Source organism: Nicotiana tabacum, chromosome 12 (genome assembly GCF_000715075.1).
Source record: "Nicotiana tabacum cultivar K326 chromosome 12, ASM71507v2, whole genome shotgun sequence".
Classification (NCBI taxonomy): Eukaryota; Viridiplantae; Streptophyta; class Magnoliopsida; order Solanales; family Solanaceae; genus Nicotiana; species Nicotiana tabacum.
In genome coordinates, this window is record NC_134091.1 from 130,020,789 (window position 1) to 130,092,877 (window position 72,089).

The following is a 72,089-nucleotide window of genomic DNA, read 5'->3' on the forward strand; positions in this document are numbered from 1 at the left end:
AAGAACAAGTTTTCAAGACTATTTTATAAAGAGTCGACTCTGGTATAACAGGATTATTCTTTGCAGATGCCTCCGGCGGAATCGAAATAATATTTCTATGTCATGCATTACTTGCAAATATCATATCAAGAGGCATGACATTGTTAGCAATAATAGCAAGTGGTGTACCAACAACGATTTTATTGTGAGACCACCCACTTTAGATTTGATATACCTCTTCAAACAACTTATATAACAATCACAAATATATCAGAGTAGAGCAATGGTGTTAAATTTATAAGGAAAGAAAAGTTGATAATATGGGATAAAACACTTATGGCTAAGTGTCAAACGATCAAAATAACTGATCGGAGTTCTAGAGATATATTAGGAATCGTTTGGTAAAAAAATTAATGGTTTGGGAGGTGATTTCTATCAAGTACTACCAATAGTTCCAAAATCGACAAAAGCAGATATTGTAAAAGCTAGCTTGCCAAAGTTATACTTCTGGCCTCAAACGAAAAAGATTCAACTGACAAGAAATATAAAGTAAGAATAGATCTTGTATTCAGTGTCTTCTTGCTTTGTGCCGGAAACGAAGAAGAGCATCCAATAAAAGATGATTTGGTTCTTCCTAAACACTTAATTATTAATCCCAATGGTAACGTGCATTTAATAAGAGAAATATTTCTATCATTAGATTAAAACGCAATTTGTGCAAATCGCATGATAGAATTAAAAAGATATCTTAGCTAGCAGAAATGAATATGTTGATCAACTAAATAAAAGGTTGATTGCAAAATTTATAGTAAAAACAAAATATTTTTCAATTTTTGACTCAGCAGAAAATGATATCAATAATTACTACCAAGAAGAATACTTAGATACTTTAATACCAAATGGCCTTCTACCATACATATTTGTTGTAAAGTTTCTTATTTCTTACATATGTTAGTGTCACCGTATATATAATAGACTAAGTTAAAATTGATCTTCCATTGTATATAGGTTAATTTTGAAGAAAAATATGCTTGTCATGCTACTGGAAAACTTAGATACGCCGAGTACCTTATGTAATAGCACACAGATGGTATATAGAAGTTTTGACAATAACGTCATACATGCAAAAATTATGATACTGGTGAATGTGCTTCTAAGTATATTCCTATCCCTGAATTCAACTTTCATTTTTCGAAACTTTCTTTTTAAATTTGTGTGAAAATAATTTTTAGTATGCTTATGTTTTGCAAATATAATAAATAAAGCATAAGGACAAACATCCTAAATGCTCGACTATATTTACCACAGTATATTTTCTTGCACGAACAACTGTATGTTGAACTTTCAAAACGGATATCAAGATCAACAATAAGAGTTCTGGTTAAGGCAGAGCAACCAACGCATTAGGAGGAAACATACATAAAAAAATATTGTCCACAAAGAAGTGTTCGTTAAGATACCATCACATTAAATACTTTTAAACTATAACTAATATAACAAAATTAATTATTTGTGCAAGTTTTGATGATGTCCTTTTATTTTAAATTCATATATTATGTTAATGTAATACTAATATTTTTCGGCATTTAGATGATTGTTGTATTATTATACATAAAATTTCTCTTATTAATTAAATTTTATTGTTCCTTCATATAAATAAATGTTTAAATCATCACGTGCCATTATTAACGTTAAGCACGTTCATAGATACTAGTATATAAAAATATTATTAATCTTGTTCACTCTACAATTTATTACTATTTTCTCTATTTATATTCGAGAGACAGAGAAAGGAAAAGTTACGGTGGAGGATCTAACAATAGGTTCGTGTTGAGTTGAATATGGCTGCTGGCAAAGATGTTAAAGAAACAATAGTTAAAGAAATCCCTGCTGCTAAAGTTGATACGATGGAGTTAGATCTTAGCTCATTGGCATCAGTGAAGAAATTTGCTTCTGACTTTAAATCATCAGGTCGCCCATTGAACCTTTTAATCATAGACAGAGACCTGTTCTTGAACCAACGGCACGTACCCCTCGGCCCTCATAGTAATAATTAGAACATGGCTCTATCTCCAATAGCCATAACTCCATTTTCTTATATTCCGCAAAAAAATCCATAATTTCTTGGCTTGCTGCGGAACTATCTAATGTTGTAAGCGATGATTTTTGGATGAAAGACTCATGTGTCGTAAAAGATGATAGCACACTTTCTTCGGATTTGAATAAAAGGATAAGTCTTGGCTAATACTTTCTTGATGTGACACATTTAGAGAATACACTTGTCTATCGTTGATTATGTAAAGATCTCTAAAGGGGTTTATAATATGGTCAGTAACTTCATGCATTGACTTACGATTTTGAGTTGGATGCTCAGATTCTTGAACAAGATTCTTGAAGTTTGAAGAGTTAGTGATATAAACTTTGGGACGCAAAAACTTTATTAAGCTGTTGAGTTGTTTCTTGTTGCAAGAAGTAATATTGATCTTTCCCATGTTTCTTGCCTAGAACTAGGAACTAGGTAACTTTTTTGGCTTTCACTTTCTTTGCTCTTATCGGAAAGGATCCTAAAGAGGAGGTATTAATATGAAAAATTTTGATGGCTTTTGGAAGAAGTAAGCTGGGTATTTATTTACACAAATAGAAAATTAAAAGATGCTGAAAAAGAATGTTTTATTTTACAGTAATGTGTGAAAATTAGAGTCCATTCTATTCTTTCTATGATCTCTAATCTCTTTCCTTTAATCACCTTAAGCTGTAATTTATATATCAAGAATATTCCAAGAATTGTAGTTACATGGATTGGTGATATCTTTTTAGTAATATTAGGACGTTAAATGTGGATGTTAGTCTATTCTATAGTTTTCATTAGAAAAAAATATTTGTGAAAGGTAAATAAAAATAAAAATAAAATGAAATGATAATGTCGTATCACGTAGAAGAACAACGAAGGCACGCAGCAAACTCTTCAATTTTTTGTTATATTATTCTACAGTTATATATAGACATTAGTCTATCTAATATCTATAGTATGATTCTCTAATGCGGGAGAAAAATTGGAGAATAAAATAATTTAAGGATAATTACAATATGGCCGAATAGCTGGATTTTTATAAACTTGAAGGTGAAAGTCAATCCTGTGAAGCACTTGCGTTATAGTTAAGAAAAATCCTTTAATTTTGACTTGTAAAGAAGGGTAATTGAACTTGGTTGAACTTCCACTTTGTGCATATTTTTTCTGCTTTTACTGCTAATCACCTACTCAATTATCTGGAAAATGGAAACTCCATTGATTGTGTTATATAAAAAGTTCCTAACTTGAAGTATAATGCCTTGCTAACTATTTACGCAATGAGCCAAGGGTCTATCGAAAACAGCTTCTCTACTTGACCATGTAGGGATAAGGCTGCGTACATGTTACCCTCCTTAGACCCCACTTGTAGTTGTAGGAATACACTAGGTAGGTATGTTGTTGTAACTATTTATCTGAGAATAGGACCTCTCTTCTCTTCTCCTGGCACTTGAGGAAAAACAAAACAGTCCGCAGAGCAAAGAGAGAAACAAACAGCAGTTTTTTCTTTTGATAATGATTAAAAAATTGATGCATTTTCTTGAAAATCTAATCTCTGGCAACCAAAGAGGTAGTAATGGTATACTATAATATTGTGTGTATATATATATATATATATATATATATATATATATTGCAACAAATAATAAAACTACGTTCTGGGGGGGGCAGTGTCATTATATGAATATTGACCAATGATCAGGAAGACCACGCAAGAGCATCTCAAAAACACAACATTCTTCATGTTTGACTAGTCAGAGAATGAGAGCTGTGGACAAAGATATAAAATGAGGCACTGAATACTATAATCCATCTCTTTGAATCTGTGCACTATCAGGAAAATACTACAAATGTGAGGGAAAAAGAAGATGACAATCAATTGAGGTAAAATATATAAAAGAAAGCATGACACTAATGCAAATGAAACATAGATAATGGTCTGCTATGTGCTGTGACAACATTATTGAAACAAAAATCTGGTGAAGGGGATGTACCAAGAGAAGATGATTTGAGCTTTTGCATTCTCTCAAAGTTCCTCTAACGATTCCCAGATAAAGAAGAGCCGATTTCTAGCATCAAAGGATAGACAGGACTAAATTCCTTGTCCCCTCTTGACCGTACCTTAAGAGCATAGTCGTCCAGAGTAGCTTTAATACCTTTCCAGATTTGGTCCTCCCCTTGTGAATCCATCCACAGTGAATACTGCATCGGAGTAAATCTATTTCTTTGCAATGGTGATTGTAGTTCTTCAGGCCCGCGCGAGTAAAGATGGTGCAGTATGACACTTGGCGGTAAATCTTGACGAAGGGGGGATGATGCAAGTTGAGATGTTTCCAGGAAAATAACAGGCCGAAATGCTCTAAGTGCTCGATATGGGGCACCAAGCTGTTCTACTGGAAACAAGTTTTGGCCTACCGCTAATTCAAGTTCAGCCATGTCCCTTGCCAATCTCAACTTTCCTGATTCTGAGAGAGGTCTAACAAGTGAAGCATGCCTGATGAAAAATATCAGAACTCTAGACGCCATGCTCCTCACAAGTCTAGTACAAATAGTTTCTGAACTTGTGGTAATGCTATTTGATGAAGAAGGCAACAGCCTGGACAGGAATTCACTACGGAAATGGAGAATACTCCGTTGCAACTCTTCCATATAAGGTGATGCATTATTGTCCATAGCAGCATCCATACCAAGGCTACCAAAATTTTGATCATGAATTTGCAAGACGCACAACTCCAGTCGATCAAGCATTGATTGGAAAAGTGATGTCACTGAATCAGCTGCAACCCCATAAATAGATCCCAGTGCAGGAGACAGAATATCGGTTGCAATAGTTGGTAATCCTGCCACCATGGATGATATGCGGGTATGAATTTCTTGTAGATGCTGGTATAATGCAAAGTTCTTCAGCTGTGCTGGAGTTGCAGCACCTGTTATTTGCCGGGCCTCAGGCCCAGTAGATATCTGCAGAAAAATTAAATGTATGAAACTCAAGTAAAAGTTTATCCTGAATGTATTTCCCTAAGTTAAATTCATTAACCGAATTACTCAGATGATGACGTAATGGAATTGTCAAAAAGCAATTCATCGAGGATAGAGACATTATTGATATCACCAGACCATCCCGGATCACCAACCCTCTATCCCATCTAAACGGGGATGGGGAGAACAGAGAAAACATTTAAGGAAAATCAGTTGCTAATGCTGTCAAAGAACAGAGAGAGAGAGAGAGAGAGAGAGAGAGAGAGAGAGAGAGAGAGGCTGAACAGCACCCATCAATCTCCGAGCAAACTTCCACCTCTCGGAAAAGGAAAAAAAAAGGAAGAGAGGTAGTGCTTATCAGTTGGTACAAAAATTCAGCATAACATACTCATAAGAATATCAACCATTTATAGTTACAGTAATAAAAGGAATTCAACTGATTCCAGACATCAAGCTCAGAATACCAATAGCCTACAAAGATTAATCCACTCGAAGTTGTAGATGTTTAATAAACAGAAAACGTAGGACCTCAAAGAATAAAGTTTTATGAAAGTGCAGAATAGCACGAGAAAGGGCAAGAAAAAGATGGAAAAGAAGAAATATAAACGGAAAAGAAAAAAGTTTCTTGGTCAGTGTTTGTAATTCACAAATCTTGCATTTTCATTTTTCCTTTTCTGTTTTGGGAGGATGGCATGTATAGGCATTTGCTTAGCAATCAGTTTCTTATTTAACTTTTCCTCTTTCAAGAACATCCACTAATCTTTCAAAAACATCACTATGCAAACAAATTTTTCCCCTTCAAACCATAATCACGAGCATTGAGAACTAACTGGCTGCAAAGTATAAATCATTATTTTCCATTTCATTTTGCATTGTAACATCGTCCTATCTAAGACAAGGAAAAACTCAAATTGTGGTTGTTGTAGTAGGATAGAACAAATCATTTGAGTAGGATAGAACAAATCATTCAAGATTCTTCCATTTGAGGTTCATGAAATATGATCTGCAGTACTTTGTCAACTTGCATCAATGCATACTCTTTCCCTTTTTTAGTAACATGCATCAATGCAAACTCTTTTAGATTACTATTAGTTCAGCTTGGCTAATATATACTGTCTTTACTCTCTAATAAAAAATATATATACTGGCCATACTCTATATATCTACATGCTAAATAGAGGAACTCCCAACCCTAGGGCTAAGATTAACGCCTTCTCCTTTCCCCTGATTGCAGCACTTTCCAGTGGCCGTAAGAACGAACTTGATGAAATTTCTGGAAATGCAGCCCTATCTCCACAATGGCAACTCTCTCTCACTCCCACTCGACAAACAAAAGGAATAGTATTATTCAAGGGGAAAACAGCCCCTTCAAATGTTCAACGTACCCCAAACTGCAGATATCACATAAATCATGAAGAAATATAGGAGTGAGCTCATGCTATATAGTTTTGCTTCTTCAATTTATACGCATAGTGTTTTCTTCAAAGAACATTCTGCCATACAAATGTGAAAGCATACCTGGTATTCTGTTCTTTCTGAAAGCAGAAGCAGAACTTTGTTGATCTCACGCAAGACAAGAAGGGTTAACCGAGCATCCATCTGGACAGCTTCTATTTCTTCTTGAATTCGTGATATAATCCTTGAGATATGATCTTTTGAGGGAATACTTCCACGACTAGACACTGGAAATACAGAATTAACCAGATCCGAAAGACGACTCAGGCAGAGGGTTAGGAAAGCAGTCTGGAATATTTCTACGGAAGATAACATTTGGTCCTTTGCTTCTGAACTGAGAGCTGGTGGAACTCCTTTGACATCTGTATCACGTGAAATTCTTTCAAGGAGATTTTCTAACATAGAGAAGAGTTTTGGATACCCAACAGTGAATATCTCCTTAACAAAGCTTGATGCGGTGAAAGTGGATTTCATTTGGTTAGCAAAGGATTTAACCAATGCCTCCCAAACACGATCTGTCAATATTGGATCACCTTCCTGATAAATATGTGGTAATGTAAGCAACCACGGAAAAGAAACCAACAAATCATTTATAAGAATGAAAAAGATATTCATAAAAACACTGTTCTCCCAAACACTTTTTTTCCCCTTGAGCGGAGGGTCTATCGGAAACAGCCTCTCTATCTCTATAAGGTAGGGGTAAGGTCTGCGTACACACTACCCTCCCCAGACCCCATTTATGGGATTATACTAGGTTTGTTGTTGTTGTTGTTGTTTGTTGTTTTCTTTTCTATTTTTTGGTTGGTTTCGGGGGTGGGGGAGGGAGGACATGGCGGGGAGTTCATGTGCTTCCTGAGACAGAGGTTATCCATTTTCTTGGGATTTGGCAAGGGAAGGGCATGATTCTGTTATTCTGTAACCAATAAAGTTTGAAGAAAAAAGAAGACAGTTAGATACATATGACTAAACACAAAGCCAATTCAAAATTAGGTACTTGTCCAAGAAATCCAGTGTACCCAAGGAACGATCTTGCCTAAGACATATTATTGTTCCAAAGAAACAAACATTGCCTGTTGTTAAGTCCACTCATTCAAAAAATAAGATAGGTTATCGAGAATATTCATTTTCTAATTGGGCACATGGGGAGATAAAATCTCTGAAGCACCATTTGCATAAGCCTTGGTAACAAAATTACTCGGTACTTGTGCTGGTGGGAGGTAGCAAGTACCTAATGGATAGTCCAGGTGTGCGAGTTGGACCACATGCCACCGCTATTAAAAAAAAAGGGGCGTAACAGAAATGAGTTGTTTTTACTGCAACAATTATTGCCTTCCCTTTCACTGTGCAAAGGTTCACTCATCTGCTAAGAATAATGCCCTCTCGCCGCTAATTTTCTTATAATGCACATATTAAGGATTTGAGAAGGTTTCATATAAAATACTAAGGATAGGAGAAGGATTTTTTTTCTGGATCTACTAGAATCCTGCTCTTTTGTCTAGCTACTTGTCAATCTTCCTTTTTTCTTAAATATGCTACTATGTTTTGATTGCATGTGTGGGAGCTTAGCCTATATTTATAAATATTCACATAATTTCATCTGGTGTTGTGTGATGACCTTGCTGACATGAAAGCATTAGGAAGCAAGTTTCTAAAAGTATCAGGCTTTTCACCAAAACAATCGCCTAATCTCACTAGAAAATAAATGGAGCCGGATATTTCACCACCTAAAGGTAAGAGGTTGGATTCCTTATGGTTCGCTCCGAAGTCCTAACTATCAAATTCTTCTGGTGGGTACTAGTTACCTTAGATTAATGATTTACATGAAATATTTGTATCCACAACCTCTATCCAATGATCCGGAAACCAGAACAACTTAAGAAAACTAGATTAACCATCAGAAGTAGTAGGACTATAGCCACCACCAACCACTAACATGAAACGACTGTTTTTTCCAAAAGAGAAACTTAAATTATTTACTACAACCAACAATGACTCCCTTACTGGTTTTTTTGTTAAAAAAAGAGAATCTCAATCTTCCCACAACTTCTCTAACACCAAGCTGAAAACCAAGACTGATTTTATAAAGCTGTTATTTCTTATAAGCAGAAGAAGACTGATAAAGAGAACTTATTATAAAAGCTCATTGAATATTTTTTAGGTAAAATACCTTGAACCCAAAAGTAGAAAAGTACCACTATCCTCCCATTTCAATGAAAAACAAGATATCACAGTAAAAAAGGAGAACTTTTCATCAAAAAAGAAAGTGAAATAGGACAACTGTCTCCCATAAATGCACAAAAATTGCCAAGGATCACTCATTATGCCATGATACAATTCAAAATAGAGACTTGACTATTGGGGTTGACTTCTCATTTCAGCAGGAATTATTAGATTCAAGCTTCATTCTCCATAGCTTCGAAATGCTTGTTCTTGAAATACTAGTAGAGCATCTACTTGGATGGCTTCATACCTATGTTGCTCGGACTTCTAAAACATGCTGCCGGGTGCGGGTCAGATCTTTTAAAATTAGTGCATTTTCGGAGGATCCGACAAGGGTGGGCAACATTTTCAAAGAGTCCGAGCAACATAGCTTCATACCAATATCCAAGCATGGTGAGCATCATACTAGGTCATTAAGTGGAGTTTTAATATTATATTTCATTGTGCAACTAATGTTGAGGATAGAAATTGTAATATCCATGATTTCAATACAGTAGCTATGTTTCAGAGACTCTTCTGCGGAGAATCGACTACAATTCCTTGAAGATGCCAAGTTTTTTTCAAGTTTTAAATTTTAGGATTCATGGAATCAGATAAAATGCACTTTTAATTTCATTTTGCTATTTGTTAGCATTTTACTGCAGTAAGAGGTTAAATGCTTGACGCATAGATGAACTATGTCATATTACTACTCCAGAAAATGATCAGCAAATAAAAGAGATCAATAGAAGAGAAACTTGTGACAGTGCTCCCTGGGGCTAGCCAAAAGAGAAACATCTCTATACTTGCTCTCAGCTTCAATCATTCCTTAATAAATAGTTTTTTTTTTATAAGGGAACCATTCCTTTCTAAATAGTAACTCAACTATACTATCCTTTTGGTAGCAGAAAACCATTTCAAGACTGATAAACTTAATATTCCTCTTCATTGCCACATTTGACACCCTTAATCACAGGATCGGATTGGTACAAAAGGATTTTTTTGTGATCCGCATCATTAAAACACAACTACACAATGAACATTAGTAAGGACAGTTATCAGTACTCCCCATAATTTCAGTTAATTTCATTTTTTTTCACAAAGTACTGCTTTTAGAATCCTGCTACTAACTGCATCAGGTTATATTCATCTCATTTTTATTTTTTTGATTTTGCACCGGGTGTCCGAGTCTCTTTGAGACCCGACTAATCCCGGGGGTGCACAGGCCCTCGGCAAGGAGTTTCCCGCAAGTGCACCACGGTTAATTCAGGTTTTACCCAGTCCGATGACCCTCAGAAATTGTTTGCACCCAGTGGGTTTCGAACTTGAGACCTTGAAAGGGAGCAAACCCCAAGGCTCAAGTCAATTTCCACCAGGCCAACCCCTGAGGGTTTCATTTTTTATCAAGAGGTTATATTCATTTCATTTGGAACCAACCTCTCTAGCAAGGGAACCAAAGCAGTTACTTCCTTAAGCTGGCTCAATTGCTTCTATCTAGCTATAAAGTTATAATCAAGTTTTATCAATTCTAAGTTTCCGACACGGGGCAACATGTTCAAGCTCAACGCAATCACAACATTTTAGATTACAAATAACTTGATATGAGAAAGGCGTCATATAATAGTAACTACTTTAAAACGATTCATATCAAGTAGAAACACATGCGTTCACACACCTGCATGACTTCATCGAGCAGCAAGACATGCGTGAAGGGATCTCTTTTCTTGGACAAAACCCTCTGCAAATGCCAAACAGCAACCACAACAGAATGTAACTGGTCCATACAACCATTCATCCGTTGCCACAATGCATCCTTCGCCTTTGCGCTTCCTCCAAACTGAGGTGTTCCACTTCTCTGCACACCTCCTGGCCCACCAAATCCACCACCAACAGAAACAGCTTTCATATCCAAAGCTGTTGTTATACTCTTCACTCCCATTGCCTTATACTTACTCACTAACCCATCCACTGTCCCCCTCAACTCCCCCATATTATAAAACACCTGAAGCCCAGCTCCAACTTCAGCTTGATTCAAACCCTCAAGCCCATTCTCCAAAACCTTCATCCCTTCGGCCCGTAACTTCAGCCCAATTTCAACAACCCATTTCAATTCCAAATCAACCACATCAATCCCAGCTAAATGATACTCATTGTACAGTGATAGTATTTCAAAATGCAGCTGTGCAGCTTTAGAAAGATCCAATTTTTCCGGGTCATGAGTCGGGTCCATGAGATCACGGAGCTTTTTGGATAATCTCAGGGTTCGAATCGTAGACTGAAGAAGCTCGGTTGTAGAATGCAGATTGTTAAGCTGAAGGGTATGTTTGGAAATTAATTGGTGAGGATCGGAGAGTTCGGAACGGACGCGGCGGAGGGAGGATTGGAGGGAGGAAACGGAAGAGCGGAGGGAGGAGAGAGCGGATTCAGCGGCGCGTAATGAAGTGAGCTGGTTGAGGAGATCGTGGTGGCGCGTGAGGACCTCGTGACGGAGTTGATTGTTGAGGAGATTAAGACCTTCTTGAAGCTTCTCAATACGTGAAGCGGCAGAGCCGGAGGAAAGTGCGGCGGAGGAGAAAGTAGTGGAATCGAAGTCAGAGGAGAGGAATGAGGAGAAAATTGGATCGGATGTGAAGGAGTCGAGTGGGGATGGAGATGGAGTGAGTGGGGTATGGGGAGTGGGGGTGGGGGTGGTAGTGGTGGTGGATCTGAAAGTTGATAGGCGTTGAAGGGGAGAAGACGACGGGGGTGTAGAGGGTGGGTGATGGGGTGATCTCTGGATCGCCGGAGACGCCATTGATTCCGGCCACCGGCGATGTAACAATGTAGTGGTTTTGGATCTCACTGACCAGTTTAATTACTCTTCTGTTATCACTTCCGATCGTTTTCCAGTTTTTGTTTTAGGAGAACACTTTTCATTTTAGTTTTTCTACTAAAATAAATGTATAAGTACTATTATATTGAGTTCTTTTTTTCCATTCTTTTATCTTCCTTATTTTTTTTATATAAGGAAAAAAAACTAATACTATTAAAAAATCAAATTATAACAAACATTAGTAAAAAAAAAAAAAAAATGTTACTGAAAGTATTTCTTTTTGACTTCTACGTCTCTTGGAAATATAGATCGAAAGAAGCTTCTATTTATAGACTTTGGTGGTGGTCTATTTCATAACTTTTCGCAATATGATGGCATTATAGTACAATAACAACCCAGTAAAATTTTACTAATGGGGTTTGGGGAGGGTAGTGTGTACGCAGACCTTATCCCTACCCCGAAGGAGTAGAGAGGCTATTTTCGAAAGACCCTCGGCTCAAAAAATAAAAAAGACAAAAGGACAAAAAGGGAGACAATATTAGTATCACAACAACAATCATAGGATAAATATGAACACCATGAAATCCAAAAGAAAGATGCAAAGCAAAGGGAGACAATATTAGTAAATATTAGTATCACCACAACAGTCATAAGAAAAATAGGAATACCATGAAATCTAGAAGAAAGATGCAAAGCAAAAGCGATAGCTAGTAAATAGGACATGCATTGAAAAGCGAAATAGTAAGCCACAACATTCCCACTAGCTATCTTAGACAAAAATCCTACATGGCTAGTCCCACCATGATACGAAGTAAGGCACGACTCAACTACCTCCTAACCTACAACCCTAATACTCGACCTCCACATCTTCCTATCAAGTGTCATGTCCTCAGAAATCTGAAGCCTCGCCATATCCTGTCTGATCACCTCTCCCCAATACTTCTTAGGCCGCCCTCTACCTCTTCTCGTGCCCTCCGCAACCATATGCTCACACCTCCGTACCGGAGCATCTGGGCTTCTCCTTTGAACATGTCTGAACCATCTAAGCCTCGCTTCCCGCATCTTGTCATCAATGGGAGCCACATGCACCTTCTCCCGAATATCATCATTCCTAATCTTATCTATCCTAGTGTGCCCGCACATCCACCGTGATATCCTTATTTCTGCTACTTTCATCTTCTGGATATGTGAGTTCTTAACGGGCCAACACTCAGCCCCATACATCATGGCCGGTCTAACCACCGCTTTATAAAACTTACCTTTGAGTATCGGTGGCACTCTCTTGTCACACAAGACTCCAGATGCTAACCACCATTTCATCCATCCTACCCCAATACGGTGTGTGACATCCTCATCGATCTCCCCTCCCCCTGGATAACCGGACCAAGGTACTTAAAGCTGCCTCTACTCGGGATGACCTGCGAATCAAGCCTCACATCCATGCCCACTTCCCCTGGCTCAGCGCTGAACTTACACTCCAAGTATTCTGTCTGCGTCCTGCTCAGCTTGAAACCCTTAGACTCAAAAGCCTGTCTCCAAACCTCCAACCTCTCGTTAACACCGGCTCGCGACTCATCAATCAGAACTATGTCATCGGCGAATAGCATGCACCATGGCACATCCCCTTGAATATGGTGTGTTAACGCGTCCATCACCAGAGCGAATAAGAACGAACTGAGCGCAGAACCTTGGTGTAACCCCATTACAACCGGAAAATGCTCAGAGTCGCCTCCTACTGTCCTAACCCGAGTCTTAGCCCCATCATACATGTCCTTAATCGCCATAATGTAGGGAGCCGACACAACTTTTGCCTCAAAGCATCTCCAGAGTAATGAGAGTTTTTTAATTCTCATATCGGCAAGTACTCCCACAATTTGGATTTCGGCTGCAACTCGCCTGAATTGCTAATAATCGTCGGTTAGCCATAGGCGGTGAATTCCTTAAACTAAAATCTTCCAAAAGAAGTAAATATTAGTGCACAATCTAATTATTGTATAATGTCAATTTTAGTTACTAAATAAATTGTTTTATAAAAGCTAAAATCAAACTAAACTAGATCGTGCTCTAACATCAAACATGCTTTTTCACTTTTTAATCGAAAATAAATCAAGGGGACAAAAGGTCTAACGTTACCCAAATATGTGACATATAGAATATGAGTGGAGTTATTGCTATTGTTTAACTTATATAAGTTATTTATTTTCTTAATAAGTGCTCGTAGTTGTTATAAGATAAAAGAAAAAACTATATTATCATAATTACAAACATGTTTACTTAAATTGAGAAATATACGTGGCTGAGCACTTTTTAAAGAATATTTAAGAAAATAATAGTACTGTTTACTTATTACATAAATGAAAGTTTTTTTTTACACTAATAGCATTTAACCATAGGTTTTAAAAATAAAAGAAGACCCACTAAACTAGGGATCTATTTTGATCCTTGTTAACATATACTTTGTCCCCCCCCCCCACCCCCCCCACCCCACACCCCACACATCCGTTCTTCCCTCATTTTTTGGGGGCTAATTAAGCCTCGCTTCTTTCTCTTACTACTTTGTTTCTTATTTCTCCCGCCCCTCAATTGTTTCCCTTTGTGCTTGAAAAAAATAAAAAATAAATTGAGTATACTTGTGTCATTTATATAATTAAATATTGCTAATACGTAAATACCAGAATTATTATGTAAATATACCAGAATTGTTTTCTAAATAAATTCATAAATGCGGACGCAATATACATGATACAACTATTATTTGTATAATTAAAATGCTAGAATTATCCCATAAATATTTAATAAAATTATCGGTTATTAGTATACCTTTTATATAATTAAATATTAATTATAGATGCAATATACTAAGAATCAATTCTGGTGGAAGTCATATTCTTGCGATAAATTCAGAACAATTGAAATATAAATGCATTGAAGAACAATTCCACATTTTATAATAATACCATTATTATACCAATTATATAATTAAATAGTGATAAGTAAATATGTAATATAACATAACTATTCCAGAAATATATGTATAATATATATTCCAATTAATACATTATATCATTGTTATTATACCTGCTAAATTCCAAATTCATTGGAGTTATATTGATCTTATTTCCAACGGATTGGATACACTTCAAATATAAATGAATATTTTAAAGTATTTTCTCGTAATATTTTTGATCTTATTGTTCTTACTTTTCAATTCTTAGTGGTAGTATATATCAATATACCTATTATATTCAATATATATTATTTTAATATTTGATTATTTTCTCAACTGTTGATTGCTTTATGCATGTTTTATCCCAAGTTTATTTATAAATAACTTTTATGAATGGAAAGGAATCATTGAGATCCAAGTTTGTTCTCAAGCGTGATATATGGGACGTAGTTAATTAGAACTTGAACCGTTTACGATAATTTAGTAACTGAAAACGTGATTCTTGGTCCAATATTATAGGTTTCTGCTAGAATTATAGTTAATTAGTTGTCATATTTGTTAATTACTTATTGTTGCTGGAAGTCTGTAAAAGTTTCTTAAATATTGCCTAATTATGTTTTTTCCCCTACTAAATTTACTTCATGAAACATAACATGTAAGTTAATTAGAAGAGCAAATAACAGATATTTTTCCAACAAAACTAGTTCCGTATTTAATCAAATGAAGTAAATATTTACCAATAAAAGTATATTCACTAAATAATTTAATTATTATTAATTTTGTATTATGATATTGTCGTTATAAAATAACTTGTTCACTAACTAAAGATCCTCAAATTGTATATTTCATAGAACTTAAACTCTTCGACATTAGAAATTAAGTTGAAAAAACTTTATAGAAGCTGGGCTAAAAAGAAGAAGAAAAATCAAGACTCTGCAACTTAAAAAAAAAAAAATTCAAGAATTTTATTTGCTTCTTGCACTATTTATTTTAATTTTATTAAAAGAAAAATTTTCTGTATACTTATGTTGAAAAAACTTTCTAGAAGCTTGAGCTAAAAAGAAGAAGAAATATCAAGACTTTGCAACTACGAAAAAAAAAACCAAGAATTTTATTTGCTTCTTGCACTATTTAATTTAATTTATTAAAAGAAAATTTTCTCTATTTGAACAACTGCTTGTGGTGAAAAAAATACAGAGTAGAGAAGAAAAATGATACTAAATTATGCTTCTTCTGCGTTTATCCAATGGAACAAAACTCCAAAGAAAATGATATATTTCTCTGCTTCTACTGCTAATTTAAATATGGAGAAGCTTAGAGAACAATTAGACCATCTTCACAAGGAAGCACAAACCACAAGAAACAAATTTATTATCTCCCCCCCCCCCCCAAACTTATTTTTTCTTATCATAAATGTGTATGTTTGAATTTAGCTTTATGTTATGCAAATTGCTTATTTGAGGATTTATATGTGAGATAATACGAAGTTGGTGTATAAGATATTGAAAATTTTATACCTTTAATTGATTTCTTCTTTTGGGGTGTTAAATTTAATGTTGGTTCTGTTTGAATTTGGGTTTTATGTTTTATAAATTACTTGTATGAGGGTTTTGATGTGAGATTTTACAAATATGGTGAGTAGGATGTTGAAAAGTTATAGCTTTGATTGATTTCTACGTTTTGGGTGTTAAATTTTATGGTGTTTTTTTAATGAATTTGGACATTAGAAAAATTGAACTGTCATATAGGGTTCTTGATTCCGCGCTTGCAAGTTTTATAATTTATTAAGAAGTATTATTGAAAAGGCTGACTGCACTTCAATGTTGTAGTTTAGATAATGTACTTGTGCTGGTAGGAGATAGCGGGTAGCAGTGGAATAGTCCAAGTACACGCAAGTTCACCTCAACACCATTGTCGTTTGCAAAAAGTGTTTAGACACAATAAGAACAAGATAAAAGGAAGAGAACGAACAAAAGGTGTCGAATGATGGCCAACTTGTCTTGTCTTGTCTTTTCATTGATTGGCTTACGGATGGAAGGTTCGAGAAGAATTCCTAGGCCGAGTGTTGGGCTTTCGGGATCAAAGAATCTTAAGAATTGCCTCTCTTACTTTCATCCTTGGTTGATGAATTAAGACTGTCCCTCCATCTGAATGAAATCCCGAGGACCGTGTAGTTGCAGCTCCGGGCACCATCAATTCTCTTACTCCTAGGTGTAGTACCACTTCCCTGGCTTGTTTGGGACTGAGGCGGGATTGTTGTTGTAGGTGTATTACCACTTCTATTCAGGGATAGGGGTAAACACTAGATGGTTCAAGAGCTTCCGCTAACACAGCAAACAATTCTAGATTACCACTTCTCTTAGTAATGGACTTCATTGAATTCCTCGGGAGAAACCACAACAACTGGAAAATAGGAAGAATTTCCTTTTGTCTAAAAAGTCTTGAAGGAGACGTGATTACATTGAACCTGATCGCCTTAAATGGAATGCAAGCAGCAATGATTACAGTGAAGTCCTGTTATCGGCGACTACCAAAAACTGCTAGCACATTGAAACTTGGAATTGGAAGCATATTTGGAGTAAAATTCTGTTCAAGTCTTTCAGTTGTTCTGCGGATTTTATTTTCTTAAAGACTTTAAAATTTGCAGATGTCCGGCTGCATAGGCTCTTTGTTGTATTTTCTTCATGTATGTAGATTTCCTTATTTTTATACTTTTGCGGATAATTTTGTTCTTTGTTATGTTTCTTATCTATGTTCCAGGTTTTGTTCCTTATAGATTTTTATGTTTCTTATCATTTCACATGAAAAAGGTGGAAAGCTGAAATGACATGGTTATAACTATTTCGTCTTGGATCACTTTTATTCAATACTGTGTTTCTTTTTCCTCTAATTATTTAGTCATTGATTCGATGGACAGCATACTATTTATTGAACAGTTTGAGTTCTTACTGATCAGAATCCTGGCTATTCAGCGAATAATGCAAGATCGAGGCTACTTCGGTTGTCTGAAGCAGCAGAGAAATTTCGGCGACAAGCAGCCGTTAGTATTCAAACTGGAAAGGAGAATGACGCCAGGGAGCTACTTTTTCAAAAGAAGAAGATTATGCAAGCGATGGAGAAGTCAAAGAGTCGCATTGAATTGCTTGATGAACTTGCAGCGAAGCTTAATGAGGTATGGTTGACTATTTTTTAGTTTTCTCCAATGATCTAAAATCATTATGACACTTAACAAAAAAATCAAATCAAATCATTACCGCACTTCATAGATTCAAATCCCTACTCAATACGGTACCTTAAGGAGAATCCGAAGCTGGTTGCTAGTAGAAGTATTCCTTTCTGTGGTTTTGTTTATTCACTCATAGGAAAGACTTTAGATATTGTGTTCTGTAACCTTATTGGGAACCTCTACCTATACAATGTAGTTGCTCAAACATCAGATACCAAAAGGTGTTAAACTGATACAGTTGCTTCAATGGTCTTATGGTGTTGAGTTGTCATAAAAAAAGCCCGAGATTTTGACAGGACGTCTTAATGCCCCATGTCTTTGATTCTTTGGTGGATATATGATCATTGATTATAGATATTGCTTGTTCAGGTGAAAGAGCTACTCCCACTAATCATAGAACCGCATTTTGGTCAAAATCTACTTTTATATATATATATATATGTATCTTTTGCTCCCTTTTCATGGCGTCGTGTATTTTCAGGCAATATCTATGAGGGAGAAGCAGTTAATCGGAAATGTTGCTTTTGACCTTGATATTGCTATAGATGATGCTCCAAGTCCTGTTCGAATAGTATCTCCAAAGGATGAAAATACAGATGAAAATGAAAACTTTGACCAGGAAACTTTAACATTAGATGATAGCCAAGAATTGCAAGCTCCAAATGATGGTAATGCAAACATTACAACTGATTATGAATTGAAAAATCTTGAGGCATCAACAAGTGGGAACATGTCCAAGGAAGCTGACAAGATCGATAGTTTAAAGGGGGTATCTTCGTATGAGGAGTTTTTGGAACATATAGACCAACAACTAAGAGATATTGAAGTAGAACTTGTCACCTTTTTTAGATTTTCATCCTTAATACTCGAAAGCAAAGAGAAACTAGAAAACTCAAAGGTACAGCAAGCACTGGACGTTCTCGAGGGTGTTCATCAGCTTAGAGGGAGGTAATGCATAAGCAGATCAAGAAGCAAGTGAACTTTTACTTCTCATTGCTCCACTTTTCAGGTGATTTTTTTATAAAAACTTGACTCAGACAAAATCTCAACTCTTTTGCAGAATTGCAAGCATAGTGCAGAAAAAAGCAGATTTACATTGAAGCTTTCATTCGCTATACGCAATTCCTGCAGTGACCGATGCTAAGGCAAAAGTTTATTTCTTTGTGTTTCCTGTTGGTGGTGCGACTTCGGTAAGATCCTAAGCGCTCTCTCAGAAGATCAAGCTGCTGTAAGATAATAAGATATATGCTTCGTGAACAACAGGAGAAAACTACAGCCTTCTTTCACTGGTAGATATGAAATTCATCGTGTTCTTGTGTACTAATATATTTCTGCATTTTACCAACTCCGTCAATCTCTTTCTCAATTGTACACTCAAGCAATCATATCTCAAGTATCAATTTTGCGTTACTATGTGCTCTATAAGGTGGTTCAATTTTTATAGCTGGATTTTTATCATCTGATCGTTGGTTAGTCTTCTGTTGCCCAAACGATCTGATCATTGATTACATTTTGAAAGGACAAAGATGCAAATACTAGGCAGAACTTGTGGCAATATTTTTAGTACAGTTGCTGTGCTCTGAGAACACTATATATGCTGTAACTAAACACTATATATGCTGTAACTTTATTTTATTTCATAACTCATCCTGTTACTGATGAAAGCTTGGCAGTTTTTCTCCTGAGAATACGCCGGGATAGGACATCTGAATGCAAATTTTCTTTAAGGAGATCTGTTTGCCAGTGATTGAAATTGGAGAGCATAAAAAAGGTGCAAAACCTTGTAACTAGATAAACTTTATCAGTGTAGTTCAGGCCAGTGTTGTGAAAAGCGCTTGCTTCAGCGCTTTAAGCGTGAAGCGAAGCGAGGCGGCCACTGTGTCGCTTCTGTAGGGTGAAGCGTAGCAGGTAGGTTGAAGCGTCCGCTTTTGCCTAAAAAGCGAGAAGCATTAGCGAAGCAAGAAGCGACGGAAGCGCTCGCTTTTGTCTTTTAAGTCACTGATAAATAAAAAAGCGAGTCTTTTTTTACAAAATCAGCGAGCAGCAGAGCAAGCAGCGACTAGTGTTTCATTTTTAAAGCCCAGGTATGTTTGCAGCGACTAGGGTTTCAATTTTCAAGCCCAGGTATGTTTTCTTCTTCTTCTTCTTCTCAGTGCTTAAAATAGCCTACCAATTTTTTTCCCCTTCAGCTCTTATTCTTTTTCTCATTCTCTTCTTCTTATTTTCGTTTTAAGTCCTTAAAATTGCAGCGAAATGCTACCAATTTTTTTTTCCCTTCAGTTCATCATCTTTTGTTTTTAGTCTCACTGCCAATTTTTTTAGTATTGGCAGTTACATGTGTAACATGTGTTGTCTATGCAATATTTATTTTAATATTTTTCTTAATTCCGCTTCACTTCAAAAAAGCGAGCGCTTCACTTCTCGCTTCACGCTCTTCACAATACTGGTTCAGGCAGGAAACTGGTATGATTTTTCAGTCAAGAGTTGGGTTTCTATATCCACATTCAGGTTATCCATAGTAAATGTAGGTTACCTCTGAGCTTATGTTGCCCAAACAATTTGATGATATATCATCAATCTTGTTTAATCTCTTACTGATTACTATCTTCTTCAAATTCTGTAGAGTACTATTCCATGTTATACTCTCAATTTTGTTCTATCCCTTACTGATACTATGCCGATGTCTACCTGAACTTTTCTTACAATATTTCTAGTTCTGTGTCAATTTGAATTTGCCGTATGGTAAGTATAAGTGAAGAAGATAGAACTGAATAAGATTATGTAAGCTGTAATTACGTGAACCTTGCATTGAGCATATCACTTTTACCATTTAACAAAGTAAATAATACCTCTGAAAAAATTAGACACAAAGTAATAGGGTTTTTTCCCCTTAAACATGCACCTTTCTTTTTAAATAATAAAGTTAGATCATAGCTCAGCAGTCTGAAGAATATGTACAAAAATGATACGAGGAAAGGGATAAAACTAGTCATTAGCTGGGGGAAAATGGCCAGAGTGCGCTGATGATATTTTTTTCTCTTTTGGCCTGGCCTGTATGTACATATTCTATCAGACCTGAAAAAACAGAAACATATACAGCTAAAGAAAAAAACTCAGCGCACTTCAGACAGCATTAGTCAAGCTCTTTCCTAAACCACCACGAGCGCCCCCAGCAACTGATTCATCCTTGCAATTCCCGCTTGTATTTGTCGTCTGACTAACACACCTGCACCTGAGGCAAATGAACCTCGCAGGAACAGCATCCAGGTCGGGTATGCCCGCACATCTGGTATGCTGCCAAACACCGCAGACATCACAAGCCAACATCCTCTCCCCATCATCATCCTTTGCTCCACAGAAGCAATCTACTGTCCATCTCTCGACTCCCCTTTCCATTCTATACCTGCTCAGTGCATTTTTCCCAAGGAATTTTCCCCGGACTGTTACAAACTCAGCAGATCCTAAAAGGAGTTTGACCTGAGTGGCTTCTTTCAGCCCGCTGTACCCAACTAACTCATCAGCTTGGAATCTTCTAAACATCAAGTATACATCTTGAAATGTCCTCGTTGCCTCCGCTTTCAAGTCAGAAATAGTAGCATCCGAGGGCAGAATCATCAATTCTGGAGGAGGGTTTCTGGAATGCACATCAGATTGTTCCATAATGTCCACCTCACATAACAGCTGGATAGCATCTGATTTTGGGATAGGCAAGAATCTCTCAGGTTGATATTCTTTCATAAATTGCTTGCAATCAAGAACAATTCTAGCCGAGCGAACTGCAACTTCCCTTTTGGTTAAAGGAATATGATTTAACATTGTCTGCGGGTTTAGCATGCACTCATACAAGTACTTCAAATCTCGACGCAGATGTTCCTCAGATGGGAAGTTTGGAGCGCAAGGCAATCTGTTCTCATTTGTATTCACATTAACCATTGGGTTGCCACGCTCAAGTTTATACTCCATAGCACCAGAACCATTAACACAGCGGGCGTTGACAACCATCCCATCGGCTGCCTGCTTCCCATTGAGCTCCTTTAAGCAACAATCAAGTAGTTCCGGAGGTCCAGCTTTACAGACCGCACCCCTAAGAGCACGCCAGCTGACCCAATTAGACCCAGAGACAGCTCGTAGTACTCTGAACATTGCTTCTTCAACACGTAAAACATCATTACTGGTCCAAGCACATAAGACCTTGGACTTGGAGTCGCAAAGTTTGCGCTTCTTACAAGTGGCATTATCACCAGCCCCCAATGCAGATTTGCGGGCATCACGAATGGAACTAGTCAAGAAAACAAACAGGTCTCTAATATTTACAAGTTCACCTTCCGACAATGACTGATAAAACGAAATCAAATCCTGCAAACGCGTTCGAGGTTTCCTTCCTTGAGATAAAAATATGGTCAAGGGCAGAGAAGAAAGGTTCTCTACAGCTTGTTTATAAGCATTTTGAGTCAAACCAAAACTACCAGCACCAAACTGATAACCCCATTCACTATACCATGGATGACCTTTTGTAAGGGAATGTAGTAGACGTAACTCCAAACCATACTTCTTCGACACATCCATCACACTGATTTTTCTAGCTCCAATAACTTTACAAAGTCGATCCCAGAAATTCATTATATTGTTACCAGAAAGCAACCTGGAGCCACCTTCTCTGCCGTTTACCCTGAGAAGATGCCCATAGCCATTGGAATGGATCACAGCATGCAGAAGATGACTGTTATCTTCCAACTGATGGTACATCCAATCTTCAACATCTTCTGTAGTCATAACATGATTACATGATTTGCACCTAGACTCAGATAAGTGAAGGGCTTCACCACAGCCGGCACACGGCTTGTTATAACCGCCGATTGAATTTCCGTCTCGCTTAATAATAAAGTGAAAACGCTTTGCACAAACCGGATTACTGCTCCAACCAACGACTCGGCACTGGTCGCAATAAACGGATCTAGATCTGGCGACGTCTTCTTCGATTACATCGAGGCAGACGACTGCCGGAGAAGAGTCGTCGTCGCCGACGTCGTTGGTGAGGTCGCCGACGCGGAAGAGGATCTGCCACGTCAGCAGGTGAGGAAACAGCGAAGAAGGCGGCGGTAAGAGCGCGTGCTTCGACAAAAAAGCCTTTACCGTCGTCCTAAACGGTTCGCTACTACCACCGGCGATATTTCCGACGTCAGGGAACGTGAGAAAGTCGTTGAGGTCCGCCGTGACTCTCCTCTTCAACCGCTTCATAGGCCTTCCATTCATTACCACCATACTTGTCGTACCCTCCTGATCTCCGCGCGTGTCACCCAGATCTCGGCGCGTGACGTCGGTTTATCAGATCTGAGAAAGAGCGTGACGATGATGGAAAAAAGTTCTAGAGAAATAGAGGGGGGAAAAGTCTAAGGAAGGTTTGTTTCGGAGTGAGAAATTAGGGTTTGGTAAGTTTTTTTTGGGGCTTTTCTGTATTTTTATATTTATTTTGTTTTCTCCAATTTCGCAGAAAAATAGGAAAAATATTCTGAAGGCGGTGTAACAAGGAAGCTTGACTATTTCGGGTGAGAGATTAAGTATTAGGAAGTGACTGAAATACCCTTGATGGTAAACTAGAGAGACTTTTGAGGGAAATTTCAGGAATATTTGGCCATTTGGGGGTTATTATTAACGGGGCTGGACATATATAGGGTATAATCGATAACTCGAATCGATAAAATGTTATTGGGTTATAGATATCGAGTTATTGGGTATGATCACGATTTCTATAATAAAAACATAAATTTTTTTGGATATTTTTTATTCTTATCGGGTAAACCGATAACCGAACCGATAAGGATCGATAACCGACAACCAATATATTATCGGTTCGGTTATCGGTTTAGCATATTTATAAACCGACAACCGATATGTCGAACCGATAATATTCACACTCGGACGGAACCGATCGATGCCCGCCCCTAATTATTAATGTAGGTTTTTTGTTGGAGAAGACAGGAAGGTTGAGATGAAATGACAGGTGTGCCCTTTGAATTTTGAATGGAGAAGGGACGTGCGTAAAGTAATGCTCACTCTTGCTTCTTTTCCTTTCATGTTTTCTTCGAGCCTGAGGGTTTACCTTCGTAATGTAGGGATAAAATCAGCAGAACCTATTTGTAAAATTATATTGGTTTTTTATTGTTATCGTCGTTATACTTTGGAACATTAATTAAGTATATTACTCCCTCGATACACATCACACACATTAGGGAAATACGAACTCCTAGAGAAAAAAAGTTTGACTATTTCGGGTGAGAGATTAAGTATTAGAAAGTGACTGAAATACCCTTGATGGTAAATTAGAGAGACTTTTGAGGGAAGTTTCAGGAATATTTGGCCATTTGGGGGTTATTATTAACAGGGCTGGGCATATATTGGGTACAATCGATAACTCGAACCGATAAAATATTATTGGGTTATACCCACGATTTCTATAATAAAAACATGAATTTTTTTGGATATTTTTTATTCTTATCGGGTAAACCGATAAGGATCGATAACCGACAACCAATATATTATCGGTTTGGTTATCGGTTTAGCATATTTATAAATCGATAACTGATATGTCGAACCGATAACATTCACACCCGGACGGAACCGATCGATGCTCGCCCCTAATTAGTAATGTAGGTTTTTTGTTGGAGAAGAAAGGAAGGTTGAGATGAAATGACAGGTGTGCCCTTTGAATTTTGAATGGAGAAGGGACGTGCGTAAAGTAATGCTCACTCTTTGCTTCTTTTCATTTCATGTTTTCTTCGAGCCTGAGGGTTTACCTTCGTAATGTAGGGATAAAATCAGCAGAACCTATTTGTAGAATTACATTGGTTTTTTATTGTTGTCGTCGTTATACTTTGGAACATTAATTAAGTATATTACTCCCTCGATCCACAGCACACACATTAAAGAAATACGAACTCGTAGAGAAAAAAAGATGTATTCACTAAATTAATATTAATTAATTGTTACCTCGACACATTGGAATATGTAAATAAGGGCAAATTTTGAAAAAATAAAAATAATTCCTTCTTGTAAATAGACACTTATTTTGGACCAAAATAAAAAGGTAAAACGGTCACTTATTGTGGACCGGAGGGAGTATAGACTATAATTGACTTTACTTCTCAAATTCTTACAACACATTAATTGAGTATATTATTGACTATATTAACTTTTACTTCTTCTCAAATTCATACTTGTTAGGATGGTTGTTGTGTATTGTATCATAATGTATCATATCATATTATATAGTATTGTACAATATTGTTTTGATGACTACAACGTTTGAATAGATTGAATCATTTTCCATTGTTTCATAATTTCACACACCAATAATTTGAAGGATAAACTTATAATATAATAAAGAAAAAGCATGATACGAGGTAGAGTTGATAAAAAAAAGAATAAGGTAAAATATAATTATTATTAAGGACAAAATGAGAAGAAGAAAAATAAGCGATCACACCAAATCAGTCGTTATATAAAATGGAATATTTCATCGTTACATAACGACCAATTTAACAATATGATATAATAAAAATTAAATAACAATCAAAATATTATATTTAAAGTAACAATACAATACAATATAATAGGTAACAACTATCCAAACAAGTTGTCACTCATAGAAAGTTGTAAAGACTTCTTGAAAATCAATTAAAACCTTTGGAAAGAAAAGATTAATAGCTCCTTGAATTTTGAAAAAATCGATTATTTTGGATCAGATAGAAAATACTAAAAGAATTAAATAAAAAAGATGGATGGAGCAGGTGATTATCCAATATGTACTACATCCTGCAATTCAATTGGACATTGATGCAGATTCTCTTAAGATGGTTATACTAAATTCCTTATTCGAGGAATAATCTACCTAATTGTGCAGAAAATTGGCATATGAAAATGTCAGTTGTGGATGTTGCATCTCCATTCTCCAATAGGCAATGGATTTCTAGTTGCTATTTTTTTTATAACCGTGATGTCCGAGCTAACTTGCACGCACCTCGATTAATTTCACAGGGTACCTGTCACCTCCCACCAGTAATAGGTACCAAGCAATAGGTATCAGGTAACTTTATCCACCAAAGCTTGGATAGATGGGAAAAAATCACTTAGTAATTTTGCTTCCGTTAGATTTAAACCTAAGACCTCACGATTCTCACTCAATTCATTGACCACTTCATTGACCACCAGGCCACGCACCCTTGGGTGTGAATTTCTAGTAGCTATTATGTAGTATGTCTAGTCATCTCTCTAGTTTTAGAGGTCGCATGTTAATTTAATAACATAGGGTGTCACTGTATAGATGTCAAGTTGTAAAAACCTATATTGCTCGAACTTTCAAAAATATTGTTAGATGATGTTCCAAAAGCAATGGATTTTCGGAGGATATGACACGGGTACGGCATTACTTTTAAAGAGTCCGCGCAACATATGTAAAAACTAATCTGTCAATACAGTTAAGAAGCATGGTGTTTCTTTTTCCCCTTTTACCACTAGTGACAACATACAAAATCTTTCCGAAGTTTTCATCATGATGCAGTACTTAGACAAAAAATGTTTAGATCAACTAATTAAGACATATTTGTCTCCATCTGATAATATGCCTGCAGCACCGGCTGGCATCTTAGCTTCTGAAGCATCCTTTCGAACCTGAGCATGCGATTCAGCTTCGTGCTGGAACATCTTGACGAGTTCTTGCAACTCTAGTCTTCTAACCTCGACCTGCTCCTCGATGACTGGTTTTTTCAATCCAAGATAGATCAATCCAATAGCAATCAACACAGCTCCTAGCAAGACAAGAGCGAGCGAGAAGAAGGCAAATGCATATGGGGAACCCCCATTTCCAGGAATTCCATCCACATTTATCCCAAAGAGCCCGGTGATAATAGAAAGAACAAGTCCACAGCCTCCAAATACACCTAGATTATGTTGGACACGAAGGCTCTGATCCTGAAGTTAAAAGAGGTTCGGAGTAAAAGCTCAATAGAAGTACATGAAAATTACTGTCAAATAAAGATGAACACTCCTAATACACGTCAGAGGAAATGTCTGATATGTAAGCGAACCACCGCTCAAATGTGCTCACTGAGTTGGTCGTCGGTTGACTAACATCCCCCCAGAGAAGAAATGAAGAAACAAAGTGTTTATAGGTTTCAGCTTCATTTATATACACCTTCACAACCATTAATATTTTTTATTTTTGTTCTTTTATTTCTTGGGCCTGTTGGTCTAGCAGATGATTCAAGAGTGAAGTTAAGTCTGGTGATAGTTTTATTAAGTTATAGTAGATCTTTACTACTGATATTTCTATGAATTAATAACACCACATATGGAAAGAACTTCACTCGAAGCTGCATATCAAAATCAAAGATAACCACTTAAAGTTGTGCTGTGGAACTTTCAACTTAAATCACGTATTTGGAATAGAATTTATCATATGATAACAAACTTATGGCACCTGTAACCATGCACGGACGGTACTCTGCATGACATCCTGAATTGTAAATAAGCGACCGCGAACCGCTTCTTGCTCTTCAATCATTTGTCTTGTACTTTTTAGTATTCCTTGAAGCAAACTCCTTGCAGCATTTCCCCTCAGATGTTGGAGAAGCTCGACTACAATCTCCTCTCTTGCATGTAAAGACCATTTTACTCGTATAACCTTGAAGAAAAAGAGAAATAACATATTGGTCCAAGTCCGACATATAACATGCTTTTAAACAGTAGTCTGAAATACAAAATCCTCTCAAATATAAAAATGAAGTTCATAGATATTCCTATACCTTGAATAAATCAAGGGAACTAGTAGAGAATACCTGAATGACATGTATAGTGTTAGACTTATTTTCAAATGTTTGAATTGTCTTTGTTGTACTTTTCACCACCAATCAAAGTGTTGTGCTAAGACTCAGGAGGAAGAGTCTCACAGCGAGACAAGCTTTCTTAGAATGTTAATTGCTTTTCTACATTTCTCTTTTTCTAATTGGCTTTGGCATCAATCAGAATAAGCACATTTTTTATGCTCTGAGGGATCAATTTCCTACAACCATGAAACTAAAGGTACCTGTGTTGAAAGCCTTCTAATTTCTTGATTCAAAATTATACGGAACAAGTGCATATCTTCATGTGTTCTCCTGTCCAACAGGGTTTGCTTCATAAGTTAATAATGGATACGAGTAACTAAACCAAGTGCAATGTAACTTCCGTTTCATCGCAAAACAGTCCATAGTCATGAGAGGGAAAACCTGTTCATGAACTTTAGTTCAGCTTCATCAGCTGCCCCAAAAATATACTTCCGAAATAACCTAAACAAATGCGTATTAGATAGTTGAAAAAAATCCACAATCATAAATTCCAAGCAACTTTAATCCAAAGTGAGGAAGTTATAGGTTTCAGCTGTGAACCATAAATGCAGAGGCAAAAGCAATCGACAATTTGAAGCAATTGGAAACAAACAGTAAATTTTACAATCTTTAGACAAAGTTAAGTAGCATGAAACATAAAGGTCAAAGAAAGTAGATGGATGGGACAGGAAGGAAACAAATGGCATTGTACTAAGTACAGAAGTTTAAATAAATCTTACGAAAAAAGAAAAACCAAAAATTGTCACTGCCTAGCAGTGTCACCTACGATTTATACAAGTATAAATATACGGTTTATGTCACGAACAGGATTGCTCAGATGGTAGGAGTTGTTCCCATCCAAAGCACTGAAGTTCACATCTTGATCCACTCCTATTTACTCTGGATAACTTGTATTTACTGAAGACGTTTAATATAATTGATACATACCATCTAAAGAAAGAAAAATAACAAGAAAGATGTCGTTTCCCTGAGATGGAAAAACATCAAAAAGTTGTAGCAACGAATATGAGACAAAGGGACTATAATATTGAAGGTATGCCATTTCCCATGTCTTAAATCTATTTTATCTTTTATTTTGAGAATAAAAATCTCAATTTTTCCCCAAAACTTGTCCGTGGACTCCGGTCAAAGTATCCGAAGTTGGTTGATCGAATCCCAAACATATCCCGCACCCGCACCCGTCTAGTGTCGTGTCGACACGGGTTCGGCATAAAAAATGAAGAGTCCGCACAACGTAGATCATGACTGGAAAGTGCCCGAGTCTACTCTCATTGTCCTTACACGAGTCTTGGCTCCGTCGTACATGTCCTTAATCGCCCTAGTATATGCGACATGTACACCTCTAGCCTCCAAACATCTCCACAGAACCTCCTTTGGGACTTTACCGTATGCTTTTTCTAGGTTGATGAACACTATATGTAAGTCCCTCTCCTTTTCCCAATAATGTTCCACCAATCTCCTTACAAGATGAATGGCTTCTGTAGTCGATCGCCCCAGCATGAATTCAAACTCATTCTTGGAAATAGACACACCCCCTCCTAACCCTCATCTCCACCATTATCTTCCAAATCTTCGTGGTATGGCTCAGTAGCTTGATACTCCTATAGTTGTCGCAATTTTGAATATCATCCTTGTTCTTGTACAACAGAATCATTGGGCTCCATCTCCATTCTTCGGGCATTTTTGCCGTCATAAAAATGACATTAAATAACCAGTAAGACACTCCAGACCTCCCTTCCCGCGCTCTTTCAAAATTCCATCGTGATCTCGTGTGGCCCGGCCGCTCTTTCCTGCTTATCTTACGCATAACCCCCTCAACCTTCACAACCTTTACATGCCTACACCACCCACAATCTCGATGCCTCTCGGAGTGTTGCCCAGCACAATATTTATGTTCATTTCTTCATTCAAGAGTGTATGGAAGTATATCTGTCATCTTCGTCTAATATGTGTCTTCCGCCAATACTTTTTCTTGCTCGTCTTTGATGCACTTTACTTGATCTAGGTCTCGGTCCCTCCATTCTCTCGCCTTAGCTAGCATGTAGAGTTTCTTATCCCTGCCTTTGTCCTCAAGCTCTATATATAAACGTTCAAATGTTGTTGTCTTCGCCGCCGTATACCACTAACTTCGCAACCTTATACCTCCCCCTATGTGTCTGTTTATCTTCCTCGTCTTTGCACTCCAGTAAATTCGCATAAGCGACCTCCTTGGCCGTTCTACCACTAATCCTCTCGATGTCCCCCAGCATTACCCCTTGACTGCTTCCCTAATATAACTAGTTGTCCGATCCCACATACTGCTTGCATCCACACTATTCCCCAAGCCCCCATCGCCATCAACTTCTCCCCCAACTCCTAAGCTCTAGCGGTAGTCAAGCCACCCCACTTGATCCTAAGCCTATCGCACAAAGCCTTCTTTTTCCTCTTTGTCTTAATCTCTAAATCCATCGCCTAGAGTTTTATGTTGGATTGTAAGATTCTCACTCTGGGATAAACTTGCAGCCCTTACAAAGAACTCTATCATCCTTCCTAGGGAGTAAGTAATCTATTTGAGTCTTAGCCAGGCGGAAGGTCACCAAGTGCTCTTCCTTCTTCGGGAAACTCAAATTGACTATCACCAACTCAAAAGTTTTCACGAAATCCAAAAGCGAGACTCCTTTGTTTTTATCCCCAAAACCAAAACCTCCATGCACAACGCCATACCCCCGGAAGAAAAAAAAAAACAAAAGAAGAAAATTGAATAGAAAAAAAAATGTAATTAAAAAAAGTGATCCTTAAAAGGGAACCTATGCAAAAAGGCTTACAAACCCCTCAAAAAGCAAGAAATATAGAAAAAACATATTTTCTGTAGAGTCAAAGCTATTGCGTTGATCAGTAATACCTCCTTTTTCAACCTGCTTCAAGCATTTTGTATTTGACAAGGAATATAATATGGTTTGAAATCAGATGAATTCAAAAGATTCTGGCAAATAAGGATATAATGAACATGAGGTCCCTGGTTTGCTAGAATATGCAGTCAGAATAAGCGGAAAAATTTTAACATAATGAGATCTGAAACACAATAGAACATGTAAAAAGAGAAAACTGACACCTGTCATCCCACCGGGCCAAGCGACAAGTTAGGAGTGCTACAACCTCATGAATTGTTCGTGGGACATTACAAGACCCCGCCGCGAGTAGCTCCTATGCACCATATCATTAAACTATGAGAAATCTATAATTAAACAATCCAAGCATTACATTGTCTCCACTCTCCAGTAATGTCAAACAGATGATAGGCAGAAGGATAGCTTGCTACATAATCATTGACAAACCTGAACTTCTGCAATACCTAACACGTTGATATTTGTTGCAGATCCTTTAACATGCAATGCAGTTAACAAGAAATTGTGTGCTTGCCACGATCGTAAAACAACTGGTATATCATCTTCTTCAACAAAAGGATCACCAACTGACTGCCCCAAGAGCTCAAATAGTAGTCCACCAGCCACTCTAACTGGCACCTGAGCCCAAAACCGCAAGAAGTGAAAGGTTATAGAAGCTCAAATCTGTGGACATAGTTTTCACATGGAAATATAATAATCACCGTAGTACACAGATATTTGATTTTCCTTTTACAAACTATCCATGATTCTCTGCATGTATTTAGGCTACCAGAACTCTCAGGTCCAAATTTAAACCTCAACAAAGAGCCAAAATATTTAAATAAACGTTTAGAAAAAGCAAAATGCTGTCTGTCATAGCTCGCCTTTTTCCTTCTTTTTCCTCCATAGCTTTTTGTTCAAAATATACTCTTTCTATATCCTTGGTGTTCTTAGCAGAGTTCTCACAAACAAAATTGAAAATAATAAAAGAAGATTCATGAATACCTCGGACAAAACATAAAGAACTTTTGTGGGATGATGCTATTTGAGTTGATAGAGACAGTGGCTCTTAATGATGTCCTTTGTAAATAAGTGACAATATATAAGCCAAATTTTGGGATTGAGTTAGGCCCAGAATCCATTTTCTTAACGTGATATCAGAAACTCATCTCTATTTTTTGTTTACTCAATGTTGGGCCTCATCCATGTTATATTGTTCATGCTCTAAATGTCCAGAACTAGGTGTGAGAAGAGGAGTTAGAATGTCCTAAATTGGTAGAAAGAATGAGTTATTGTCTCCTTATATGGTCTTAGGCAATCTTTACCATATGAGCTAGTTTTTAGGGTTGAGTTACGCACAAGATCCATTAACATGGTATTAGAGTCAGACCCATCTCTATTCTTTGTTTACCTAATGTTGGGCCCCCAAGTTATATTATCCACGCTCCAAGAGTGTCCAACCTTGGCTATGCGGAGGAGTGTCAGAATGCCACAAATGGCTTAGGGAATGAGCTGTTTATTTCCTTATATGGCCTTGGGCAATCCTCACCTCATAAGCTAGCTTTTGAGGTTGAATTCAACCCAAAGTCCATTTTTCAAAAACGTCAAATTGTGGAGAGAAAATGGTTTACAAAATCAAATGACTGGTTGCCAGGTTAACAGACAGAAGCTCTAATCTCAATGATCTTAAGAACCGGTGTCAGATCACCTTAAACATGCCATTTAGCAGAGATAAGATCCCATTACGGACTGTCTATATTCGGTCCTCTCCTTCTATCCCAGTTGCAATGTCATAAAGAGCCATTTATACATGGAATATGTACCTACCAATGTAGGTAGTAAGTAACATTGGGCTTGTCTGAGCATCTTTTGGTGCTTCTTCTGAGCAGCCTACTAGAAGGCCTAGAAGTAGAAGTGGCTGGTCAGTGATATAATTTTGTAGCATAAAACACCATTACTTGCATTTCTTTTTTCCAGGTTTTTCAAAGTTATCAAGAACAAATTCTCCTCTAGGTCATTTTAAGGACCAATGGTGTACTTCCTGATGCAGTTTTAATCCTTATAAAGTTCTACATCCTAAAAATTAAAAAGGAAGGAAAAAACCAGAATACCCAGGCAGATTATGCAATAGGTTAGAGATCATGTTGCTATTAGGAGCCAAAAGAAGGTTTAATCTTCCCGAGGTTGTTAGCGGTATAGCATGCTCGAGTATAAACGTATACAAGCGAAATACCTCATAGAGAAGGTGCTTCATACGTTCACTAATCAGCTTACTTTCATCTCGCAAGGCAATACTTATGGCAGGATGTAGCCACTGAGCATTGTTCAACCATGCATTGACGAAAGGGTGACCGGCAGCTACATGACACCACCAAGTTGGTCCAACCGGGCGTTCCCAGTATGGAGCTGCAACATCTGCTACAGTGACATCATCTTCCTCATCGGTAAGCTCAACAGGCTGAGAGGCCCAATCTGTATCAATATGCACTGTTTGAAGCAGCTCAGATATTCTAGCCCAGCCTATTGGTATCCAGTAACTACCAGAAGACCTTTCTCGGGGATTATAAGGATAATCTTGTTGATAACCTTGGCCATGTGGGTTCTCGATGTCAACATATCCAGACTCTGTACAATAAGGTTCTATAAACTGATCCTTGTCGACATCTTGGGGTGAGGAATAACTCACTCGACATTTAGATAGTGGTGGCTTTTTAGTTTCCCTGGCAGCATAACGTCGTGCGGAGTGATTTTTAAAAGTGGATCTTGATTCATTTGTCTTCAGTTGGCCACGGACAAATTCAAAGGCACAAAGCAGTCCATCTGTCCATAACTCTCCCAGCATAACATCTCTGGACAGTTGCTGTTTATGATTCTCTTGGTTCTTCATGCCATTGCTCATTTCTGCACTCTCATGAGTAACACTACTCATTTCGCTCCCCCTTTTAGTTTCAGCTTAGCAGACATTCCTGAAATACTCAGCAATAGATGGACTCAAGTCTGTAAAAAAGGTTACAAGAAAAAGGAAGACAACAACGAGAGAATCATAGATTATCAGCATTATTTGAGGATTGCAAGTATTAACGTTTTGCCTAGACCAGGTCACGTTTGTAATGTAATCTCATGGAACCATTTTAACAAAAAAATTGAGTTACTCCGATTGTCCAATCGATTCGGGCAACAAAAGGTAATACCATTATGTCATAAAAACTAAAGATATATACTAAGACCAAAGGAACTAATGCTGCTGATATGAAAGATGCAAACTACACGCCCACTTATCACTCCACCACTTCAATACCAACTAAAGATATATACAAATACCAGAGGAACTAATGCTGCTGATAGGAAAGTCAAGGGCTGTACACCCACTTATAACTCTACCACTTCAATTCAACGAAAAACATGATGAAATTATAAAAGTTCCCATCTTCCCAAGTATCACTGGTGGTGACTAGAGCAGCTGCAAATGATGGTGATTCTTGTTCATAACAAGCCGATAAATAGCAGGAATAATATATTCAGGGATATTCACCAGCACTTATGGTAGAAGTTATGCACAAAACTACATGCACTAATTATTCATCAACACTTTCGATGATCGTCACAAAATGGTGTATAACAAATATTAGAATTATCATTATGGGAAGAAGAATGGTTTTCAGCAGGTAACTCGCTCCAAATTGTGGGATTATCTTTTTACCGAAACTCAACTGAATATGCATGAATTGAGACACATTCACCAAAAATTACATAATTTGCACTTTTAAGGCTCATGTATATTAGTACAGCCAGAAATCCACTAAGTATTAGTACACTTCGAAAGCGTATCATGCATTCAACAGTTAACGGTACATTTCTAGACACATGTTTTACAAGGCATAACAATGACTAAACAGAGAATAGAACCAATGAAGGAAAATATTTTTCTTGAAAAAGTCATTTATGGTGTTTCTGGTGTTTGGTTACGGAAAAATATTTTCCAAAGGAAAAAAAATTCCACTGAAAGGGGAAAAATTGTTCCTCACTTATGAGCGGATTTTATTTTCTTTACAAATATCCCAACTCTTAATCCTTACATGTCACTTGCTCTAAGCCTTACCAACACATACACATTAGTATCAAACTATAACACTCAAAAAATTCATAAAACCGTTTTCCAAGACGCCTCAATACCAAACAAGTAGAGATTAGCTATATGAATCCCCATTGATCATGTTCCCCATTTAAATTCATCTTAAACCATCATTGTACAAAGTAAAAAAACAAAAATGAAAAGTATTAGAAATTCTCTACATTCCCTACTAGCATACAAATCACTAATGGGGCTAAAGAAACTCCTAGAAAGCATAGCACTTAAAGTAAAACTCCGCCATAGCGACACGTTGCCGGCTCAAGCCGGCCGAATAAAAGAGGAGGGTTGCAGTCAGTGGCGAAGCTAGAAATTCAAACTTGAAAGAAGTGAAAAATTCACCGACAATTCAGTATACCTTATATAACTCTAAAACCTAATATTTTACATATACCCGGTGTAAGTTTTCGACGAATTGACCACCCTTTAAGACATGTAGCTTCGGCAGCTAGCGTAAAACTACCCAATTCATATGAATTCGCTGATATTATCATCAATCTTTCATAAATTGTACATTCACCAAACATGCTTCTCTCTCTATATATATATATTGCATAAACGTTTAGGAGAACTTACGATTAGAGAGGGTGAAGAGTGATTGACCCCAGATGAAGAATTTGTCCCTTGAATTCCAGAATTTTCCTGTGCGCTTCCCTCATATATTCCGCCGTTTCTTCTATACATGCCAAACTGCCGCAATCTGCTGACTGACTGAAACCCAGCGCCCACCGATCACTAATCAATTCGAAGCGCCTCACCCTCAATTTTATCAACAAAAACGAGTATGTTGCATATTTTAAGGGGTGAATAAGTTTAACTACAACTTTGAACAATTATCATTTTCAATCATTTTATACTAGGCAATGTCTATATTACCTTCATATTTTCAACTCTTTCTATATGTAATACTTTGTTTATATTATTTAGATATTTTTTATGGATGAAAATTATTTAACTCCCCCAAATTTACTCTAAAAGTTAAACTCATTCTCCAACTTTAAATAATTTTCATCCTTTCATCCTACGCAAGGTCTATTTTAACATTGATATTTTCAACTCTCCACATTATTCTAGATCTGTGAACACATTTGACTCGGCACAAAGTTTAAAAAAAGAGATAAGACTTTTGAACTTATGGTATAAAATAAGGCACATATATTTTGTGTGGTTATAAATTATTGCATAAATATAAATTATTTCCAAATAGAAAAATTAGTCATTCTTTTTCGCGTGGACTAAAAAGGAAATAAGTTCACTTAAATTAAAATGGAGGGAGTATATAAAATAATTATATTATGAATTTATTACAAAATGTATTGCTACTTTATTATTATTTTAATATTATGTATATTAATATGCATATAATTTATGTCGATGTGTGTGTGATTTTAAGTTCCATTATTCTTATTATTCTCTATGTGTATATAAATTTTGTGTTTTGATTGTTATTACTAGATTTTTTCTAAATTATAATTTAAGTTCATGTAAAGTGTAAATAGATAATTTTTGCAAATTTATTATAAAATCTACCTCTATTTTACGCCCATTATTTTTTTTATTACCTGCATTGTATAATTTATAAATTTTTCACTCTGTTTTATTCTCAATTTTGTAAATAGATTGAGTTTTGATTGTTATTAATAAAATTACAGATACGAGTAAATTATTTATTGTAATTTTTTATTTTTCTCATTTATTTCACTATTGAACATCATTAACTTATATGGTTGGCTACTACTTCTCACTCTTTTGGGTTTCGAAAAAGTTTTTTTAATTTATCTATAGGTATAGGTAAGTCGATAACATAAATTAAAATAAAAAAATATCATTATATTAAAGAATAAAAATAAGAGATAAAAATTGTAGAGGGTAAAATAGGCATTTTAAGGAGTCACCTTTGATATGAGGAGTAGAATGATAATTGTTCAAAGTTGGAGGAAGAGTTTGATTTTTAAAGCAAACTTGAGGGATGTAAATGATTTTCATCCTATTTTAAGATATTGTTATATTATTTAAGTTGACTACATTTTGTTCAAATACTTTAAAAATATTTTACACATATAAGGAGTTGTGAGCGGTTGGCTTTAGCGGGTATGCGAAGAGGTAGAAGGCGGCTTAAGAAGTATTGGGGAGAGTAGAGCAGGCGTGACATGGCGCGACTTCAGATTTTCGAGGACATGACCCTTGATAGGAAGGTGCGTAGGTGGAGCATTAGGGTTGAAGATTAGGAGGTAGTTGAGCATTTTTCTACTTTGTGCCGGGTGCGAGGCTAGTTTGACAGTGTTCTGTCCTAGACTGCTAGTGGTTCATGTTGTGTTCGTACTATTTTCCATTTTCTTAGTACCATACCTTTGTTACTGGTTATTGTTATTTCTTTCCCATATATTTTCTGGTTCTTACGATGCTGGTATTAACTTTCTAGCTTCTGTTGATGTTACTGATCTATTATCTCTTTTCGTCTTCTTGAGCCGGGGGTTCATCGAAAACAACCTCTCTACTCCTTCGGGGTAGAGGTAAGGTTTGCGTATACACTACTCTCCCCAAACCCCACCTGTAGGATTTTACCGGGTGGTGGTTGTTGTGGTTGTACATATAATATTATCAAACAGTTTAAACAGCTTTTAATCTACAAATTTGCACTCTCTATTTTATTTCATATGGCACTTTTACTATTGTAGACACGAGAAATTCATTGAATTTAGTCCATACATAATTTGGGCTTAATTATTAGGTTTGTAAAATATTGACACTAAGTCTAGATTAAATTATTTAATCCAAAATATGGATTTAACTAAAAGTTCAAATTCGAGCTAGTCCATTGAGTTGGTTTTCAAATGATGAACGCGCTCCATTAGTCGAAAGTCTATGTCATGTGTCAAAGGACATGGCATGCCTAGTCAAATAAATGACCAATAAAATAATGCCATGTGCGCAAGTGTTGTAGCGTGTTAGTCAAAATAAGAACCAATTAAATGTAGATAAGTACTCAAATGATATGGTTCAAGCAATCACGTGCAATCTTATCACTAGCATTGGTGATAGGTTTGATGATTCAAGTACACCAATCATTGGAGGAAAAAAGTTTGCACAAACTCTCTTCCCCTATAACTATAAATAGGAGTCTCCATAAGACCAAAATATAATCAGAAAATGCGTAGAGAAACTCTCATATCTAGTAGTGGTCCGCAAGTCTTCCACATATCAAGAAGTCTTCTTCTCTAAATGGTGAGCCGCAAGTTTTTATACCTCCACAATTGTGATCAAAGTCTGGCTCTGCATTTGTGGTGAAATTTCAACAACATATAATCCATCAATTTGTTACGAGTCTCTTAATAGGGGAAGGGCATAGTAGTCATTTCAGGGGGAAAAGTTAGTTAGGCGGTTAGACAATGTTAGTTAGGGGGGAGCTGACATTTAGTTAGAAGAGAATCTCGACTAGAGAATATAAGGGAAGAAGCTCAGTTATAATAGCTATTCATACTTAATACAATAACATTTCTCTCTCTCTAATCTTTCTTTGTGTTCTTAGTTCTTCAAGAACAGTGTAGTTGTAGATTGTTCAAGAGTTATTCTCTCAATTGGCTCTTTAGGTTTACAGATTTGTACTTAATTCAACTAGGTACATAACATTGGTATCAGAGCGACGATCTTAGGTGAAACTATGTCGGAGACGATGACCAGAAACGACGAAGTCTGATGGGAATTGGATTAGCTCTGTGAGCAAATTCGTTCCATGGTGGAGAAACATGATGAAAAGGTTCGAGAAATGGGGGGAAAGGTAGGAGGACGCGTTGGGTGAAATCTGTCAATTCATTACGGCTATGACAACCAACCTTAGGGTGGTTGCCGGAGCTCCGGTAGAAAATGGGGGAAATCACGGTCATGGTAATAATAACCCATTTGGAATGAGATATTCTAGGGTGGAATTTCCTAAATTTAGGGGTGATGATTTGGATGGATGGATTTACAGGTGTGAGCAATTCTTTGAGGTTGACGAAACTATGGAGGAATCTAAGGTACGACTAGCCGCCATTAATTTGGAAGGTCGGGCGTTACAGTGGCACAAATCATTGATGAAAGCCAGAATAGGCAGGATGCCTAACTGGAATGACTATGTGCGAGCTTTACAGCTAAGCCTTGGTGACAATTTGTATGATGATCCGATGGCGGAGCTAGTGGAATTGAAGCAGACAGGAATAGTGCAAGAATTTTTGGACAAATTCAATGGGATAATAAATCAAGTGGAATTGATTGTGGAGTGCTCGATTAGTTGCTTCTTGAATGGGTTGAGGCCAAACATTGAAGTGCAGGTACGTATGCTAGCACCAAGAACTCTTATGAAGGCTTATAGCTTGGCTAGATTAGCAAAATAATCCTTGAAGTTGCAAAGAGAACATAACCAAGTGGCTATTAGGAGTTCCAGACCATTGCTTCCTAGCCCCAATTCTTCATGGCAATCGAGGAACTATTCTCAGCACGTGAACAATGACAGCCATAAAGGATGAGGGGGCAGGGTTCCTAATCAACCTGAAGTCAAATACTCTAGGAAACTGTCAACTACTAAGATGGATGAAAGAAGAGCATAAGGCTTATGTTACTAGTGTGATGAGAAATACTCTCCTAAGCATGCCTGCAAGAAGAGAAAACAATTGTACCTTTTAGAAGTAGATGGGAAGGGGAAGAGTGGCAACTGGAGGATAGTGTGGAGGAAGAGAATTTTGAAGAATCTGCCTTACAACCTCAAATGTATGTCCATGATTTGGATGGTACAATGGATTATAGAACTATGAGGGTGAGAGGAGGGGTTAAAGGTAAGATGGTGCATGTCTTGGTTGATTCGGGGTCAACACTCAACTTCGCGTGCTTATCCATAGCCAAGAAGTTGGGGTGTAAGTTGGAAACTACTCCACTTTTTCAGTGGTTGTTGCAAATGGTAGCAAAGTGCATAGTTATGTCACTCCCCAAACCTAGGGGGCGTGGCTGGCACCCAGTGCCTTACTGGCGCGGGCGAACCACTCTGTAACTCATGATCGTTCGACCAAAACTAGAACATGCATAGGTCGAGTTGGCTAAACTCATTCTTTCTGTAACCATCATAGGCCAACATGGTCACAACTCGTAATGTATAATTGTAAGTGGGAAAACGCTATATCAGTGATCCATCGTACTTAAAATATGAATACACACGGGCCGTCAATACGAATAATATATTGAGTATGTAAGGCATGTAAATCAGTATAAAAAGGACATGAAAGAAACATGGAATAAAGGACTCAACCTGTAAGTATGGATAGCTCTGTAAATCATGAAATATTTATAATGTCATGCATATGCGTATAAATATCATATAATACATAGGTCTATGCGTACATAACATCATCAAGCCTCTGAGAGCATCCCATCATATCATCTCAGCATTTGTGGGCAAAATCATCAACGTATACCAACTTATCAGGTGGTGGTGTGTATATAACGCCATAACATTTTCCCATATCCATATACATATAATATACGCGTATATAACGCCATCTGGTCATGGGTCAATGTACATATATAAATGAATACAATTCATAAGAATTAAGTCAATAAGATCTCTCGAAATGTCATAAGATCAATATTCCTTCGGATAAACTTTATCAACTACGTATTTTTGTGAGACCTCTAGTACTTCTATGAATAGAGTCATTTATGAAAGTTGTGCGTTCTCGTTTCGTTTGTATCATATGGATCATGCCAAAAAGAAAGAAGAGATAACCTTAACATAGCTTTAATATCAACTTCCTACTTGTATTTGTGAACAATCTCTTCTACGCCTCAATCTCGAACTACTTCCGGCTTAACGATAGCACGAGTTCGAAATAACCAAACAAATGTATACCTATTGTGACTAACCCCTCTGTTTGTTTTTTTTTGTCTAAGCTCCATAGAGAGCAGCCCTAGTTTGTTCAATTCCATATCACTAAAATGAGATCTTAAGTGAAAAATTGCTCTATTTATGTCCATGTGCCCACATAATTAAAGTCATGACTTTATCACTAATAAATTGACTATAAAGATGCCACCAACATGATAATTTGTATTAGTCACTTGTTGCTCCTTGCTATGTAGCCATGTGGTGACATCCTTGTCACCTTGTAATTGTCCACAAATCCTCATCCTAAAGTATTACTATTAAAATATCAAACATCAACGAAACTCACTTTCTTTGATTTGTTTACCCTCTGACCTTCACGATACTTACTTATCACTTATTTGAAATAGCATAAATACTTATAACCTCAAAAATAGTCTTGTCCTTGAACTTATGTCGATTATCTTATGATAAACCCAACGTACAAAAGTACGGAATGTAACATCTTACACGAGCAGGGGAGTTCATGGAAAATGCAAGGTGTAGAGTTCAAGGCAGACATGTTAGTAATGCCTTTGGGAGGGGCTGATGTAGTTTTAGGGATTCAATGGCTTATTACATTATGAGACATAATATGGTATTTCAAACTTCTTAAAATGGAATTCTAGATAGGAGGAAGGAAGGTCTCATTGAGGGGCAGCCAACCTGGGGGTCAATAATGATTAATAACAGTAGAATGGAAAGGTTATTGCACAAATCAGCGGGACTTAGTATGATGGTTGTAGCACATGTACAATCAAGGGACACATCTAAGGCCTGACTCAACTCGCAGCAAGTAGAGATACCTGGTGATTTGCAGGGCGTGTTAAACCAATACTCGACAGTGTTTTCAACTCCTACTGAGTTGTCACCCCCATAGAAGCCATGATCACAAAATAATTCTGAAGGAGGGAACACCTCCAGTAAACGTCAGACCTTATCGATACCCAGTTTTGCAGAAGAATAAAATTGAACGAATGATACAAAAGACGGTGGACGCAGGGGTAATCAAACCTAGTGTAAGTCTTTACTCTTCTCCTATAGTCATGGTTAAGAAGAATGATGGAACATTGAGTCTATGCATTGATTATAGATAACTAACTAACCACAGTGTCAAAGATAAGTTTCCTATTCCTATAATTGAAAAATTACTAGATGAATTAGGAGGGGCTGAGTATTTTTCTAAGTTGGACCTTAGGTCAGGATATCATCAATTCAGAATGCATGAGAAAGACATTGAAAAAACAACGTTTAGATCTCACCATGGGCAATATGAGTTTGTCGTGATCCCCTTTGGTCTAATAAATTATTACACCCCATATTTTCGTACGTAAAACAGTGTCGTGATCAAAACTAATGTAGGACCAAAAATGAGATCATCTTTGAAAATATATAAATTAAGTTAATTATGTTACCTCAGAAGTTACAAATATTGAAGATCATGAACAACAAGTACAAAGAGGGTTGGAAGATTCAGAAGCTAAAGGAATTGAAGAAAATAATATTTCGTCGAAAGTCGACAAGTTGGGAATATTATAGCATGTAATTTTGGGGTGAGACCAGGGTGTTTAACATGATAAGGAGATTATGTTATGAGTTATGTTAGTTGTATTATAGCCGTGTATTATGTTTTGAAGTCAAGCGAGTGGTGGAACAAAGGTCGATGAAAGTTATCAAAAGCTACGTTCATAAGTTTTACTGAAACTTTGGGTCAAATGTAACTGCAATTTTCTCCCAATATAATTAGATTTATGGGATGTTTAAAACATAAAATTAAAGATCTATGATTCTATTTTCCAATGCATTAAACCATTTGTCAATACGATATCGGAGTAGAGAGATATGGGCATTTTTGCGAGACTACGCAGAGTGTCACCTACTTGCTTAAACGAGAATCCAAAAATGGGTCAATTCGGGTCGTCCAAAGAGGCATTTTTAAAGGCCTATCCCCTTAATATATTAGACTGATAATAGGTCAAAATAACCAGATATAATCTCTATAAAAATCCTCCCAAAAATTGCCCATAAACCCCAATTGATTTTCTCTACCTTTCAAGTTCTAATTGGAGGTAAAGCCTAGAGTTTGAAGAACAAAGATAGGAGCTGAGTTATCCAACAAATAAGGTAAGTTTACTGCTCTCTTTCATCCATTTTCTTTTTCTGTAGATGCATAGTAAGTCGTTCTATATTTGTAAGAACTCACGGGACGGTGATCGGAAGTCGTGAGTTCGAGTTATTCACTTGTAGCAGACTGTTTTGTGGATTGTTTTGTGTTGCTATTGGGCTGCGTTTTTTGCTACTATTTTGTAGAGTTTTGGAGGAGTAAGGGTGTGGAGAAACACCACATAAATGCAGGGTGGTGGGCTAGTCGTTCGTCGTAATATTTTCAGGATGTTTGACACTACTACGGTGGTCGTTTTGTATATGAAGACATTGGGGTGTGTTGGGTTGTTTTGTAGTATTTTGTGGTATATATAAGGATGAAAAATAATGTATATAGATTGTTATTGTTGCGTTCTTATATTGTTGGTGTTATCTTGAATTTGGAGGAAGTAAAGATTATATGGGAGATGCTGCATGTTTTAATACAAAATAAGCTTGTCGTTCGTTGTGCGATAGTTGTACCTTTCGTAACTTAATGATAATATTATTATCATTGTTGTAGATTAAGGTGCGACGAGGCGAGTTCAACTTGGTGGTTGGAAAGATTGTGATAAGGTATGTTAAGGCTAAGACCTTCCTTCATTTTGGCATGATCTCGTAGCTACATGTGTTTGATAACGGGGCATAAAGAGAAGTTCATACTCCCGAATTTATATATATTATCCTAGTCTCATAAGTTACAATATTCTCCCTTATAGGGACTTTATATTCAATTGAGTATTGTCTTCTTCCAGTTAAGAGAGCAGAGGGTCTATATATATACTGTATTACAGTATTTTTGCCACCATCGAGCTATAATCAGTGGGCAGGCCCTTATTGGGCAACCTCTGATCAAATGGTAAGTTATATATACCGAGCCTACTGTGTCTGGGCGCCTATGAGCGAGCCCAGGATTGGCAAGATACAGAGCCTAGTATGGCCGAGCGCCTATGAGCAAGCCTACTATGTAGAGCAGTTACACGTACCGAGCCTTATAGGGCCGGGCATTTATTTTACTTACTATATTGAAGGAGTTGAGTCAGTATCAGCAGGTAAGTATATCTCCAGATCATCTTTGACTCCCAGTTCCTTTCAGTTATTATATTATCAGTTCAGTTTCAGTTTTCAGTAATGTTATTGCCTTACATACTCGGTACATTATTTTGTACTGATGTCCCTTTTCTGGGGATGCTGCATTTCATGCATGCAGGTTTAGATAGACAGACGGGTAGACCTCCTTAGTAGGTGTTCCTCGAGTTCAGCTTGATCGGTAAGCTCCACGTCATTCGGAGTTATCGGGTCTAGGGTTTTGTGTATATCTTTTATATATATATATATATATATATATATATATATATATATATATATATATATGGATAAATCGGGGCCCTGTTCCGATCACAATACATCTATCAGTAGAGGCTTGTAGACATATCCTGTCAGTTAGTGCAGTATGTTGGGCTTGTAGGCCTGCTATGTATATTTTTGTGGTTTGTCAGCTGTAGTAGTTATGGCGGCATTGTTGGTCCAACTTTATATTGATATTTAGTCAGCGCTAGTTTCGATTCAGTTTTATATTTTACTTCGCAAATTATCTTGCAATGTGGCCCTATGACCAAATTATGACATTATATGTTTAGAGTCCCTTAGTAGAAATTTGGTACGCTAAGTTAGGTGAGGCATCGGGTGCCGGTCTCGCCCCCAGGTTCGGGGCGTGACAAACTTGGTATCAGAACAGTTCTGTCCTAGGGAGTCTACAAGCCATGTCTAGTACGGTCTTGTTTATAGATGTGTTGTGCACCATATTATATAAGCATGGAACTACAGGGCATTTGGGAGTTGGTTACCCTTCTTTCAAATCTAAATCGTACTGTAGAACTGAGTTACAGGAAATTTGAGTTAAACTTACGTGTTTGTGTTTGCATACACAGATGACGGTGACTAGGAAGACTACGGCTAGCCAGAGGGGAGATACAACAGCAGGTGAGGGGACCAGCAGGGTACCCCAGTAGATGGGTCCTAGTCTGAGGCCCAGGGCGAGACCCTTACTCAACCATTATGGCTCCTCCACCACCTGAGGAGATTCCTAGGGATACCACACATCTAGTTCCCCCTCCACTTCCATCAGATCAGGACTTGAGGAGTGCGGTGCATTTGTTGACACAAGTGGTAGCTACCCAACAACAAGGTAGGGCATCAGCTAGTGTAGGATCTTCTGAAGGGCCTGGGAGTTCAAGGGTCTAAGAGTTTATTGCTTTGAGTCCCCCAGAGTTCACGGGGACAGATCAGAGGGAGGACCAGCAGGATTTCATAGATCAGCTTCAGAGGATCTTTTGGGTTATGCATGCCACAGAGAAAGAGGCAGTTGAGCTAGCAACTTTTTAACTTCGAGATATAGCCATCCTTTGGTACGAGGGATGGGAGAGGTCCAGGGCACGTGATGCACCTCCAGCTAGTTGGGAGAATTTTTCAGATGCCTTCATTGACCAGTACTTACCGCGGGATATCCGACATGCTCGGGTCGATCAGTTTCTAGCCCTCAAGCAAGGAAATATGAGTGTTCGAGAGTATAGTCTCCGTTTTGACTAATTAGCCATATATGCACCATCTATAGTTGCTACTATGCGAGACAGGATCCACAAGTTTATAGCAGGGTTACTCCCTAGAGTTGACCGAGGCATGTGCCACCGCTGCATTGCATGATAGTATGGATATCTCCCGATTCAGGCATTCGCTCAAAATATAGAAAAGGGGTAAGCATCGGCAGTAGGGTACAAAGAGGACTGAGCAAGGGTAGCGTAAGAGGATGAGATTTCCCAGGTCTCAAGAGCAGTCTCAAGGTAGTTATAGGCCCCAGTACTTCGGACGACCACCTAGGCCTCTGCCACCTCAGTTACAGGGTTACAGAGATGACTGTTATACATAGCCAGGACCAGGTGAGAGCTCATGGGCGTCGGGTTTGCAGCGACATCGAAGTTCAAGGAAGACATGGTCATTTCCACCGTGGTGAGACATATATGATAGAGGACACTTGGGCCAATGCCGAGCAGGTTCTGATGCTTGTTATACATGTGGGCGCCCAGGGCATATGATGCGAGATTGCCCAAATAGAGATTCCGGGGGTATGGCACAACCAGCGAGTTCAACAACAGGATCATCTATGTTTGTGCATCCTTCAGGGTGCGAGTCTCAGTCTTCGGCTGGTAGAGGTCGAGGCAGAAGTTTCAGTTCAGGTGGTAATCAGAACCGTATCTATGATTTAGCGAGTCGACAGGACCAGGAGTCGTCACCAGACGTTGTGACAGGTATATTGACCATTTTCTCTCACGATGCTTATGCCTTGATAGACCCAGGATCTACATTATCATATATTACCCCATTTGTCGTGGGTGAGTTTGGTATAGTGCCTGAAATACTAGGTGATCCTTTTGCGGTATCTACATCGGTCAGAGAACAGATTATTGCTAGACGGGTTTACCGAGGTTGTACGGTGACAGTTTGTAGTCGTCAGACCTCAGCCGACCTATTTGAGCTAGAGATGATGGATTTTGATGATATCGTGGGCGTGGACTGGTTGACATATTGCTATGCCACAGTTGATTGCCGAGCAAAGGAAGCCAGATTTCATTTTCCGAGTGAGCCAGTCCTTGAATAGGTAGGTAATACAGCGACACCCAGAGGTAGGTTTATTTCCTATCTGAAGGCGAGGAAAATGATCGCAAAATGGTGCATTTATCATATTGTGCGAGTTAGAGATGCAGATGCTGAGATACCTACACTTTAGTCTATTCCCGTAGTCAAAGTGTATGCAGATGTGTTTCCAGATTAGCATCGATTTGCTTCCAGGAACTTAACCAATATCCATCCCTCCGTATAGAATGGCACCTGCCGAATTGAAGGAGTTGAAGGAGCAGTTAAAAGATTTGCTGGAGAAAGGTTTCATTAGGCCCAGTATCTCACCTTGGGGTGCACCGATACTATTTGTTCGGAAGAAAGACGGCTCCCTGAGGATGTGTATCAATTATAGGCAGCTAAACAAGGTAACCATTAAGAATAAGTATCCACTTCCAAGGATCGATAACTTTTTTGATCAGTTGCAGGGGGATAGATTCCTTACAAAGATAGATTTGAGGTCGGGATACCACCAGGACAGAGTTCGGGAGAAAGATATTCCGAAGATAGCCTTCAGGACCCGATATGGCCACTTCGAGTTCCTTGTCATGTCTTTTGGGTTGACGAATACACCCGCCGTATTTATGGACATGATGAATAGCCTATTCCGGCCATTTTTAGATCTGTTCATGTAGTATTTATTGATGATATTCTGGTTTATTCAAGTTCAGAGGATGAGCATGCGGACCACCTGCGAGCGGTACTCCAAACCCTCTGTGATCGTAAGTTGTATGCTAAGTTTTTTAAATGTGAGTTTTGGTTGAAGTCTGTAGCATTCTTGGGGCATATTGTATCCGATTGAGGTATTAAGGTAGACACTCAGAAGATTGAGGTCGTGAAATCTTGGCCTAGACCTACCACTCCGACAGAGGTTCGTAGCTTTCTAGGCTTAGCAGGATACTACCGGAGGTTCGTAGAGGGTTTTTATTCCCTTTCGGCACCATTGACAAAGTTGATACAGAAATCAACTAAGTTTCAGTGGATGGAGGCTTGTGAGCGGAGTTTCCAAGAGCTTAAGAACATGTTGACCTCAACGCCAGTTCTAACACTTCTAGAGGGTCCTGAGTTATGCCGTGTATTGTGATGCCTCAGGTGTCGGGTTAGCATGTATCTTGATGCAACATGGGAAGGTAATTGCGTATGCTTCAAGGCAATTAAGAAAGCACGAGAAGAATTATCCAACTCACGACCTTGAGTTAGCTGCGGTTGTCCATGAATTTAAGATATGGCGACATTATTTATATGGTGTTCATGTTGATGTATTTACAGATCACAAAAGCCTGCAATATATCTTCAATCAAAAAGAGTTGAATTTGCGGTAGAGGCGATGGCTTAAGTTATTGAAATATTACGATGTTAACATTCTCTACCATCCAGGGAAAGCTAACGTTGTAGTAGATGCCTTAAGTCGCCGATTTATGGATAGCTTAGCACATGTAGAGGTCTAGAAAAGATAATTAACTAGAGAGATTCATCATTTGTCTTGTTTGGGGGTTCATTTAGTAGATTCCGATGATGGTGGAGTTGTACTCCAAAACACTGCAAAATCATCTCTCATAGTTGAAGTCAAGGAAATGCAGTACGAGGACCCAGAGTTGGTCGAGTTGAGAGAGTGAGTTCCGCAGTAGAAGAAGCCGTTGTTAGAGCTCAAGGGAGATGGGGTTCTCAGATACAGAGGTCGTCTGTGTGTTCCAGATGTAGCAAGGCTATGAGATAGGATTATGTCAGAGGCACATTATTCGTGGTACTCCAATCATCCTGGGTCGACGAAGATGTATCATGACATTAAGGATGTGTACTGGTGGAACGATATAAAAAAGAACATTATTGAGTTTGTCGTCCAGTGTCCTAGTTGCCAGCAAGTGAAGGTAGAGCATCAGAAGCCCGGAGGGCTAATGCAGATTATAGAGATCCCGACATGGAAATGGGAGGCAATAAACATGGACTTTGTCACGGGTTTACCTCGTTCTCATTGTAAGTTCGATTCTATACAAAAACTTGTTGCGACCAAACACACTCACGCAAGTATACGCGGTCGTCAAGTAATAAAGTGACTAAAAGTCGGATGTCGAACCCACGAGGACTTATGATTAGCTATTAACTAAATTAGCCTATCTTAATTATCTAAACAAGAATTAAATCTAAAAATATTTTATTCTAACTAATTAAATAAGAAAAATATAAATAATAAACTTTGAACAGAGAAAGAGCAGATTTTAATGATATCAATGTAATGAAAACGATCTAGGGTTATGGGCTATCTAACAATCCTATTGTATTCTTCAATTGAATTGACCGACTAATTTATCTAGCTTATTGGTTGACAGGGTTAATATTGCTCATAAGAATCTGTCGAGTTCTTACTCGCCTATTCAAGCTAACCTAACGCCTATATGTCTATGGAGTTAGAATCAACAAGAACGCATTTATAATTCCTGTAAATCAACCAAGCAAGGCAATTAGGTATATGTCTATCCTAACCACGAATCCGTTCCCCGATGCCCGAGTTCAAGAACTTGCCCTACTCAATCCTATATGCAATATAGAATTCCCACTTTCGAGTTCAATTCTAGATTCGTAGATAATATTCAATTGGTGATCAAGCAATTAAATAATTAAGCGCAAGATTGAATAAATAAACTAATATGATAAATCAAGAAGTCAAAATCAATATCCGAATAACAATAGTCATGAAAGAACCACAACCCTAGAACGTGAAGTTTAGCTCCATATAGACATGGTAGCCAAACAACAAATCATACAAAGAAACATAAAAATTACTAAGTTTGGTAGGAGAAAGATGAAACTTGATGAATTCCGGCCTCCACAGCTTTGTCGTGGCTTTTTCCCCCTTCCCAATATGTTAGATAACCTAAAAGAGGCGTTTTTAGCTTATATATTGCGTACAAAAGTCGTGGGCCAAAGCTCTCCTATTCCTAGTCCAATTCGGCTTCAGGGATTGATGCTAAGGTGGATGCGACGCATCCACCTTGTCCTCCATTTCAATTTTTGCCTGCGAAGGTGGATGCGACGCATCCAGCCTTCTTTTCTACTTCCCAGTTTCGCACGCGATGGCGAACGCTATGGCCCAACTTCACTGCTAAGGTTGCACGCAGGATGATGTTTTCCTAGGTTGGATGCGACGCATCCAACTCTTCTTCCTCTGGCTAAACCACCTTTTCTTCATATTTTGCACTCCGAACACCTTAAATCGTCACACATAACTTAATTAGTCATCAAACCAATAATTACACCATGTTGGGTGTTTTAAAGATTAAATAACATCAAAAAGTGGTTAAAGCATGGGTAAAGTAACATCAACACATATCGAAATATGCCAAACATCACTACCCCACACTTAAACCTTTGTTCGTCCTCGAACAAACCATCCTATAGTAGACGAAACAAAATTAAGCTCTTATTATTCAAAGCACACTACATCTATGACCATGGTTATTTGCTACAATTAGGCTCTAGACTATGCATCAACACACTTCCCTTTTCTTAGGCCCTTCTTTAAACATATTCGAACAAAGACAACATGCTCATAACAATCCTAACCTCAAAAACCGACTCAATGTCACAATGCACTCATGGCTTGAACAACCAACATCATAGAGAAGTCTAATAACGTTACCTATCCCTCGTGAAACCATGTGCCCTCACAACAAAAGCAGAGAGAGTGAAATCAATCCACACATTCGAATCTCATGCGCACAAAGAAAATCGCTCACTCTCACAAAAGAAGTCACATGCATGTAGTTGGTACCATAGGCATGCCCTTAATGTAAATCTCTACTAATGTAAGCTCGCTCGATCTAAAATCAATTAGGACTTTTTCATGGTTGTAATGTGGGCTAAGGGACGGGTAGGATATATTTTAGGAATAGTGACTCAACTTCCTAAGCACTTTAACACATCATCAAATAACTTAAGCGCAAATTCTTCAACACCACTTCAATTTCACAAATAATATCACCCCAACAATATTTCCTCTTTCTTTAAGCACTACTTTAATTCATACCCACTAGCAAGAATAAGACAATAATTTATTCCTCTATATTTTTCTTTCTTTTTTTTTTTTCGCTAGTGGCGTATTATTTTACAAAATAAGTGCACCCTTCTTTCTTTCATTGGTTCCACTCAAAAGTCACCCCACACTTAGTCCCTTCTTACTTCTTTTAGCGCTCATCTAACAATTAAAGTGCTTTAAGAGGTAAAAGGATCAAAACAATGTCAATTAAGAATAAAAAGGGTATAGGCTTGTAATATGTGTACCAAATAAAAGGTCTACAGGCTCAAAAAGGGTTAACTAGGGATAGATTTTATTTGTGATAAGCAATAAGCTCAAAAAGATCAAAGAAAGCCTAAAATTATTTTTCAAACCGAGCATCACCTAAAATTTCACTTCAACTCACATACAGGGCAAGTTCTAGACACAAGTACAATACATGGGCAACACAAAAAAAACTCACCACACATGGCACATGACTCACTAAGGACGATCACATTCCGACTCTCAAGCAATGCAAGTATTCACGGAGCCACGAGATATTAAGTATTAAACACAAGGTGAACATAAGTCATGTAAACGAGACATAGGCGCCACAAAACATGTTATCCAATTTAACAAGGCATCATCAATAAATTCAAATCATACAGAAGATACTACACATGCGAAAGTATAAATATGTTACTATCAAACAAGTCAAGGGCGCCTAGGTTCATCATTCTTGCTCCTTTTATTCCCTAAATTCCTAATCTACTCAGAAAGAAAAAAATTACTTCAAACTACATCCCATGGAAAAGAACCGAGGCACAAAGAAAAACCACAGGGGATTATTACTACCTAAAGAAATCTAAAAGATATATTTTGAATTTTTGTTTAGACTTTAATCCCTCAAGAAAACTGTCTAGGAGATCAATCGTCGGGAAAAGTCCAATTTTTCTACTTTTTCGTTTTTTTTTTCTTTTTTTTCACAAAAGCTACTACACTTAAGAATGAGTACTACAACTAAGCTAAAATAGCACAGAAACTCATCCAAACGATCTTCTCACCCCACACTTAAAATTTTGCAATGTCCTCAATGCACATTATAAATAATAAGAGGGTAAACGAGACTCCCTGGTAGGCCAAAGGCCGAAGCAATAGCGGCTCACGAGGTACTCAGACTTCCCCCAGACATCGTCCTTTGTGTGGGCACCCCACACTTAGTCCTCACCATCTAGCTCACTTTTGCACTCTTCTAATGGCTTTGCTTCCTATGCTCATAATCCTACAAAACAAAAATAAATACTACAAAATAATAAAAATAAAATAAAATAAAAAGTAAACAAAAATAAAAGAAAGCAGTAACGCTGGGTTGCCTCCCAACAAGTGCCTGATTTAACGTAGCGGCACGACGTGAATCACTTTTTGCCTCCACCTCGAACTTATGAATTGAGCCCCTAACATGGCATCCAGTTTGCGGCTATGCTCCAGTGGTAGGGCTACAAAGATAACCAGGCCAAGTAATAAATTTTTCACTCTACACTTCTCGGCCTTTAGATGAGGAATGTATTTTTTGCTTTTTGGCATGACAAATTCAAAAATATAGGCATCATGTTCCTCTTCCATTGACTCCTCCAAAGGCTTAGATGACTCGATTTCCATGTCATCATCCAAATACAATGTCGAAAAATGTTTAGAATGAGGACCAACACGCCCCAACTTTAGAATTGTATTACTATTTATATCCTCATATGTGCACACATTAGAGTCTTCAAATATAACATTATCTGCTACCTCGCATGGCTCTAGTGTACTTTTCTCAACATGGGCATCATCAACAGAAATATGCTCGAATGATTGGCTCTCCACTTTTAGCTCCTCAATTTGGCGTATAAGCTCCTTTTCAGCTTCTGACAACTCATTACTATTTTGTTGGGCGATAGACGCAACAACCTTTGCATTTAATTTATCTTGCAAGTCGTGAATAGTAGTGACAAATTTATAGATCCCTTGTCCCAGTTTAGATCTTCCCTCTATAAAGTGTCTCATCCCATCAGTAAGTTCCTCATGTTGAGTTTCATATATTTCTAACTTTTCAGCCTGTTCTGCCAGCCAAGTTTGGCTCAAAATCTCCTCTTTTTCAAAAATTTTCTCTTGCTGGTACTCGCTCTCTTCATTCAATTCTTCCATATTGGCCTTCATTCTTGTGATTGCTGCCCTCATTCTTTTCATATCTTTTTTGAGTTCATCCTGTTGCTCTGCTACTTGCCTCAGAATATCCCTAATATATGCATCAGGCTCCATATCCTGCACTTCATTGCCCCTATCAAACTCAGAAATATCATTAGAAAGATCATAATAAGGGCTCAGAGAAGGATGAACAAAATTAGGACAACCATCCCAATGGCCATCTTGACCACCACACATATTACAAATATTCCACTCAAAGGATTGAGATTGTGCGCACAACTCGCTCCTGGGAACATTCTGACAATTTTTCCACCAGTGGGGTCCTCCACAATATGGACAAGGATCATCAAAATAAGAATAACCATCATTCGAACAATTTTTATTCCAAGATGCCATGCTAAAATAAATAAAAAATACTAACTAAAATAAAATAATAAAAAAAACATGAATAGATAAAAAAAAATGTCTAATCTAGAAAAATAGCAAATTTCTAAGTCCCCGGCAACGGCGCCAAAAACTTGTTGCGACCAAACACACTCACGCAAGTATACGCGGTCGTCAAGTAATAAAGTGACTAAAAGTCGGATGTCGAACCCACGAGGACTTATGATTAGCTATTAACTAAATTAGCCTATCTTAATTATCTAAACAAGAATTAAATCTAAAAATATTTTATTCTAACTAATTAAATAAGAAAAATATAAATAATAAACTTTGAACAGAGAAAGAGCAGATTTTAATGATATCAATGTAATGAAAACGATCTAGGGTTATGGGCTATCTAACAATCCTATTGTATTCTTCAATTGAATTGACCGACTAATTTATCTAGCTTATTGGTTGACAGGGTTAATATTGCTCATAAGAATCTGTCGAGTTCTTACTCGCCTATTCAAGCTAACCTAACGCCTATATGTCTATGGAGTTAGAATCAACAAGAACGCATTTATAATTCCTGTAAATCAACCAAGCAAGGCAATTAGGTATATGTCTATCCTAACCACGAATCCGTTCCCCGATGCCCGAGTTCAAGAACTTGCCCTACTCAATCCTATATGCAATATAGAATTCCCACTTTCGAGTTCAATTCTAGATTCGTAGATAATATTCAATTGGTGATCAAGCAATTAAATAATTAAGCGCAAGATTGAATAAATAAACTAATATGATAAATCAAGAAGTCAAAATCAATATCCGAATAACAATAGTCATGAAAGAACCACAACCCTAGAACGTGAAGTTTAGCTCCATATAGACATGGTAGCCAAACAACAAATCATACAAAGAAACATAAAAATTACTAAGTTTGGTAGGAGAAAGATGAAACTTGATGAATTCCGGCCTCCACAGCTTTGTCGTGGCTTTTTCCCCCTTCCCAATATGTTAGATAACCTAAAAGAGGCGTTTTTAGCTTATATATTGCGTACAAAAGTCGTGGGCCAAAGCTCTCCTATTCCTAGTCCAATTCGGCTTCAGGGATTGATGCTAAGGTGGATGCGACGCATCCACCTTGTCCTCCATTTCAATTTTTGCCTGCGAAGGTGGATGCGACGCATCCAGCCTTCTTTTCTACTTCCCAGTTTCGCACGCGATGGCGAACGCTATGGCCCAACTTCACTGCTAAGGTTGCACGCAGGATGATGTTTTCCTAGGTTGGATGCGACGCATCCAACTCTTCTTCCTCTGGCTAAACCACCTTTTCTTCATATTTTGCACTCCGAACACCTTAAATCGTCACACATAACTTAATTAGTCATCAAACCAATAATTACACCATGTTGGGTGTTTTAAAGATTAAATAACATCAAAAAGTGGTTAAAGCATGGGTAAAGTAACATCAACACATATCGAAATATGCCAAACATCAGTGATAGTCGATAGCCTCATGAAATCAGCTTATTTCCTACTGGTTAGATCTACATATACAATAGAAGATTATGCAAAGTTATATATTAAGGAGATAGTGCGGTTACACGGAGTACCATTATCCATTATATCTGATTGTGGGGCCCATTTTACAACACATTTTTGGAGGTCATTTCAGAGAGGTCTAGGGACTCAGGTGAATCTCAGCACAATATTTCATCCACAAACTGATGGACAAGCCGAGCGCACAATTCAGACGATCGAGGATATGTTACGAGCATGTGTGTTGGATTTTAAAAGAAGTTGGGAGGAACATCTACCTCTTGTCGAGTTTGCATATAATAACAGTTACCACTCCAGTATCCAGATGGCTCCGTACGAGGCTTTGTATGGGTGTAAGTACAGATACTCCTATAGGGTGGTTTGATGTTGGAGAATCTGGGTTACATGGGCCAGACCTAGTTCAGCAGGCCGTGGAGAAAGTAAAGCTTATCCAGGTCTGATTGTTGATAGCTCAGAGTCGTCAAAAGTCATATTTTGACATGCGGCGACAAGACTTAGAGTTCAAGGTTAATGACCGGGTATTCTTAAAGGTATCCCCTATGAAGGGCGTGATGAGGTTTGGCAAGAAAGGAAAGATTAGCCCACGGTATATTGGGCCTTATAAGATCATTCAGAGAGTGGGCCAAGTAGCTTATGAGTTAGAATTGCCCTCAGAATTGGAGTTAGTCAATCCGATTTTTCACGCATCTATACTACGGAAGTGCATTGGTGATCCTACCAGAGTGGTGCCCACGGATGATGTATAGATTACGGAGGACTTGTCATACGAGAAAATTTCAGTTTCCATCCTAGACCAAAAAATTTGCAAGCTACGAAATAATGAGGTAGCCTCCGTGAAGGTTTTACGGAGAAGCAAGAATGTGGAAGAGATGGTATGGGAAGCGGAGGAAGAAATGAAGTCTAAATACCCCTACCTATTTCAAACTGAAGATATGGCTCGAGATGGGATGCTACAGCATAACTCTATTCAGGCTAGTAGGTCATCACGTAAGCTCTTATTTCCTGACTTTCAGTATTTATGATTTACGATTGTATGAGGCAAAATGTTGCTATTTATAGACATTGGCCATGTGTGGCATGCATATTATGTTTTCTGGCTGCGTGGAGGTTGGTTTTAGTCTAGTGAATGGAGGAGACTCTGGCAAAAATTTTCCAAAGTCTCTAAGAGTAAACATTCGAGGACGAATGTTGCCAAGGGGGGAATAATGTTACACCATATATTTTCGTACGTAAAACTGCGTCGTGAGCAAACTAATGTAGGACCAAAAATTAGATCATCTTTGAAAATATATAAAGTAAGTTAACTATGTTACCTCGGATGTTACAAATATTGAAGATCATGAACAACAAGTACAAAGAGGAAGGTTCAGAAGCTAAAGGAATTGAAAAAAATAATGTTTCGTCGAAAGTCGACAAGTTGGGAATGTTATAGCATGTACTTTTGGGGTGAGACCAGGGTATTTAACATGACAAGGAGGTTATGTTATGAGTTATGCTAGTCGTATGATAGTCGTATGTTATGTTTTGAAGTCAAGCAAGTGGTGGAACAAAAGTCGATAAAAGTCATTACAAGTTACGTTCATAAGTTTTACTGAAATTTTGGGTCAAATGTAACTGAGATTTTCTCCCAATATACTTAGAGTTATGGGGTGTTCCACCTATAAAATCAAATATCTATGAGTCTATTTTCTAAAACATTAAATCGTTTGTCAATACGATATCGTAGTAGAGAGATATGGGCGTTTTTGCGAGACTGCGCAGACTGTCACCTACTCGCTTAAACGAGAATCCAAAAATGGGCCAGTTCGGGTCGTATAAAGAGGCCTTTTTAAAGGCCTATCCCCTTCATATATCAGACTGATAATAGAGCAAAATAACCAGACCTAATCTCTGCAAATATCCTCCCAAAAATTGCCCACAAACCCCAATTGATTTTCTCTCCCTTTCAAGGTCTAATTGGAGGTAAAGCCTAGAGTTTGAAGAACCAAGATAGGAGCTGAGTTATCCAACAAATAAGGTAAGTTTACTGCTCTATTTCATCCATTTTCTTCTGCTGTAGATGCATAGTAAGTCGTTCTATATTTGTAAGAACTCATGGGACGGTGATCGGAAGTCGTGAGTTCAAGTTATTCACTTGTAGCGGACTGTTTTGTGGACTGTTTTGTGTTGCTATTGGGCTGCGCACTTTACTACTGTTTTGTAGAGTTTTGGAGTATGATGAGTGTGGAAAAACACCACATAAATTTAGGGTAGTGGGCTGGTCGTTCGTCGTAATATTTTCGGGATGTTTGACACTACTACGGTAGTCGTTTTGTGTATGAAGAGATTGGGATGTGTTGGGCTGTTTTGTAGTATTTTGTGGTATATATAAGGATGGAAAATAATGTATATACGTTTTTATTGTTGCGTTCTTGTGTTGTTGGTGTTATCTTGAACTTGGAGGAAGTAAGGATTATAGGGGAGATGTTGCCCGTTTTAATACAAAATAAGTTTGTCGTTCGTTGTGCGATAGTTGTACCTTTCGTAACTTAATGATAGTATTATTATCGTTGTTATAGATTAAGGTGCGAAGAGGTGATTTCAACTTGGTGATTGGAAAGATTGTGATAAGATATGTTAAGTCTAAGTCCTTCCTTCATTTTGGCATGATCTCGTAACTATATGTGCTTGATAACGGGGCATAAAGAGAAGTTCATACTCCCGAACTTATATACATTATCCTAGTCTCATAAGTTACAGTATTCTCCCTTATAGGGACTTTATATTCAATTGAGTATTATCTTCTTCCAATCAAGAGATTAGAGGGTCTATATATATACAGTATTACAATATTTTCACCACCATCGAGCTATAATCGGTGGGCAGGCCCCTATTGGGCAACCTCTTATCAGATGATAAGTTATATATACCGAGCCTATTGTGGTCGAGTTCCTATGATCGAACACATGATGGGCGAGATACAGAGCCTAGTATGGCCGAGCGCCTATGAGCGAGCCTACTACGACCGAGCAGTTACACGTACAGAGCCTTATAGGGCCAGACATTTATTTTACTTCTATATTCAATGAGTTGAGTCAGTATCAGCAGCTAAGTATATCTCCAGATCATCTTTGACTCCTAGTTACTTTCAGTTATGATATTATCAGTTCAGTTTCCGTTTTCAGTTATGTTATTGCCTTACATACTCGGTACATTATTTCGTACTGACGTCCTTTTTCTGGGGACGCTGCATTTCATGCGTGCAGGTTTAGATAGACAGGCGGGTAGACCTCCTCAGTAGGTGTTCTCCGAGTTTAGCCTGATCGGTAAGCTCCACGCCCTTCAGAGTTATCGGGTCTAGGGTTTCGTGCACATCTTTTGTATGTATGTATATATGTTATGGGTAGGTCGGGGCCCTGTTTCGATCAAAATACATCTATCAGTAGAGGCTTGTAGATATATCCTATTAGTTAGTACAGTACGTTGGGCTTATAGGCCTGACATGTATATTTTGGTGGTTTGTCAGCTGTAGTAGTTATGACGGCATTGTCGGCCCGACTTTATATTGATGTTTAGTCAGCACTAGTTTCTATTCAGTTTTATATTTTACTTTGCAAATTATCTTGTAATGTGGCCCCATGGCCAAATTATGACATTATATGTTCAGAGTCCCTTAGTCGTAATTTGGTACGCTAGGTTAGGTAAGGCACCGGGTGCCGGTCTCGCCCCCAGGTTTAGGGCATGACACAAATGCCCCATCTACCTTCCAAAGTTTAATGAATAAGGTTTTTCAGCCCTAATTAAGAAGGTTCATCCTATTCTTTTTCGATGATATTTTGGTATACAATTTTTCATGGAAGGAACATATGACACACTTACAGAAAACCTTTGAGATTTTGAAGGAAAATTGCTTATTTGTTAAGATGAGCAAATGCTAATTTGGTCAGTCAGAAGTGGAGTGCCTGGGACATGTTATATCTGCTAAAGGAGTAATAACAGAACCCTCTAAGATCAAAGTCATGGTGGACTGGCCTACTCCTAGAACTGTCAAAGAGGTGAGGGGATTTCTAGGATTAACTGGGTACTACAGACAATCTATCAAAGATTATGGAATGATAGCCAAACCTTTAAATGAACTCCTAAAAAAGGAAAAGTTTACGTGGAATGAAATGGCTTCCACAACTTTCCAGGAACTGAAGGTATCAATGACAACAACACCTATGCTGGTCCTTCCCAATTTCAATCTGGAGATTATTGTAGAAACTGATGCATGTGGTATTGGCATTGGGGCAGTGCTAATATAGGAGGGATATCTTTTAGCTTTTATGAGTAAAGCACTTAGGAGTAGACATCAGCAACTTTCAATTTATGAAGGGGGAAATGATGGCCATAGTAGCAGTTGTACAAAAATGGAGACCTTATCTCATTGGATGACATTTCACTATCAAGACTGATCACCAAAGTCTAAAATACCTCATGGAACATAGGACATCAACCCCTAGTCAACAAAAATGGCTAGCTAAGCTCATGAGGTATGATTATACTATCACCTACAAGAAGGTTCGAGACAATTTGGTTGCAGATGCATTGTCTCGATTCCCTAGAGAGGAGATTCAACTGCACACTTTTATCATATGTGTATTCTGACTTCTTAGAAAATATCAAAGCTTTTTATGAGAAAGATACCCACCTACAGCAGATTATCCAACAATTGCAGTAGGATCCTATGTCTAAAACTTTGTATATACTGAAGGATGGTATACTCTATAGAGGGGGCAAGATAGTGGTATGTGTAGATAAGGAAGTAAGGCAGGAAATACAACAATTTCTGCATAATGGAGCAGTAGAAGGTCACTCAGGAATAACTGCTACTCTGAGAAGGGTCACTCGGTTTTATCATTGGAAGAAACTAAAGGTGGATGACTATGAACACATTAGAGGGTGTGAAGTTTGTCAAAGATGTAAGGGCAAAAATGTGAAATCACCAGGACTACTACAACCCTTTCCCATCCCAGATAAGGTGTGACATGACATTAGCCTTAATTTTATCGAAGGCTTACCAAAATACAATCACTACTAAGTGATCATGGTAGTGGTTGATAGGTTGAGTAAGTATGCTCATTTCATTGCCATGAAACACCCCTACATTGTTTCCTCAGTAGCTCAGGTTTTTTTGGATAATGTTTACAAGCTCTATGGACTACCTCAAAAAATAGTTAGTGACAAGGAAGTGGTCTTCCTCAATAAATTCTGGCAGTCTCTTTTTGATGTTCAAGGAGTTCAACTGCATCATTCTACAATTTACCATCCTCAATCGAATGGCCAAACTGAGGCAATGAATAAATGTTTGGAAGGGTATCTCAGATGCATGTGTAATGATCGACCCAAAGATTGGGCACACTGGTTGTCACTGGCTTAATGGTGGTATAACACCACCTACCATGTTGTTACTAAATTGACCCCATTTGAGGTATTATATGGCCAAAAGCCCCCCACGCACATGCCTCATGTTCCATACAACTCATTGGAGGAAGAAGTGGATAGAAGCCTGCTGTCGCGCCCCCTTTTCTCTCGAAAACGGGTTTTGACATGTGACAACTCTTTTAAATGGGTATCAAAAGAAAATAGTCACCACCTAATAATTTTGGATTGCGTTAGGGCATCTCTTTACAAATAACTCTATTTGATTAGTCTATGTCGCCAAAAATCGAGTAAGAGCTCAAATTACCTCAAAGAGAAAGTGTTAGGCACTCTTCGAGGTCCACAACTGTGGGTCCCGGTCGAAGTTTACACTATGTGGGATTATCGAATTATAATTGTCCTAAGTGATCATATAAGTGAGGAAAGACAAGGAATTTAAAGGTTCTATTATGAACAAGTGTAAAGAAAATCGGGCAATAATTAAATTATATAAATAATCAATACAAGTCTTTAGAGGTTACAAGGTACAACTTAATTATTCTACATTCAATGACTAAGTGTGAACAATAAACATATAAAGGAGTAGAGTCCTAAGTTTTTTAGCCTAAAGGATCACCCCATGCAACATAAATAATATTTCGCAACTCCCTTAGGGTAAGGGTTACTCATATTATTCAGCAGCTACAGACTATCATCTCTTACTACCCGATTACTATGTTAAAGTTGTTTACTTAAAGAGCTATAATTCAATTCTAGACCATCTCTTATGCGTGCGCTACTCGTCCCATGTCTATGGTTCAAGAAGCTTTGGACCTACTGTTTGGGTGGTTCTAGACTCTACTTAGGATGTTCAAAATGATAAAACTAGGCACGTATTCAAAATACATAGGACTTCAAATAAAGTCAATAAATGGCTCAAGTTGGCCTCCACACATAAGCAGCAAATTGCTCGTAGACAGATTCATACATTAGGTGGCAGACAGTTTCAAATTAGAGCACGTTAAAGTCATTAAGCCCTATAAACATGGTTTCGATATGATTCTGATTTCCAGTATCGTATAGGCAGGATTTCTAATAGTTGATAATCGAATTTGATTTTATAATACTTTATCCCTATAGGCATATCATTTAAGCGTGCCAGTACAATGAAGCAACAAAAGTAGTCGATTAATTGATTAAGATCCTTCATTCATGATGTCTGGATGAGTAATGTAATAAAAGCAATGGAAGTAACTGATTGATTGATTAGTTGAAGCCCTATAGACTTGGTATCTAGATTGGAAAAGCATGTGCTATTGCATCTTATAGACATGATGTCTAATAATTAACCAAAATATTTGATTCTTATAGGCATGTTGTCTAAGAGCGCACAATAGTAGACATGGAAACAGGCATAGCAAATACTTAAATTAACATGCTTTGAACAATGTACAAGTGAAGTGTGTACGATCCCTATAGCCATGATTTCTATGAGTGTGTAGAATAGGAGCACGTCAAACAAATAGCAAACAAGGCAATTAAATCCTATAGGCAAGTTTTCTACCCTTTCATGCGAGAATCAGAATACCCTAGCCCCATTTTTACTAATTTTCCCATTATTCGTTGTCACAAGTTATTACAGGCACAAATGGAATAATACAAGCTCAAATATGAATAATTACATAATGAAACAACTATTGGCCTAATAAAACAATGACATGCCCAATACAAAATAGCCTAGTGCTGTTTTTTGGCCTTCAATGACTTTACTTTCATACGACCAGTAAACCCAAATCCCAAACTCATAGGAGCAGTAGAGTAAGCCTAAATCCAACGCCTAAGTCCAACAACATATATGGCCAAACACTAGGCCCAAACGAATGAATTACATCCCAATTAAATGTCAAACTTAACCACACAAACAATAAACTACACGTGGAATTGATTAAACAGAGTAAGAAGTCCACACACTTAGTTCTTAGGATTATAATTAACATTACTTCTCACTAAGACATATAGACAAGATCATATGACATATTGGCAGGGCACACATAAGGCAGGTTCATGCTTGCATTTTAAAGGCTAGGGTGACATGATTGATCATCATGGGATAGCAAACTATTTTAAAATGAAGCTCCAAACAAAGCATGGTCAGAAGCAGCCTAAAGCACTTTTAAACAAAAGGTTTGATCATGAAAGCTAGGAGAATCAATAGAGCATAGCCTAAACATGAAGGTTCTAACATGAAAACCTAATGAAAACATCTTAACAGAATAAATTCATGATCGATCAATTACTTAACTGGGCAGGGGAGAACTTTAACATGCTAAACATCAGTCACGGTACAAGAGGCATGTCAATTTTCAGAAGTAAGACAAACATGCATCAGATACAACAATAGTTGACCACATATAGGAAAAAGCTAGTTGCAAAGTTTAATCTAAAGGTTTAACTAGTACTAGGGAATACATAGTTGAGCATGTCAACAAACACTCTATAGAACATAAATTGCATGAGAACAAGTCGTAATGAATGGTAGAACCCCAAAAGGCAACATGTTAGGCATAAATGATTTAGCAGAATATTTTTCGGGCTATCATAATAATCTATAATAAGGCAGAGAAGAATACTCAGGATTAACCTCAGGTATCAACATAACACACCATAATAAACAAGTTTAGGAGAATTAGAAAATCATCCATGCTAGTACATATGCCAAATACATCTCACAACTAAAATCTAGGCAAGTTCAATAATGAGACATAAGAAAGACCTTAGAGCAAGTAAAGTTACAAACAAAGTGACATAGTAGAGCAGTGCTTCATAGAAGTTTCAGGGACATGAATTAGGAAAACACATGATACAACCAAAGAGAATGAAATTGTTGTGGCCAAGGAGACTTACTAGTCGCGAATAATCAAACAAGCAAATAAGCAAAACAATCCCAGTAGTGCTTCAATGGAAAAAATAACAATAGAACCCCAAAGTTCTCAGTGTGTCAGAGTTCTCATGAGTCTCAGATGAACCCAGGGCAGTGCTCACACTGGGAAAGGTTGAAATAGTCAGATTCCGGTAGCCTTGGCTTTCAGCCGGCTAAAAATTGAAGTCTTATAATAATATAGAATGAGTGAGATAATAGTGGTAATAACAATAGTCCAAAATAGTTGTTCATACCTCAGAAGGGGAACGGAGAAGGGGGTTTATATAATAGTAGAAATTAAAAGAACAAACATGAAAAATAATTAATTAAGCACAAATAAGGAAAGAAAATATCACATAAAAATCAAAATCAGTAGAGGAGATGGAGAGTCTCAAACCCTAATTGGGTTCAATTATTTGAAAATCGAACCAAGAGTGCAAACCGCTCCTTGTTGGGTGTATAGATACGGAATACCACCCAAAATCTAAAGATTCGAGTCGTTTTAGTCCGATCTCGGAAGTGGTACTTGCCAAAGTTAGGAAAGTACCTAAGTAATACCATAAACAGACATGAGAGAAGGCTAATAAGTTAAGTAGATCATAGGTAGATTTCATCTCTAGGTCGTAATCGGAGAGGAACTGATCAGCGGCTGCTAAGGTTTGCAGAAGAGAGGAGAAAGTTCGAGAGAGTATAAAGGCGACTGATTTGAGAAGAATGGTCTTTAGGGTTGGGTTATGGAGATATAAGGAAAAAAGTTTGTGTTTATTGTGGGTCATTGGTCTTAAGAGATCAACAACCAGGATTAAAAAAAGTTGGGGTGGGTCAAGGAAATGTGTTCCGACCGGGTTAAGTCAATTGGGTTGTTTGGTTTTTGGGCTGCTGAAGAATGAAAATGAAGTGGGCTAAGTGTTTGGGCCTGATTTGGTCCGAAAATGAGCCCTATATTGGGCCATAAAATTAAATACATAAAAATTATTTATAAAATAATAATTTATAAATAATAAAAATATTACTTATGCAGTACAATGATTGAAAATAATAGCTTAACGTTATAAAAATATAAAATTCTATTTTAGTGTAAATAATATAATTATGTATTAAATATAGGCTATTATTGTAAAATTATGTAAATAGCTCAAAAAATACAAATGTAATTATATGAAATAAAATAAAATATTATAAAATATATATGTGGGTGTAATAATAAATTTTGATGATTAATTCATCACAAAATAATTTGAAAGGGTAATTAATAAATATTTGAACAATTTACATGTAAGAAAATCAATTTTAAAGCTCTAAAAATTACATAAAATACTTATATGACTCTTGTAAATTGAGTAATGATGCGAAATGATATTTTGAAAATATATAAAATTTTTTATAAAATATGAGGGCAACATTGGATATCAACACCTGCAAGCTAGGGAAAACAATATCAGGCTACTCAAGCATCATCTACTGTTAGCTCAATCTAGAATGAATATTCAAGCTCATAAAAACAGATCCTTCAGAGAGTTTGAGGTGGGAGATCAAGTGTTTGTGAGGCTGCAACCTTACATGCAGATGTCCATGAAAGGTCACTCTTATCACAAACTAAGCCCAAAATACTTTGGTCCATTCCAAGTCATTACGAGGGTTGGATCTGTACCACTTACACTTACCTCCTCGTATCAAAATTCATTCCACATTCGATATTTCACAGCTCAAAAAGCACATTGGATCTGCTCCTGTAATACCTGATATACCAATATCCATTTCTCTTCATGTCAATATTGTTTTGGAACCAGAGCAAGCACTAGAATTTCGATCCATTTCCAAGCATCACAGGCATGTCAAGCAAGTGTTAGGTAAAGTGGTTCAACTGTCCAATTGAAGATAGTACTTAGATAGGTGTCCATACCTTAAAGCAGCAGTTTCCTCATTTTGTCCTTGTGGACAATGACTCTTAGCGGGGAAGATTTGTTATGAGTCTATTAATAGGAGAAGGGCATAGTAGTCATTTCAGGGGGGAAGTTAGTTAGACGTTTAGATAATGTTAGTTGGGAGGGAGGGGGCTGGCATTTAGTTAAAAGAGAATCTCGACTAGAGAATATAAGGGAAGAAGCTCAGTTGTAATAGCTCTTTAGACTTAATACAATAACATTCCTCTTTCTATAGTCTCTTAGTGTTCTTAGTTCTCTTTAAGAACAAGGTAGCTGTAAATTGTTCAAGAGCTATTCTCTCAATTGGCTCTTTAGGTTTACAGATTTGTACTTAATTCAATTAGGTACATAGCACAATTCAACCAAGCAAAGCCATTGAGTCGACGATCGTGAAAAGAAGAATCAGGGGATTACATCTTTTTATTTAAGATTGCTAAAAATTGTAACCAATATAAATTACTGAAATTAAATATTAATATTTATCTCTACTTTTTTTTTTGATTATTTATTTTTCAGGAACGAAATTTAGTTGTTATAGTAGTAACTATTTGTAGGATTGAATACCCTTTTTATGTACGGTTTTCTTAAAACATATTTTTAGGTATATTTAACTATAAAAAATAGCATTTTGTTTACTTTCTGTTAGTGATTACGTAATTTTGTATAGCATTTTTATATACATTCTAATTGTAGCTTCTATTATAGTAAGTAAGATATAATCAAATTCATTAAAGATCTTAAATGTTGTTGATTCTCATACTCTAAATTTCTGGTAAAGTAGTTTTCATGTAAGATTTAAAACTTATGAGTACGAAATTTTAATTTTTTAAAGTTATTGATTCTAAATTAATGTAATTTATATATATTAAATAATTTTTTCGGACAAACATAGAATGGACTAAGGTATGTAACACTGGCCTTTGGCAACTTGGGATTCTTCGAGCTTCTTTAGTTCTTTTTTCTTTCTCTTGTGTTTATATTCGTGTTTTTTTTTTCTTTCTTTTTTGACCTTTTCCTCTACATCTTTCACTCTTGTCTCTTCCACACATGTTTATATTTTAAGTCGACTATCTAATCGAATATTTGTTACCTTTTATTAATGCAGGTATCGAAATACATTATTTTAGTAATGAAATTTAAACAACTAATTTAATCTCATGCTCAATTGTTTTTTGAAAAAAAAACTGATATAGTCAATTATTCAATAAGAATTCAAGTTGATAAAAACATCAAATATGGATAATCTTTTATATATATATATATATAAATGAAAATTCCTCTGAGCATTCTAAAGTACCCATTTTAGTACCTCTGAGAATTCATTGACCTTCTTAACCAGAAAAGTCTTGAGGGACAAATTGTAAAATTCGCCTTTCGGCTCAGTCTTTGCGCCAAAACTCGAAACGTGTGCCTTTCTACTTGGAATCAAGATTTTCAATTGTGTAAAAAGAAGTGCACATGATCCCAACAGATTAGCATTAATGATTAAACAATAGTCACTAAACTCTCGCCTCAGATTTCATGTGAAGTATATGTTACAGTGAAGGGTCACCGGACCCATAAGTTTTGACAAAAATCTTGTATATGTAAATGTATATAACTTAAAAATAGTTAATTTAAAGCACTTGACACCCTAAATATTAAAATTCTTTAGAGGGTACTGATTGAGCAGAATATTGTACCTCAATCACGTAAAAATCCTAAGTCCGCCTCCGATCACTCCCTTTAAGAAACAATAAATAACACAGTTATTTTGCTATATCACCCCTATTTATAATATGTTGAAAAATGAATTGAAAATAAGTGGTACTTAATAAGAATGGTAAAATAAGTATAAAATAGTAAATTATCCATTGATTTTTTAAACTGGACAAATAAAAGTAAATCTCTATTTTTAGTATAGTAAACAAATAAATTTGGACGGATAAAATATTTATATATTTTAAATAAATTTTCTAATACAACAACAGAATCTAAACAAAAATTAATTTATCCGACCACGTACCTAATGCTCTAGTTCGGCTTTGTTTTTGATCTCCATCAAATGCATGCCCCCAGTTACATTAATTAATCCCAAGGGACACTATAAGTACTCACTTTACTTGCAGCTTACAAAGGATAATTTTTTATACACCGACCCTAAGAACTTTAAAATGGATTGATCAAAGGTACTTCCTTTAGCTAGGATTTGGATAGATTACTCGTCATTAGTTTTCAATAGTTTATTTAACTGTGGGAGCAGTTGCAGACTTGAATTTTCACTTTTTGACGAAAATCTTCCTTGAAATTGTAGAAAAGCCATAAACACACGTAAAAATAAGTACGGACTAGCCAGTTTTCGAACTTGTAATTAAAAAATAGACAGTGTTTGCAAAGTCATTGAAAAATAGCCACCATTTTGCTGCAACACAGAAAGTTCCAGCATAATATACTGGAGATTAGTTCACTTGTATATGAACTCTAGCACACAGAAAGTTCCAGCATAATATACTGGAAATTGGAGCACATGTGTATCAACTTCCAGCATATTATGCTGGACCAGTATTGTCACAACCCAAAATCCCACCACAGGCGTCGTGATGGCACTTAGTCTCTAAAACTAGGTAAACCGATTACAATTACAATTCAAACCATTTTTTTAAACATATAATTTAATACATGTATCGAAACCAACAACGGAAATAATTATAACACCTTCCCAAGACTGGTAATACTGAGTCACGAACTCTAACTAAATACGTGCAATGATCTCAAAGATCGAATATACAATACTGTTCGAATAAGAGTTGACAGTACAATAAAATGGAAAGACTCCAAAAGACTGCAACGACCAAGCAACTCTACCTTGAATCTTTGCGATCAACATACTAACTCTATCCGAGTCCGATATCTCCAATACCTGACTCTACATAAAAATGTGCAGAAGTGTAGTATGAGTACACCACAGTCGGTACCTAATAAGTATCAAGACTAATCTCGATGGAGTAGTGACGAGGTACAGTCAAGACACTCACTAGTCAAATAACCTGTGCAATATAGCAGTATACATTAATACTTGTCACGACCCGAAATTCCCACCTTCGGACCGTGATGGCGCCTAATATTTCACTTGCTAGGCAAGCCAACGTTAGAATAATATTAACCAATTTTTAAACAATCTTTACATTATTAAAAATAAATGAAGCAAAAGCGGAAGCAAAGTTTGAAATATAGTAAAATTATTCATAAATGCAACGATGTCTAAATACCATCCCAAAATTGGTGTCACAAGTGCACGAGCTTCTAGAATAAATACAAATACAGGTCTGAATAAAATAAAGCTGTATGAAAATAAACACACAGCTAGAGTAAAATAGACGGAGAGTTCAGAACTACGGACGCCATGCAGTTATACCTCAAGTCTCCTCTTGTAGCTGAAATTCGAGCAAGTCTATGGTACGTCGCTGAGACCAACTCTGAAATCTGCACAAGAAGTGCAGAGTGTAGTATCATTACAACCGACCTCATGTACTGATAAGTGCTGAGCCTAACCTCGGCGAAGTAGTGACGAGACTAAGGCGGGTCACTTACATTACCTGTACGCAGTATTAGTAACAACAACAAATAGTAGAAATAAATTAGGTAACTCATTTATAATAATTTAAGCCAACTCAGCAGTCATAACCAGTTATCATTTCCATCAATTCTGTTGCAGCGTGCAACCCGCTTTCACAATATATTCACATTCAATTCTGTTGCAGCGTGCAACCCACTCTCACAATATATTCACATTCAGTTCTGTTGCGGCGTGCAACCCGCTCCTCCATTATATTTATTTTAGTCAAGTCTGTTGCGGTGTGCAACCCGATCCCCCAATATATAAATATGTATGCCGACTTTTAAATAAATCTGTTGCGGCGTACAACCCGATCCTCCAATATGGACTTTTAATAAGTCTGTTGCGGCGTGCAACCCGATCCTCCAATATATTCATTGTAATTAATTCTGTTGCGGCGTGCAACACGCTCCTCCAACATTTTTATTTACTAATTCTTAAAGAAGAATTTCTCCAATAAATGCAATAATTAATATAAAATTATAAGACAACAAACATACAATAATTATGAAACAAACAAAGGCAAATAGCAAATTATTATAGAAATCAGAGAGAAAATATGCAGTTCAATATTTAATATGCTAAATGTTAAATAACAATTAAGGCACATAATTCAAATAGCATATAACAATTAATGCAGGAATTTAAGAATTAATATTTGACAAAGAATATGAGAGAAATAATTATTATAATAATTAATTTATGATTTAAACAATTTATGATTTTTCAAGTAAGCAGGCAAACAATTAATTTGACGACGTATAGACACTCGTCACCTCGCCAATACGTCGTTCGCATGTATTTCACATAACAAATAATTTAAGGGTTCTATTCCCTTAAGTCAAGGTTAACGAGGACACTTACCTCGCTTTGTAAATTCCAATCAATTACTCAACCACAATTTTTCCTTTTAAATTTATCTCCGAAAGCTTCAAATATATTCACAAATAATTCGATATATTCAATAGTCAATACTAATCATAGAAATTAATTCCATATGAATTTACAATTTTTTCCGATAAAAATCTGAAATTCAATTAAATATTCGACAATGGGACCCACATCTCAAATCCCGAAAAAACTCGCGAAATCCGAACACCTGTTCCTATATGAGTTCAACCATACAAAAATTGTCCAATTCCGATATCAAATGGACCTTCAAATCTAAATTTTTCGTTTTTGGAAGATTTTAGAAAAATCTAATTTTTCTTCCATAAATTCACGGATTCATTATATAAACGAGTATAGAATCATGAAATATAATCAATATAAGATAAGGAACACTTACCCCAATATTTTTCGTGAAAATCGCCCAAATATTCGCCTTAACTGAGCTCAAAATGACCAAAGTGAGTAAAAATGTCGGACTCTTTGATATATACACTGCCTAGGCATTTCCGTATCTGCGGTGCCTGGGCTCGCACATGCGAGCTTGCATCTGCGAGAAAAATCTCGCATCTGCGATATGGGGCTGTCAGGCGAGGCCTGGCACTTGCGGAGTAAAAGTGCGCACCTGCGCTGCCTTCGCTTCTGCGATTATTTGGTCCGCTTCTGCGAACGCGCGGGTGCGTGCAGGTTTCCGCCCCTGCGGACTTTTGCACACCCACGCCCGGGAGCATCTGCAATTGAAGGCTCGCTTCTGCGAGCTCTCACCTTCGATAAAAATCAGCATATGCGATTACAACAGAAGGAAAAATATAGATTTTACTTAAGTCCATTTCTTGATCCGATTTCAATCCGTATCACTCTCGGGGTACTCGGGACCCCGTACGAATATACCAACAAGTTCGATAATATAGTACGGACTTACTCGGGGTCTCGTATCATGCCAAACAATGCTGAAATTACAATTCACACCCCGATTCGAACTTTGAGTTTTAAACTTTCAATTTGCAAATCTCGTGCCAAAACATATTAAATGAATCCGGAATGACTTCAAATTTGGCACATAAGTCATAAATGACATAACGGAACTGTTCAAATTTTCAGAATTTAATTCCGGCTCCTATATAAAAAAGTCAACCCCGTGGTCGATCATTTGGTCTGCTTCTGCAGACGCGCGGGTGCGTGCAGGTTTCCGCACCTGCGGACTTTTGCCCAGCCACGCCCGGGCGCATCTGCGATTGAAGGCTCGCTTCTGCGAGCTCGCACCTCCGATAAAAATCCGCATGTGCGATTACAACATAAGAAAAAATACAGATTTTTCTTAAGTCTAGTTCTTGATCTGATTTCAATCCGTATCACTCTCGGGGTACTCGGGACCCCGTACGAATATACCAACGGGTTCAATAATATAATACGGACTTACTCAGGGTCTCGTATCATGCCAAACAACGCTGAAATTACAATTCACACCCCGATTCAAACTTTGAGTTTTAAACTTTCAATTTGCAAATCTCGTGCCAAAACATATTAAATGAATCCGGAATGACTTCAAATTTGGCACATAAGTCATAAATGACATAACAGAACTGTTTAAATTTCCAAAATCGGATTTCGGCTCCTATATAAAAAAGTCAATCCCGTGGTCAAACTTGGAAATCTTTAGCGTTTAAATTGCTAGTTCAGTTATATGGTCATAACTTGAGCTACAGACCTCCAAATTAAATTTCGGGCATACGCCCAGGTCCCAAATCACGATACGGAGCTACCGGAACTGTCAAAATACTGATCCGGATTCGTTTGCTAAAACTGTTGACCAAAGTCAACTCACTTGAGTTTTAAAGCTCTATTTCATATTTTAATTCATTTTTCACATGCGAACTTTTTGAAATTATTTACGGATTGCGCACGTAAGTCGAGAAATAATAAATAATATTTTTTTGAGGTCTTAGAATACAGATTTACTTATTAAATTTAAATATGACATTTTGGGTCATCACAGTACTGAAAAATAACTAGCAATGATAACAACAAAATCAACCAGTGATATAACAACAAGGCAACAAGAACATCATAATTATTGCTTAGACGAATAAGAAACACAAGTACAACCAATTAATCAAGTTCTTCAAATATAAATGCTTCACCTATTATTCTTTAAGATAAATATCTTTTGAATATACTTCTTTTGAATAAATATCTTTCAAATAAATATATTTTCAAGTAAAAGTCACCATGTGACACCTCATTACCCAATCATAAAAATTACGGCTCTCAGCCCACTTTTTATATTTTTCACGGTACCTCGTGCCCATATTTCTATCACAAGCACACGGACAACTCACGTGTCAATAATAAAACCATCATATTTTCCTCGGCACCTCATGCCCGTATTTTTTCATAACCGCACGGACAACTCACGTACCAAAATATCAATATATATAAGATCCGCATGATCAATTTATTTTTAATAAAATAAGTTTACAATTTATAAACCAAGTAAGAAATCATCAAACAAATGAGTTTATTTTTTAACTCATTTGGATGAAGAAAATGACATTCCAATTAAAATGAAGCATCCGATGACTACTAATTTAGATGTAAAATTTATTAAATTAAAACATAATAGCAATTTATTTTATTCGAAACAACTCAAATCTCGAAAATCAGTAAAAATCATAAACACAAATTCTCAGAGTCTTGTACAGAGAGCCAAAGCCAACACAATACAACAAAGAATACAAAACACATAATAAAATTAAATAATACATCACGGAAGAACACAAGAATTTACATATCGCAGAAAAATAATATAACCAAAGGCAAGTGCAACCATAAAAAAATATCAACAAAGGGCACTCCCGAGGTACCGCCTCGTAGTCCCAAATCATAAATAATTTTCAACAACAACAATGGCCCAGGCTATCACAAGTCATTACAAATCAATCTCTGACATAACCCACCTTGTCTCGCCACGTGCGCAATAATAAAGTAAATGTCTGCCTTGTCTCGCCGCACACGCATAATAATATTCC

The 72,089-nt window shown here is 37.2% G+C and overlaps 4 protein-coding genes across 4 annotated transcripts; 1 reads left to right on the forward strand and 3 right to left on the reverse strand.

Annotated features, from left to right (window-relative positions):
* Positions 1 to 3,828: 3,828 nt before the first annotated feature.
* Positions 3,829 to 11,654, reverse strand: LOC107812836 (conserved oligomeric Golgi complex subunit 5). The gene is made up of 3 exons (XM_016638008.2): positions 10,356 to 11,654; positions 6,545 to 7,018; positions 3,829 to 5,008 (listed from the first exon to the last, which is right to left on the reverse strand). The coding sequence occupies exons 1-3, from the start codon at positions 11,472 to 11,474 to the stop codon at positions 4,085 to 4,087; spliced, it is 2,517 nt and encodes an 838-aa protein (XP_016493494.2). The 5' UTR covers positions 11,475 to 11,654; the 3' UTR covers positions 3,829 to 4,084.
* Positions 11,655 to 16,080: 4,426 nt separating this feature from the next.
* On the forward strand, positions 16,081 to 19,075 carry LOC107810786 (uncharacterized). The gene is made up of 3 exons (XM_016635614.2): positions 16,081 to 17,611; positions 18,147 to 18,613; positions 18,726 to 19,075. Exons 1-3 carry the CDS (start codon positions 17,543 to 17,545, stop codon positions 18,763 to 18,765), a joined length of 576 nt encoding a protein of 191 aa, XP_016491100.2. The 5' UTR covers positions 16,081 to 17,542; the 3' UTR covers positions 18,766 to 19,075.
* Positions 19,076 to 20,568: 1,493 nt separating this feature from the next.
* LOC107810785 (PHD finger protein At1g33420-like) lies at positions 20,569 to 23,242 on the reverse strand. The gene has a single exon (XM_016635613.2). It carries the CDS (start codon positions 22,925 to 22,927, stop codon positions 20,789 to 20,791), a length of 2,139 nt encoding a protein of 712 aa, XP_016491099.1. The 5' UTR covers positions 22,928 to 23,242; the 3' UTR covers positions 20,569 to 20,788.
* Positions 23,243 to 26,087: 2,845 nt separating this feature from the next.
* On the reverse strand, positions 26,088 to 35,428 carry LOC107810784 (uncharacterized). Its single transcript, XM_016635612.2, has 8 exons — positions 35,116 to 35,428; positions 32,644 to 33,376; positions 30,861 to 31,049; positions 30,638 to 30,729; positions 27,928 to 27,987; positions 27,747 to 27,816; positions 27,141 to 27,344; positions 26,088 to 26,632 (listed from the first exon to the last, which is right to left on the reverse strand). The coding sequence occupies exons 2-8, from the start codon at positions 33,337 to 33,339 to the stop codon at positions 26,246 to 26,248; spliced, it is 1,698 nt and encodes a 565-aa protein (XP_016491098.2). The 5' UTR covers positions 33,340 to 33,376; positions 35,116 to 35,428; the 3' UTR covers positions 26,088 to 26,245.
* Between the last annotated feature and the right edge of the window lie 36,661 nt (positions 35,429 to 72,089).

Coding starts and splice junctions, on each gene's coding strand:
- LOC107810785 (XM_016635613.2), bottom strand. CDS start 22,927: ATGGTGGTAATGAATGGAAGGCCTATGAAGCGGTTGAAGAGGAGAGTC.
- LOC107812836 (XM_016638008.2), bottom strand. CDS start 11,474: ATGGCGTCTCCGGCGATCCAGAGATCACCCCATCACCCACCCTCTACA. Junction 7,019..10,355: donor TGCTCGATGAAGTCATGCAG/GTGTGTGAACGC, acceptor CATATTTATCAG/GAAGGTGATCCAATATTGAC. Junction 5,009..6,544: donor CAGAAAGAACAGAATACCAG/GTATGCTTTCAC, acceptor ATTTTTCTGCAG/ATATCTACTGGGCCTGAGGC.
- LOC107810784 (XM_016635612.2), bottom strand. CDS start 33,339: ATGAGTAGTGTTACTCATGAGAGTGCAGAAATGAGCAATGGCATGAAG. Junction 27,988..30,637: donor TTGGCCCGGTGGGATGACAG/GTGTCAGTTTTC, acceptor GCATTTGTTTAG/GTTATTTCGGAAGTATATTT. Junction 26,633..27,140: donor CCGTCCGTGCATGGTTACAG/GTGCCATAAGTT, acceptor TTTTAACTTCAG/GATCAGAGCCTTCGTGTCCA.
- LOC107810786 (XM_016635614.2), top strand. CDS start 17,543: ATGCAAGCGATGGAGAAGTCAAAGAGTCGCATTGAATTGCTTGATGAA. Junction 17,612..18,146: donor TTGCAGCGAAGCTTAATGAG/GTATGGTTGACT, acceptor GTGTATTTTCAG/GCAATATCTATGAGGGAGAA. Junction 18,614..18,725: donor GTTCATCAGCTTAGAGGGAG/GTAATGCATAAG, acceptor ACTCTTTTGCAG/AATTGCAAGCATAGTGCAGA.